Source organism: Triticum aestivum, chromosome 3D (assembly GCF_018294505.1).
Source record: "Triticum aestivum cultivar Chinese Spring chromosome 3D, IWGSC CS RefSeq v2.1, whole genome shotgun sequence".
NCBI lineage: Eukaryota > Viridiplantae > Streptophyta > Magnoliopsida > Poales > Poaceae > Triticum > Triticum aestivum.
In genome coordinates this window covers 342,077,376-342,149,464 of record NC_057802.1, presented here as the reverse complement: position 1 = coordinate 342,149,464, position 72,089 = coordinate 342,077,376, and the positions used below count along the sequence as shown (strand labels likewise).

The 72,089-nt window shown below is 44.3% G+C and overlaps 3 protein-coding genes and 1 long non-coding RNA gene across 41 annotated transcripts; 3 read left to right on the top strand and 1 right to left on the bottom strand.

Moving 5' to 3' along the window:
• Positions 1–15,304: 15,304 nt before the first annotated feature.
• LOC123074614 (uncharacterized) lies at positions 15,305–15,841 on the top strand. The gene is made up of 2 exons (XM_044497412.1): positions 15,305–15,619; positions 15,699–15,841. The coding sequence occupies exons 1-2, from the start codon at positions 15,313–15,315 to the stop codon at positions 15,737–15,739; spliced, it is 348 nt and encodes a 115-aa protein (XP_044353347.1). The 5' UTR covers positions 15,305–15,312; the 3' UTR covers positions 15,740–15,841.
• A 2,487-nt stretch (positions 15,842–18,328) lies between these two features.
• LOC123078772 (putative receptor protein kinase ZmPK1) lies at positions 18,329–21,197 on the top strand. Its single transcript, XM_044501379.1, has one exon. It carries the CDS (start codon positions 18,476–18,478, stop codon positions 20,912–20,914), a length of 2,439 nt encoding a protein of 812 aa, XP_044357314.1. The 5' UTR covers positions 18,329–18,475; the 3' UTR covers positions 20,915–21,197.
• A 6,425-nt stretch (positions 21,198–27,622) lies between these two features.
• LOC123078771 (uncharacterized) lies at positions 27,623–36,481 on the bottom strand. The gene is made up of 6 exons (XM_044501378.1): positions 35,149–36,481; positions 34,520–34,660; positions 32,698–34,432; positions 31,205–31,428; positions 29,422–30,362; positions 27,623–29,258 (listed from the first exon to the last, which is right to left on the bottom strand). Exons 1-6 carry the CDS (start codon positions 36,445–36,447, stop codon positions 28,052–28,054), a joined length of 5,547 nt encoding a protein of 1,848 aa, XP_044357313.1. The 5' UTR covers positions 36,448–36,481; the 3' UTR covers positions 27,623–28,051.
• Positions 36,482–40,565: 4,084 nt separating this feature from the next.
• On the top strand, positions 40,566–56,585 carry LOC123078769 (uncharacterized). 38 transcript variants are annotated; one of them, XR_006437669.1, is made up of 10 exons: positions 40,566–41,096; positions 41,179–41,303; positions 41,684–41,782; positions 41,871–41,970; positions 42,460–42,542; positions 42,637–42,681; positions 45,038–46,335; positions 54,931–55,485; positions 55,603–55,805; positions 55,894–56,585. It is a non-coding gene; the product is annotated as an uncharacterized lncRNA (long non-coding RNA). The 38 variants fall into 38 exon arrangements; XR_006437658.1 differs by having other exon boundaries at positions 41,674–41,782; positions 45,669–46,335; XR_006437655.1 differs by having other exon boundaries at positions 41,674–41,782.
• Positions 56,586–72,089: the final 15,504 nt, after the last annotated feature.

Below are 72,089 nucleotides of genomic sequence, written 5' to 3'. Positions count from 1 at the left end.
GGATTGCGAGTTTACTACAATACTCCCTCCATAAAGAAATATAAGAGTGTATTAATGACAAAAATAAGTGGCTGGCTATCAGTAATAAAATTGAAGGAATAGGTTGTGACATAATTTGTCTGCATGAAACCAAGAAAGGGAGCTTTGACTCCAGTTACATTAGACACTTTTGTCCCAAAAGATTGAATACGTTTGGTTTCCAACCTGCTGTGGGTGCTTCTGGTGGTCTATTAGTGGTGTGGAATGACTTCGCGTTTTCTGGAGAAACTGTCTTCCAAAACAAATTCTCTATTTCCATAAAGTTCTCCTCTAAGATTTCTAACACCAGCTGGTGTCTGACTAATATATGGACCCTGTCTGACTGAAGAGAGAATTATCTTCATGAACTAGTTTAAAAATATAGAATTTCCTTTTGATTGTAACTGGCTTGTGCTGGAGGATTTTAACTACACCATATATCCCTCTAACAGAAATAGAGAGGGAGGTAACATTAATGACATGATGGTTTTCAATGAGGCCATTAGGTCCTGGGACTACTTGAAATGCTCTTAAAAGGGAGGGCCTTCACTTGGAGCAATATGCAAGGAGCTCCTTTGCTTGAAAAGCTTGGTTTGGTTTTTTATTTAGAAGCTTGGCCATCAAATTTTCCCAATACTGTGGTCACTTCTTTATCCAAGCCTATTTCAAATCATGTGCCTTGTATTATTTCTATGGGCCCTCTTATTCCCAAGTCAAAGATCTTTAGATTTGAAAACTTCTGGCTTCAAATTGATAGCTTTAAAGAGACAGTGAAAAATATATGGTAGCAAGAAGTGAATGAGCCCAATAGTGCTAAGAGAATCACTGCTAAGTTTAAGAGATTGAGGAAGGGCTTAAAGATCTGGGCAAGAAACATTTCTCAGCTTGCAATCAGTATTAGCTCCTGCAATGACATGATTCGGTTTCTTGATGATATTGAGGAGTTCAGAGAATTGTCCAATGTAGAATGGAATGGCAGGGAGATTGTTAAACATCATCTTCTCAACTTATTATCTCTCCAAAAGGCTTATTGGAAGCAGAGGACCACTGTTAGGTGGATCACACAAGGGGAAGCCAACACCAAATATCTGCAAGTTAAGGCCAAACTTAATTACAGAAGGAACCACATTGTGAGTCTACAAGATGAACATGGCATTATGTAGGAAGATCATAATTCTAAGGCTGCAATTTTGTGGAGGACATTTAAGAACAGATTGAGCAACACAGATCCCACTTTCAATCTATGACATTTGGACTCTTTAATTCAGAAAAATCACAACATGATGGATTTAGAGAAGCCTTTTTCAAAAGAAGAAATTGATGCAGTTGTTATAGAGCTACCTTTAGATAAATCTCCTGGGCCTGATGGATTCAATACTGACTTCATCAAACACTATTGGGACATCTTTGCTCATGATTTCTATCTACTAATTGAGGATTTTTTATCATGGGAAAATCAATCTACAAAGCGTTAACTCTTCCTACATCACTCTTCTGCCCAAAAAAGATGCTCATGTCACGGCAAATGATTTCAGACTCATCTCTCTACTGAATTGTTCAATTAAAATCATCACAAAATTGCTGGCCAATAGATTACAAGTTGTGATTATGGAGTTGGTTCATAAAAATCAATATGGGTTCATAAAGCACAGACCAATTCAAGATTGCCTTGCTTGGTCCTATGAATTCATCCATCGGTGTCAACAATCTGGCCAAGAACTTATTATTCTCAAACTTGATTTTGAGAAAGCCTTTGATATGATTGAGCACACGGCTATTAGAGAATTACTTATTGCAAGAGTTTTTGGTCCATAATGGTTAATGTGGATGGATATGATTTTTGCTTCTGGGTATTCCTCAGTGCTGCTTAATGGAGTTCCTGGCAAACAGTTCAAGTGCAAAAAAGGAGTCAGTCAGGGGGATCCTCTCTCACCATTAATGTTTGTCATTGCTACAAATCTGTTGCAATCAATTCTTAATGAAGCAATGGAACACAATCTAATTCAAGCTCCAATCATGTCAGCTTCTTGCAAAGACTTTCCTGTCAGATAATATGCTGATGATATTGTTTTAATCATGCAAGCTTGCTCTGCTCAGTTAAACCAGCTCAAGAACCTATTGATGCACTTTACAGCCTACACTGGCTCAGGGTTAACTTTGAAAAATCTATGATGGTGCCTATAAATACTCCTCAAAGTAAGATGCAAGAGTTGTCCCTGTCTTTGGGATGCAAAAAGATTGGATCCTTCCCATTTACCTACTTGGGCCTGCCTTTGTGTCTGGCTAAACCTAAAATTCAGGATTTGATGCCCATCATGAAGAGAATTGAGAGAAGGCTAGCTGGATGATCTTCCTTTTTATCTTATGGTGACAAGCTGGTGTTGGTCAGATATGTATTCTATAGTTTGCCAATCATTTTGATGTGCACTCTTACATTGCCAATTGGAGTTATGGAACTGATTAACAAATACCTCAGACACTTCTTCTGGAGAAAATATTGTTGGGGATCGTTGCAGAAATTAAAAAATTTCTACGCATCACCAAGATCAATCTATGGAGTTTACTAGCAACGAGAGGGGAGGAGTGCATCTACATACCCTTGTAGATCGCGAGCGGAAGCGTTCAAGAGAACGGGGTTGATGGAGTCGTACTTGTCGTGATCCAAATCACCGATGATCCAAGCGCCGAACGGACGGCACCTCCGCGTTCAACACACGTATGGAGGGGTGACGTCTCCCACGCCTTGATCCAGCAAGGAGGAGGGAGAGGTTGAGGAAGAAGGCTCCAACAGCAGCACGACGGCGTGGTGGTGGTGGAGTGACAGTTCTCCGACAGGGCTTCGCCAAGCACACGCGGAGGAGGAGAGGTGTTGGGGAGGGGAGGGGCTGCGCCTTGGGAAAGGTGTGGCTGCCCTCCCACCCCTCCACTATATATAGGGGCAAGGGAGAGGGGGTCCGGCCCCCTTAGATTCCATATGGTGGGAGGGGCGGCGGCCAGGGGGAGGTGGCTTGCCCCCCCAAGCAAGGGGGGCGCCCCCCTTTAGGGTTCCCCCAAACCCTAGGCACATGGGCCCTAGGGGGTTTGGCGCCCAGCCCACTAAGGGCTGGTTCCCTTCCACCTACAGCCCATAAGGCCCTCCGGGGCAGGTGGACCCTCCCGGTGGACCCCTGGAACCCCTCCGGTGGTCCCGGTACAATACCGGTATACCCCCGAATATTTCCGGTGACCGTATGGTGACTTCCCATATATAAATCTTTACCTCCGGACCATTCCGGAACTCCTCATGACGTCCGGGATCTCATCCGGGACTCCGAACAACATTCGGTAATCACATACAAACCTTCCTTATAACCCTAGCGTCATCGAACCTTAAGTGTGTAGACCCTACGGGTTCGGGAATCATGCAGACATGACCGAGACACCTCTCTAGCCAATAACCCACAGCGGGATCTTGATACCCATGTTGGCTCCCACATGTTCCACGATGATCTCATCGGATGAACCACGATGTCGAGGATTCAAGCAATCCCGTATACAATTCCCTTTGTCAATCGATACGTTACTTGCCCGAGATTCGATCGTCGGTATCCCAATACCTCGTTCAATCTCGTTACCGGCAAGTCACTTTACTCGTTCCGTAATGCATGATCCCGTGACTAACTACTTAGTCACATTGAGCTCATTATGATGATGCATTACCGAGTGGGCCCAGAGATACCTCTCCGTCATACGGAGTGACAAATCCCTGTCTCGATCCGAGCCAACCCAACAGACACTTTCGGAGATACCTGTAGTGCACCTTTATAGCCACCCAGTTACGTTGTGACGTTTGGTACACCCAAAGTATTCCTACAGTGTCCGGGAGTTGCACGATCTCATGGTCTAAGGAAATGATACTTGACATTAGAAAAGCTTCAGCAAACGAACTACACGATCTAGTGCTATGATTAGGATTGGGTCTTGTCCATCACATCATTCTCCTAATGATGTGATCCCGTTATCAATGACATCCAATGTCCATGGTCAGGAAACCGTAACCATCTATTGATCAACGAGCTAGTCAACTAGAGGCTCACTAGGGACATGTTATGGTCTATGTGTTCACACATGTATTACGATTTCCGGATAACACAATTATAGCATGAACAATAGACAATTATCATGAACAAGGAAATATAATAATAACCATTTTATTATTGCCTGTAGGGCATATTTCCAACAGTCTCCCACTTGCACTAGAGTCAATAATCAAGTTACATTGTGATGAATCGTACACCCATAGAGTTCTGGTGTTGCTCATGTTTCGCTCGTGGAAGAGGTTTAGTCAACGGATCTGCGACATTCAAATCCGTATGCACTTTACAAATATCTATGTCTCCGTTTTGAACATTTTCACGGATGGAGTTGAAGCGACGCTTGATGTGCCTGATCTTCTTGTGAAACCTGGGCTCCTTGGCAAGGGCAATAGCTCCAGTGTTGTCACAGAAGAGAGTCATCGGCCCCGATGCATTGGGAATAACTCCTAGGTTGGCAATGAACTCCTTCATCCAGATTGCTTCATGTGCTGCCTCCGAGGTTGCCATGTACTCTGCTTCACATGTAGATCCCGCCACGACGCTTTGCTTGCAACTGCACTAGCTGACTGCCCCACCATTCAAAATGTACACGTATCCGGTTTGTGACTTAGAGTCATCCAGATCTGTGTCGAAGCTAGCATCGACGTAACCCTTTACGACGAGCTCTTCGTCACCTCCATAAACGAGAAACATATCCTTAGTCCTTTTCAGGTACTTCAGGATGTTCTTGACCGCTGTCCAGTGTTCCATGCCGGGATTACTTTGGTACCTTCCTACCAAACTTACGGCAAGGTTTACATCAAGTCTGGTACACAGCATGGCATACATAATAGACCCTATGGCCGAGGCATAGGGGACGACACTCATCTTTTCTCTATCTTCTGCCGTGGTTGGGCATTGAGCCGTGCTCAATCTCACACCTTGCAATACAGGCAAGAACCCCTTCTTGGACTGATCCATATTGAACTTCTTCAATATCTTGTCAAGGTATGTGCTTTGTGAAAGACCTATGAGGCGTCTCGATCTATCTCTATAGATCTTGATGCCTAATATGTAAGCAGCTTCTCCAAGGTCCTTCATTGAAAAACACTTATTCAAGTAGGCCTTTATACTTTCCAAGAATTCTATATCATTTCCCATCAATAGTATGTCATCCACATATAATATGAGAAATGCTATAGAGCTCCCACTCACTTTCTTGTAAACACAGGCTTCTCCATAAGTCTGTGTAAACCCAAACGCTTTGATCATCTCATCAAAGCGAATGTTCCAACTCCGAGATGCCTGCACCAGCCCATAGATTGAGCGCTGGAGCTTGCATACTTTGTCAGCATTCTTAGGATCGACAAAAACTTTCGGTTGCATCATATACAATTCTTCCTTAAGGAAGCCGTTAAGGAATGTCGTTTTGACGTCCATTTGCCATATTTCATAATCGTAGAATGCGGCAATTGCTAACATGATTCGGACGAACTTCAGCTTCGCTACGGGTGACAAGGTCTCATCGTAGTCAACTCCTTGAACTTGTCGATAACCCTTAGCGACAAGTCGAGCTTTATAGATGGTAACATTTCCATCCGCGTCCGTCTTCTTCTTAAAGATCCATTTATTTTCTATCGCTCGCCGATCATCGGGCAAGTCTGTCAAAGTCCATACTTTGTTTTCATACATGGATCCTATCTCGGATTGCATGGCTTCAAGCCATTTGTTGGAATCTGGACCCGCCATTGCTTCTTCATAGTTCGAAGGTTCATCGTTGTCCAACAACATGATTTCCAGGACAGGGTTGCCGTACCACTCTGGTGCGGAACATGTCCTTGTGGACCTACGAAGTTCAGTGGCAACTTGATCATGATCGTCATCATTAACTTCCTCTCTAGTCGGTGCAGGCACCACAGAAACATTTTCTTGTGCTGCGCTACTTTCTGGTTCGAGAGGGGTCATCTCATCAAGTTCCACTTTCCTCCCACTTACTTTTTTCGAGAGAAACTCTTTCTCCAGAAAGGACCCGTTCTTGGCAACGAAGATCTTGCCTTCGGATCTGAGGTAGAAGGTATACCCAATGGTTTCCTTAGGGTATCCTATGAAGACGCATTTTTCCGACTTGGGTTCAAGCTTTTCAGGTTGAAGTTTCTTGACATAAGCATCGCATCCCCAAACTTTAAGAAACGACAGCTTAGGTTTCTTTCCAAACCATAATTCATACGGTGTCGTCTCAACGGATTTCGACGGAGCCCTATTTAAAGTGAATGCGGCAGTCTCTAAAGCATAACCCCAGAATGATAGCGGTAGATCGGTAAGAGACATCATAGATCGCACCATATCCAATAGAGTGCGATTACGACGTTCGGACACACCATTACGCTAAGGTGTTCCAGGCGGCGTGAGTTGTGAAACAATTCCACATTTCCTTAAGTGTGTGCCAGATTCGTGACTCAAATATTCCCCTCCACGATCTGATCGTAAGAAATTTATTTTCCTGTCACATTGATTCTCAACCTCACTCTGAAATTCCTTGAACTTTTCAAAGGTCTCAGACTTGTGTTTCATTAAGTAGACATACCCATATCTACTCAAGTCATCAGTGAGGGTGAGAACATAACGATAGCCACCGCGAGCCTCAACGCTCATTGGACCGCACACATCAGTATGCATGATTTCCAATAAGTTGGTTGCTCGCTCCATTGTTCCGGAGAACGGAGTCTTGGTCATTTTGCCCATGAGGCATGGTTCGTACGTGTCAAATGATTCATAATCAAGAGACTCCAAAAGTACATCTGCATGGAGTTTCTTCATGCGTTTGACACCAATGTGACCAAGGCGGCAGTGCCACAAGTATGTGGGACTATCATTATCAACCTTACATTTCTTGGCATTCACACTATGAATATGTGTAACATCACGTTCGAGATTCATTAAGAATAAACCATTGACCAGCGGGACATGACCATAAAACATATCTCTCATATAAATAGAACAACCATTATTCTCGGATTTAAATGAGTAGCCATCTCGCATTAAACGAGATCCAGATACAATGTTCATGCTCAAAGCTGGCACTAAATAACAATTATTGAGGTTTAAAACTAATCCCGTAGGTAAATGCAGAGGTAGCGTGCCGACGGCGATCACATCGACCTTGGAACCATTCCCGACGCGCATTGTCACCTCGTCCTTTGCCAGTCTCTGCTATTCCGCAGCTCCTGCTTTGAGCTACAAATATGAGCAACCGCACCGGTATCAAATACCCAGGAGCTACTACGAGCGCTGGTTAGGTACACATCAATAACATGTATATCACATATACCTTTGGTATTTCCGGCCTTCTTATCCGCTAAGTACTTGGGGCAGTTCCGCTTCCAGTGACCGTTTCCCTTGCAATAAAAGCACTCAGTCTCAGGCTTGGGTCCATTCTTTGTCTTCTTTCCGGCAGCTTGCTTACCGGGCGCAGCAACTCCCTTGCCGTCTTTCTTGAAGTTCTTCTTACCCTTGCCTTTCTTGAACTTAGTGGTCTTATTCACCATCAACACTTGATGTTCCTTTTTGATCTCCACCTCCGCTGATTTCAGCATTGAATATACCTCAGGAATGGTCTTTTCCATCCCCTGCATATTGAAGTTCATCACAAAGCTCTTGTAGCTAGGTGGGAGCGACTGAAGGATTCTGTCAACGGCCGCATCATCCGGGAGATTAACTCCCAGCTGAGACAAGCGGTTGTGCAACCCAGACATTTTGAGTATGTGTTCGCTGACAGAACTATTCTCCTCCATCTTACAACTGCAGAACTTGTCGGAGACTTCATATCTCTCGACCCGGGCATGAGCTTGGAAAACCATTTTCAGCTCTTGGAACATCTCATATGCTCTGTGCTGCTCGAAACGCTTTTGGAGCCCCGGTTCTAAGCTGTAAAGCATGCCGCACTGAACCAGGGAGTAATCATCAACACGTGTTTGCCAGGCGTTCATAACGTCTTGGTTTGCTGGGACGGGTGCTTCACCTAGCGGTGCTTCAAGGACATATGCTTTCTTGGCAGCTATGAGGATGATCCTCAAGTTCCGGACCCAGTCCGTATAGTTGCTACCATCGTCTTTCAGCTTGGTTTTCTCTAGGAACGCGTTGAAGTTGAGGTTGACATTAGCGTGGGCCATTTGATCTACAAGACATATTGTAAAGATTTTAGACTAAGTTCATGATAATTAAGTTCATCTAATCAAATTATTAATGAACTCCCACTCAGACAGACATCCCTCTAGTCATCTAAGTGATACATGATCCGAGTCAACTAGGCCGTGTCCGATCATCACGTGAGACGGACTAGTCATCATCGGTGAACATCTTCATGTTGATCGTATCTGCTATACGACTCATGCTCGACCTTTCGGTCTCTTGTGTTCCGAGGCCATGTTTGTACATGCTAGGCTCGTCAAGTCAACCTAAGTGTATTGCGTGTGTAAATCTGGCTTACACCCGTTGTATGCGAACGTTAGAACCTATCACACCTGATCATCACGTGGTGCTTCGGAACAACGAACCTTCGCAACGGTGCACAGTTAGGGGGAACACTTTCTTGAAATTTTAGCGAGGGATCATCTTATTTATGCTACTGTCGTTCTAAGCAAATAAGATATAAAACATGATAAACATCACATGCAATCAAATAGTGACATGATATGGCCAATATCATTTTGCTCCTTTTGATCTCCATCTTTGGGGCGCCATGTTCATCATCGTCACCGGCATGGCACCATGATCTCCATCATCATGATCTCCATCATCGTGTCTTCATGAAGTTGTCTCGCCAACTATTACTTCTACTACTATGGCTAACGGTTAGCAATAAAGTAAAGTAATTACATGACGTTCCAGTTGACACGCAGGTCATAAATAAATTAAGACAACTCCTATGGCTCCTGTCGGTTGTCATACTCATCGACATGCAAGTCGTGATTCCTATTACAAGAACATGATCAATCTCATACATCACATATATCATTCATCACATCCTTCTGGCCATATCACATCACATGACACTTGCTGCAAAAACAAGTTAGACGTCCTCTAATTGTTGTTGCAAACTTTTACGTGGCTGCTATAGGTTTCTAGCAAGAACGATTCTTACCTACGCCAAAACCACAACGTGATATGCCAATTTCTATTTACCCTTCATAAGGACCATTTTCATCGAATCCGATCCGACTAAAGTGGGAGAGACAGACACCCGCTGGCCACCTTATGCAACTAGTGCATGTCAGTCGGTGGAACCTGTCTCACGTAAGCGTACGTGTAAGGTCGGTCCGGGCCGCTTCATCCCACAATGTCGCCGAATCAAGATAAGACTAGTAATGGCAAGTAAATTGACAAAATCGACGCCCACAACAACTTGTGTTCTACTCGTGCATAGAAACTACGCATAGACCTAGCTCATGATGCCACTGTTGGGGATAGTTGCAGAAATTAAAAAAATTCTACGCATCACCAAGATCAATCTATGGAGTTTACTAGCAACGAGAGGGGAGGAGTGCATCTACATACCCTTGTAGATCGCGAGCGGAAGCGTTCAAGAGAACGGGGTTGATGGAGTCGTACTCATCGTGATCCAAATCACCGATGATCCAAGCGCCGAACGGACGGCACCTCCGCGTTCAACACACATACGGAGCGATGACGCTCCCACGCCTTGATCCAGCAAGGAGGAGGGAGAGGTTGAGGAATGAGGCTCCAACAGCAGCACGACGGCGTGGTGGTGGTGGAGTGACAGTTCTCTGGCAGGGCTTGCCAAGCACACGCGGAGGAGGAGAGGTGTTGGGGAGGGGAGGCTGCGCCTTGGGAAAGGTGTGGCTGCCCTCCCACCCCTCCACTATATATAGGGGCAAGGGAGAGGGGGGCCGGCCCCCTTAGATCCCATCTGGTGGGAGGGGCGGCGGCCAGGGGGAGGTGGCTTGCCCCCCAAGCAAGGGGGGCGCCCCCTTTAGGGTTCCCCCAAACCCTAGGCGCATGGGCCCTAGGGGGTTTGGCGCCCAGCCCACTAAGGGCTGGTTCCCTTCCACCTACAGCCCATAAGGCCCTCCGGGGCAGGTGGACCCTCCCGGTGGACCCCCGGAACCCCTTCGGTGGTCCCGGTACAATACCGGTATACCCCCGAATATTTCCGGTGACCGTATGGTGACTTCCCATATATAAATCTTTACCTCCGGACCATTCCGGAACTCCTCGTGACGTCCGGGATCTCATCCGGGACTCCGAACAACATTCGGTAATCACATACAAACCTTCCTTATAACCCTAGCGTCATCGAACCTTAAGTGTGTAGACCCTACGGGTTCGGGAATCATGCAGACATGACCGAGACACCTCTCTAGCCAATAACCAACAGCGGGATCTTGATACCCATGTTGGCTCCCACATGTTCCATGATGATCTCATCGGATGAACCACGATGTCGAGGATTCAAGCAATCTCGTATACAATTCCCTTTGTCAATCGATACGTTACTTGCCCGAGATTCGATCGTCGGTATCCCAATACCTCGTTCAATCTCGTTACCGGCAAGTCACTTTACTCGTTCCGTAATGCATGATCCCGTGACTAACTACTTAGTCACATTGAGCTCGTTATGATGATGCATTACCGAGTGGGCCCAGAGATACCTCTCCGTCATACGGAGTGACAAATCCCAGTCTTGATCCGAGCCAACCCAACAGACACTTTCGGAGATACCTGTAGTGCACCTTTATAGCCACCCAGTTACGTTGTGACGTTTGGTACACCCAAAGCATTCCTACGGTGTCCGGGAGTTGCACGATCTCATGGTCTAAGGAAATGATACTTGACATTAGAAAAGCTTCAGCAAACGAACTACACGATCTAGTGCTATGCTTAGGATTGGGTCTTGTCCATCACATCATTCTCCTAATGATGTGATCCCGTTATCAATGACATCCAATGTCCATGGTCAGGAAACCGTAACCATCTATTGATCAACGAGATAGTCAACTAGAGGCTCACTAGGGACATGTTATGGTCTATGTGTTCACACATGTATTACGATTTCCGGATAACACAATTATAGCATGAACAATAGACAATTATCATGAACAAGGAAATATAATAATAACCATTTTATTATTGCCTCTAGGGCATATTTCCAACAAATATGGTATGGAAGATAGAGGCACAACACTCATGCTTGGGAAAAGGTTTGCAAGCCCAAAGATAAAGGGGGTCTTAGAGTTCTTGATATTGCTCTTCACAACAAATGCGTGCTTATGGAACATCTACACAAATTTCTCAATAAAAATGATTTACCATGGGTACAAGTGATTTGGGAGTCTTATTATCCCGATAAAGTGGTTACTGAGGCTCCTCAGGGATCCTTTTGGTGGAAATCAATACTCAAACTCCTTCCAGAATACAAAACAGTTGCCAAACCAACAATAGGTAATGGAGACATTGTCATGTTATGGCAAGATACTTGGTCTGATGAACCTCTTAAAGAGAAGTATCCTGAGCTTTTTTCCTTCAGTCTGAATGAGCACATATCTGTCAAGCAATTCTTGAACTTGGATGCACAATCTCAACACTTTCACATGCCACTTTTATTTCAAGCATTCCAACAGTTTCAGACTCTAACCAACTCCATGCACCAAAATGGTTTGTCTACCAACTTAGACAAATGGTCTTGCCCTTGGAATTCTATAGAATATTCTTCTATTAAGATGTACCACCATCTCCAACAAATAGATGCGGTTCCAGGGATTTACAGGAAATTTTGGAAGAGTGCAGCAATGCTCAGATACAAGATCTTTCTATGGCTCATGACTTATATGACAAAGTTAATACAAAAAACCTCCTTCAAAGGAAAAGTTTCTTCCTGCCTAGCTACCTATGTGCTTTATGTGATACACACTATGAGGAAATTGCTCATCATCTCTTCTAGGATTGTCCATTTTCCCTTAGTTGTTGGGATACTATCATGCTGGACAGGAAAAGGGGCATCAATGTGCTAGATGAATTAAGGATAATGGTAGACCACCTTCCTGCTCAATTCACGATGGAGATTGTCATCATGGGTTGCTGGAACTTATGGATGCAGAGAAATGCCAAAATCTTTGGAAACATCACACCCTCGGTTCAGTCATGGAGGATCCAACTAAGGAATGATTTACAGTTGATACTTTTGAGGACAAAGAATAAGCACAGAAATGCTTTCGAGCAATGGATTGAGATAAATCTGCTTTTGATTTATTTATGGAGTTCCCTAGAACTGGTGTTGGCTAATTGTGTGTGTTTGTTTTCTTTCATTCCTTTGTAAATATTTTAATTAATGAAACTTACCATAGAACAATTGTTCTACGGTCTTCGGTTCAAAAATATATATCTTTAGTGATCTAAACGCTCTTACATTTCTTTACGGATGGAGTATATTCAGCTATTGTGGGAGCTAGCGAGCTAGGTTCAGAGCAAGTGACACAAGCTAGACAAAACCAAAAAAGAGCTATAGGATATTATCCAGCATCACTTTGCAAAAGCCATTGGGAAGGTCCCCCCCCCCCGCTCCAAGGACTTCAATTGGGGCTGCATCCCATCATCGAATTGTGATCTCTCAGACCTGGGTGCTTTGTTCACTGAGGAGGAGGTCCATGCTGCGATCAATGAACTACCGGGGGACAAAGCCCAGGGACCGGACGGATTCACAGGAGTTTTCTTCAAAGAATGTTGGGACATCATAAAGCCAGAGATTATGTGAGCTGTTAACAGTTTTTCCAATCTACATGTCAGGAACCTCCACTGGATCAACTCAGCTAACATTGTTGTCATCCCTAAAAAGGATGGGGCGGAGGACATCTCTGATTTCCGACCAATAAGTCTCCTTCACGCGGTTGCAAAAATAATTGCTAAAATGATGGCCACTAGGCTGGCCCCTCACATGCCCGCTCTGGTCTCCAACACGCAAAGTGCATTCATCAAGAAAATAAGTATACATGATAACTTCATGTATGTGCGCAGTCTGGCCCGTCGATTTCATCGAACCAAATCCCCAACTTTGCTATTCAAACTGGATATCAAGAAAGCCATTGACTGAGTCCGATGGGACTACCTCATGGATTTGTTGCGTCACAATCATTTCCTGAACCATTTCTGTGATTGGGTTTCAGCTCTTCTCTCCACAACCTCATCTAGAGTGCTCCTCAATGGCATTGCGGGCGACCCTATCAAGCATGGATGTGGGCTACGGCAGGGAGACCCACTATCGCCACTGCTCTTTGTCCTTGCCATTGACCCCCTTCATAGTATCCTTGCTAAGGCAATGAGCAAGGCAACCTCCATCCCCTCCGTGGAAATCCTATTCGGGCATCCTTGTATGGCGATGACGCGGCCATCTTCGTTGCGCCAATCAAGGAGGACATCCAATTCCTGGCTGCGACACTGAGCTCCTTTGGTGAAGTCACTGGCCTCGTCACCAACTGCACGAAGAGTTTGGTTGCGCCCATTCGTTGTACCAATATCGATCTTGATGACATCCTTCAGGCCTTCCCTGCCGTCCGGACCACCTTCCCCATGCGATACCTTGGCCTTCCGCTCTCAGTCACGAGACTTAAGGGCATACATTTTCACTACCTCGAGGACAAGGTCGCGCAAGCTTCCACCTTGGTCGGCTCTCCACGTGGCTACCCCTGGACGCATAATTCTGATCAAAGCGGTCCTCACGGCCATCGCAATCTATCACCTAACACCTTTTGAGCTCCCTGCTAAAGTTTGGAAGAAAATTGACAGCCTCAGGCGTGCCTTTCTTTGGGCAGGCTCTGATAAGGTTTCTGGCGGCAAGTGTAAGGTCAACTGGAATACTATCTGCAAGCCCAAGACTTATGGCGGCTTGGGTGTTCTAAACCTCGAGAAATTTGCGACCGCGCTTCGACTCCGCTGGCTGTGGTTCGAATGGGCCGACCCCCCCCCCCCCAAGACTTGGTCCGGCATGGAAACACCTTGTAGCGATGGTGACAAGGACCGCTTTGCGTCTTTCACGACGGTGACCATTGGTGATGGTAAAAAGGCTAAATTCTGGGAATCTTCATGGCTTCATGGTCTCCGACCCAGGGATGTCGCGCCCAAGATCTTTGAGATATCTAAAAAGAAGGAGTGCCTGGTCAGTAAGGCCCTGGACAACAACTTCTAGATCAGTCAGATCGATACTAGTAAGGGCATCACCTTGACCCATATCCAGGAGTTCACTACCCTTTGGGAGATGCTCCATGATGTTACTCTCAACTCAGACAGGAAGGACACATATCTTGGAAATTCACTTCCAGTGGTGAATATTCGGCGGCCACAGCTTACAAGGCACGGTTCGCGGGGCAAGTTCTCAGTCCAACCTCTACCACAATCTGGAAGACTTGGGCTCTGCCTAAGTGCAAGTTCTTTGCTTGGTTGATCGTTCAAAACCGAGTGTGGACGGCCGATCGTTTGCAGCGACGGGGATGGCCAAATTGTGTCCTTTGCCCCCTGTGTAAGCAGGTTCAGGAGTCCGCTGCTCATCTCCTATTCCAGTGTAGATTCACCGTCCGCGTTTGGAATGAGGTCGTCGCTTGGCTAGGCATGCACGATCACTCACCGATGACTTGGCGACATGAGGTCTCTGTTCATGATTGGTGGCTAAAAATGATCGACTCGGGCGGCTACGTCAAGAAGGCGATTGTCTCCATGATGATGCTTGTCTCGTGGGAAATTTGAAAGGAGCGAAACGCTAGAGTCTTCCGCAACACGGCTACCCTGACTTCCGTTGTCGTTGTCAAGATCAAAGAGGAAGCCCATCTTTGGGCGCTGTTGTCAAGATCGAAGAGGAAGCCCATCTTTGGGCGCCGACTGGAGCCAGGCACCTGAGTACTCTAATGTTGCGAGAGTAGTCTTTTTCTTTTTTTGCCGCTTTACGGCTTATGTCTACACCTTCTCCTTAATTAATGAAAATGGCAAGTCTTTTGCCTCATTTCAAAAAAAAATATAGATACTTTAGCCGCACATAAGAAGGGGGAATGTTTGTAATCGGCGTGCCGGCGCAACGCTCGGCCGGTCTCCATCTCCACGTCACGCAGTACGTCCTCCCACGCGTCAAAACAGGCCCACGCACCGCTGTTTCTCCTTTCCTTATCCCCTCGCGAGCCTTCCTGTCCATTCATTCCTCACCTCCTCTTCTTTTCCCCATGGATCTCAAATCAGGGAGGACATGGCCTGCACCTTCTCCATGCTCATGGCTTCGACGGGGAGCGGGGCTGCTAACCACTGCATGGCGGCGGCCTTGGGACGGCGTGGCGGAGCGGATGCTGGAGACGGGGGCATCCAGCGATGCTGCAACCGGCCGAGCATGGCGCTGCCCACCATGGGCACGGTGACCACGCCGACGGGTGCTGCAAACCACGGTGGCAACTGTGGTGGAGGATGTTGGAACCGGCATGGGGATTTGCTTCAACCAGCGCCGGGATTTGCTTCAACGGTGAGGATGGTGGTGGACGGCGACAACGGTGGCCGTCGTGGTAAGTTGTTCTTTTTTTAATTTTTGCTGGAACTACTTTCGAATTTTGCTGGAACCATTTTCTCGATTTGCTGCAACAGGAGGGGACAATGTCGGGCGACCATGGCCGCGGGTGCCGTGATTTTTGCTGCACAGATTTTTTGCTGGAACCAGCATTTTGACTTGTTGCAATCGGCAAGGATGGTGCTGGGGCGGCTACGACGACAACGCCGTGATTTTTTTTTTGCTGCATTGATCTTTTTTCTTCTTTCTGAGGAACCATTTTTCATTTTTGCTGGAACTATATCATTTTTTTGTTGGAACCATATCAATGTATTTCGCTGGAATCATAGTATTTTTGCTGCAACGACATTATTGTTTGCTGGAACCATATTAATTATTTGCTGGAACCATGTGTTTTGCTTTCAAGCTGGCATTGCTTTGTTTTTTCTGCTGCAACCGACGAGCGGCGAGGCCGACGGCGAGCGACGAGCGTTGGGGAACCAGTGGAGCTTCCAGGTCGCGCGGGCATAGAGGTCGCACTGGCATGGATCAATGGCACTTTTTGTGTTTTGTTTCCTTGTGCGTATGGGAAAGACAGGAAAGGGGAAGAAAGAGGAGGCGAGATCTGACGGTTCGCTACTTTCAAATCGGATGGCTAGCAGCGGACCGACCGAAAGTTTAGGCCGGTGCGCCCGCGCCTATCGTTGCCCTATAAGAAGTCAGAGCCCCTCGTGCAGCGGTGCAAGAACCAAACTCGATTAGTAACTTGGCTGGCATATTCATGACGACTTCTTTCAAGGGAATACGCACCATGCAAGTAAGATAGTACACCATTTTTTAAAGAAAAAAGGTAAGATAGTACAGACCGACACTCATACCACGAGACGAGATGCCCACGCTATTAGGTGAGACTCCTTTATTTAGGAAACTAGGCTAGACACGGAGGTAGTGGTTTCCGTGCCGTTCCCACGAGCCAGCCAAAACTAGCTCCAAATACGGATGCCACCCGCAGAAAAAGAGATCCAGATTTATAAAAGAAGTTAGAGGGGAATCCAGCCATAGAATATCTGGTTGAAATAACAAACCGATGCACGATAGCCATCAGAGATGACCACACGGGGCCATGTATGAACAGATGACAATGACTCAACCATTGTAGAAGACATTCAATTGTGAAGCTTTGAAGACTAACTAAATTAAAGACCACAGTTATTGAACAGCACTGTAATCGCAACGAGAGGAACATGCCTGAGTCAGTGGTCACCCAGAAGCAGCACATGATCGATATGAGTAAAGTCTAAAATAAACCCTGAGATTATAGAGGTTGACGCAAACAAACCCTCACCTTTAAATCCCTAAAGTTTGTATCCCGTATTTACAGATCCCAGTCAATCCAGACCTGTATGAGTAAAATCCTATTTGATGTAATAGGAAAGGCTTGATCCAAGGCGGGATTGATTTCTACTGTCACTTACTACATGGGCCCATCTGTCATATGCTTTCCCCAATCTCTTCTTCAGTGCCAAGTGTGGCGAGGCGCGGCTGGCGTAGGTGTTCGATCTGCTCCCGGACACGGACCTACTCTCCTGAGCAGACGACCCCTGCTACGGCAACCTCCGCGAAATGTTGTGGCTGGTGTTTCTCCCCACCATAAGCAGCCACTGCCCTCGCTGATCGCCGCCGCATACTGCTACTGTTTGTGCTCTCGCCGTCGCAGCGCGCATAGAAATAGGCAAAGAACAGCTTCCTACACGCACATGCTACAAGCTAAACTCACACATGATGACTCGTCCTTCTTGTGCTCTGTGCTAATGCATAACAACACAATAGTGAGGAAAATAATCAGAAGGCCCTCCATTTCCAACCGTGCCCGGAGCTCATGCACTAGCTTGGCCTCAAACAAGAAGAACGTCGCTATATATTGGCTGCCAAACTCTGGGTCTATTGTCGTCGTACGTTGGCTGCCATCTTGTGTTACTCTCCTCTGCTCAAGCTCGGCGCGCTGCTGCGAATGGCATCTGCTGGGGTGTAAGTGCGGGGCCAATGCAGCAGAGACCGGGAAGGACACGGCCACGACGTCGGCGAGCACCACGACGTCGCCAGCAGTGCGCGCGTAGGTACGCGATCCTCATGTGCGTGTGCAAGTACGCGTACACATACGCTAGTGAGAGAAGCGAGATCCTGGCCAGGTTTGTGCTTTTCCCGGTGTACCAAACGTATTTAGGGTTCGGATAGATTGGGATCAGAAAGGTCAGGGTACAGACCTCAGAGATTTGGAGGTGAGGATTTATTTGTGTCCGGCTCTACCCATGTGGACCACATATATGAAAGCGATATCTGGTGTAAATTTCTTGCCTCCAGCTTATCTTCCTCTGGGGCAAAGTAGCCCTGCATTGGCGACACGCAGCGAATCCACCGAACAAGGATGGGAGAGGATTACAGCCCAGCACAGGCCAAGGGAAGAGACACGCAGACGCACACGCGTGCCAACCAAAAAAATACCGAAGAAGACCGAGCCGCCGCCCGCCGCCGCACCGAGATTGCTGCTTTCCGCCGTGACGACAGCCGCTGGAGATGAAGCAAAGGGCCAGCGCAACTCTCAGTCTCCGGTCTTGTCCAGATCAGGCCAGTGGTTTTGTGGGTCAGAGAAAGTTACTACTCAAGATCACACACTGAGAGCAGTATAAGTAGATTCCTAAACGAGCAGACGCACTCATCACCTCCGTGGTCATAAACAAACAAATGGATTGTAGCTCAGTACAGAATACTGGTCACGAGATGGACAGACAGGAACCCCACTAAAAGAGACCCGCAAAGGCTGCATAAGGAGCCTACTCCCCTGTCTGTCTGTCATCACCTCCAACAACCAGAAAAGATGCCTAGGCTCTTCTTCTACCCAGTAGCCCTTCTTCCCTTGCTCTCCACTCTGCTCTGCTCCTGTGCGTCCCCATGGCAGAGCACAATAAGCACAGGCACATCTCTGCAAGTAGATCGTGGGAAAGTCCTGCTCGTCTCACCAGACACAACCTTCTCTTGCGGCTTCTACCCGTCCGGAAACAGCACCAACGCCTTCTACTTCTCCATCTGGTTCACCCACGCCACCGACAAGACCGTTGTCTGGACGGCGAATCCTTGCTCTCCGGTGAACGGCCAGGGCTCCAGGATATCCCTGAACCGTGAGGGCAACCTGGTCCTCACCGACGTCAATGACTCCACAGCATGGGAGAGCAAGACAGGCTGGGGCAAGCACACAACAGTGGCTCTCCTCGACACCGGGAACCTCGTGATCAACGACTCGACCGGTAAGACCGTATGGCAGAGCTTCGATTTGCCCACCAACACCTTGCTCCCGACGCAGCATCTGACGAGAGCAAACAAGTTGGTCTCCCAGTCAGATAGTTACCATGTCCTCTATTTCGACAATGACAACGTCCTACGCCTCCTGTACAATGGACCGGACATCACAAGCATATACTGGCCAAGCCCTGATTACAATGCACTGCAGAACGGCCGGACTAGGTTCAACAGCAGCAAGATCGCGGTCCTGGACCGCGAGGGCAAGTTCTTGTCAAGTGATGGGTTCAAGATGATAGCCTCGGATTCAGGTTTGGGGATCCAGAGAAGGATCACCATCGACTATGATGGGAACTTCAGAATGTACAGTTTGAATGCATCAAGTGGCAACTGGAGTATCACAGGGCAGGGTGTTCAGCAGATGTGTTATGTGCATGGATTGTGTGGAAAGAATGGAATTTGTGAGTACTCACCAGCAGGCCGCCCCAGATGCACTTGTCCTCCAGGATATAAGATGGTTGATCCCGAGAACTGGGACAGAGGCTGCAAGCCAACATTCAGCATCCAATGCGGGCAACCACAGGAGGATTTTCAATTCGTCAAGGTTCCTCATGGTGACTTTTATGGCTTCGATCTCACTTCCAACAAGTCAATCTCCCTCGGAGAATGCAGGCGGATTTGCTTGGAGAGCTGCATGTGCATATCTTTCACATACAAAGCTGGAGAGGGTTTATGTTACACTAAAAATGTGCTCTACAACGGCCAGGTCTATCCATATTTCCTGGGAGACAACTACTTCAAACTTCCTAAGAGTGTCAGTTCAACATCTCCAGCTGCCAATCATCCTGGTATTACCTGCAGTCCGGAGAGATCCAAGGTTATGGTAGTGTCTGCAGATGCATACATAAAAAACTCTGACCACATAAGCTGGGCATACCTCTACATCTTTGCTGCTATATTAGGGGCAGTTGAATTGTTTTTTATCATGACAGGATGGTATGTCCTTTTCAAAATGCACAACATACCCAAGTCCATGGAGGAAGGTTACAAGATGATAACAAGCCAGTTCAGGAGGTTTACGTACCGTGAGTTGGTTGAAGCAACAGGGAAGTTCAAAGAAGAGCTAGGGAAGGGTGGCAATGGAGTAGTTTACAGAGGAATACTCGGAGACAAGAAGGTTGTGGCAGTAAAGAAGCTTACAGATGTTAGAAAAGGTGAAGAGGAATTTTGGGCAGAAGTAACTCTCATTGGGAGGATCAACCACATGAATTTGGTACGAATGTATGGGTTTTGCTCAGAAGGCCAACACAGGTTATTAGTCTACGAGTTTGTGGAGAATGAGTCATTGGACAGATACCTTTTTGATGGCAGAGGCACTGAAAGACTGCTCTCATGGGGTCAACGGTTCAAGATTGCCTTGGGGACAGCAAGAGGCCTTGCTTACCTGCATCACGAATGCCTCGAATGGATTGTCCATTGTGATGTAAAGCCAGAAAACATACTGCTGACACGAGAATTCGAAGCCAAGATAGCAGACTTTGGACTATCCAAGCTCTCTGAGAGAGATAGTTCTAGCTTAAATTTCACTCAAATGAGAGGCACAACGGGCTATATGGCGCCAGAATGGGTGATGAATTTGCCAATCGATGCAAAGGTAGATGTTTACAGCTTCGGAGTCGTGCTTCTAGAGATTGTCACTGGGAGTAGGGTTTCCAGTGGGGTGACAGTAGACGAAGATGAGATGGGCTTGATGCAAATTCCCAGTGGGGCAACAGAAGGCGGAGAAGGGGTGGGGTTCATGCAATTTGTTCAGGCCGTGAAACAGATGCTCGCTAATGGGGCTGAACTGGATATAGTGGATGCTAGACTGAAAGGGCATTTCAATCACAAGCAAGCAACAGTTATGGTGAAGATAGCTATTTCATGCCTTGATGAAAGAAGCAAGAGGCCAACAATGGATCAAATTGCCAGAAATCTCATGGAATGCGACGATGAAGATTATCATCCAGCATACTTTTGATGGCATTTTACCAGAAGCATGAAAGCAAGCTGAACAAGGCATCAGAAGAGAGAAAAAAAACAGCTATGCCATTTTCTATGCAGTGTATACCTTATGTCATGAAGTGGAAAGATTAGATCCATTCTCCAGATTTTCGGCCTTGCCTTATTCAAATTGTGGTTGGTATCCTCACAGGCTGGTAGGGGGGAGTTAGGTGCAGCGCAGTATTTTCTTTCATGTTTGTATGACATTTTTACTCATCATGCTATAAATATTTTGATAATGGTGGGCTCAAATTGGATCAGTGAGTTTGATAATGCGTTGCGTTATTCAAATTGTGTCTGGTATAAATTATTTATAATGCTAAAAGAGTTAGAGGTCGGTTCATTGAGCTCTGCAAGTAGTAGTTTCTAGATATGGATCTGCAATAGAGCAGCGCATTATGTTCTTCCATACCGGTTGCTTTTACTTTACAGTTTCATAAGCCAGTAGCCAGGGAACATGATGTGAAGTCTCAGGCACTAAGCCAAGATTAGCAGTGCCAAACTTTGTTTTGTTATGCTGTCTATCACTAGTGGGCCGCCAGGTTTATACAAACTGACTTATCCCCTGTACCGAGCCTGCACTCTATATATAACACTATGCAGTATAGGCTGTTGTAATTTTGCGGCACATAATAAACCATGTCGGTACTATGCAGTATAGGCTACCAGAGATGGGGCAACGAATGTCATGAAGGTATGTGTGAGAATGTTGTAATGTGTGAGACCTACGTTCTTGAATTATGTGTCATTTTCGGATATTTTGGTCTTTTGAACATATGAAGTGGCTTACAAAATTCTTGACCTAAGTGACTTGTACTCCCTCTGTAAACTAATATAAGAGTGTTTAGATCACTATTTTAGTGTCCTAAACGCTCTTATATTTGTTTACGGAGGGAGTGCCATATTTTGATGGCTTAATGCTAGCTAAATGCTTCCAAAAAATGGAAGTGCCCAGAAATTATTGAAAAAAATTCTAAAAGTGAACAATGCCCTTGTATTCAGTCTGGGAAAATTTCAAGAAGTTTTTTCGAACAGGAAAAAAAACTACATGCAAAATTCAAATTCGGGAGCATTTTGGGTCAAAATTGGCCAAAAAAGGTTTCCAGAAAAAATCCAAAAAAATCTCATAAATATCCAATCTGGGAAGTTTCAAGAAGTTTTGCCAAACAGAAAAAAAAACTAGAAGCAAAATTCAAATTCAGGAGCATTTATGGACAATCTGGCCAAAAAAATGTTTCCAAAAAAAACTCAAATATCTACACTGCTCTTATATTCAATCTGGAAAAGTTTGAAGAAGTTTTGCCGAACAGAAAAAAAATAGAAACAAAATTCAAATTCAGAAGCATGGGTAGCATGGCGGCTGACTGGGCTGTTGACCAGTCAGAAACAGTTAAAAACCAGCCAAGGGTTGTTCCTTGTCCAGTTTTGAAAGTTTGAGGTTGTAAAATAGACGGTTTCGTAGTTCAGAATTGTATATTAGATTTTGAGCGAGAAAGGCACGAAAGTGGCAACCAAGAGGGGGTTGATGCACACTTGTCAAGGTCCAACAAGGGTGCAATGCCACACCGCCTCTCTACTTGTCAGGATGCCACTCACACTTCTTTTTTGTCTTCTTGGCGGTGGCACGAACGGTACGGCCACATCAGCTTCGATTCACTCCGGCAGACGGCACGTCAATAGATGGTTCGAGGCCTACCACCTCTGTGACACCCGCATCCTCACCAAGCAGCCACACTCGACTTTCCTGGCGAAGTTAAAGTTCAGAGCAGAGCGTGAGCGTGCTCTGGATTTAGTCCATGGCGACCTCTCTGGCCCAGTCCACCAGCAGGTCCCAACAGCAAACGTTTCTTCCTTGTCTACGACCACAACCGCTTCAGTGGCTAGTGTTATTGGCGGCAAAAAGAGCGAAGCACCGATGGCGATCAAGCGCTTCTAGGAGGCTGTAGAACTCAGAAAGTAGCAGCAAGTTCCGAGAGCTACTAGCCGACAAGGGCGGTGAGTTCATGTCGGTCGAATTCAGCGAATATTGGGAAGATCAAGGTGTGTAGAGGCATCACTCTGCGTCATACTCACTGCAGCAAAACGACGTCGTCGAGCAGTGGCGGAATCAAACCACCGTGGCGACAGCACGCAGCCTACTCAAGCAAAGCAGCATGCCTACTAAGTTTTGGGGCGAGGCGATCTCTACGGCCGTCTTTCTCCTGAACTATGCGCTGGCAAAAGCCCTCGACGGAAGGACGCCGTCCGAAGTTTGGCATGGCAGCCAGGAACCCGATGGTGAGCTTTCTTTGCACATTCAGTTGTCTGACTTTCATGAAGAAAGTGAAGTCATTCCAAGGTCGAAAGACTGCAGCAAAACCATCGTCTTCATCGGCTACAAATCAGGCTCGGAGACATACAAGATGTTCGATCCTGTGTCACAACGTGTGCACGTTGCACTCGCTGGCACACTGGCAAGTTCAGCTGAGATCTCAACGCAGGTGTTGAGCACACCTAAACCAGCAATGATGGGGAAAGGGGGTGCAGAGCACAGCAGCAGCCAGACACCGGATTACCACGCAGCAGTGGTGTCGAATTTGTCCTTCCTGAAGTACACTGAGATTCACATAGGTTGGCTTTTTAAAGAACACTGAGCTACATGTTGTTGTGGTAGTCTTGCTTCAAGATTACCCCCTCATCTTCACTGTTAGACATCTTCTTCTCTGATGAATCTTCTTCATTGGCAGCAGAGGAACACCATTTCTTATCATCTCAGCCAGCTAACTGAATCTCCGGTTAAGATTGCACATACGTTTGGATATGTTGTTCTTCAGCATCCATCCTATTCCCCTATTCTTCCATGTTTTGCTGCAGCTCACTCTCAAAGAGGACACCAAGAACTGGAATGGATCAACAGGACTGCGATACCACCTAAAACAGCACAAGGTTGTGGAGGAGAAACTCTACCTTGCTGCTACAAAGTGTACAACACACGTGTTGAAGGAACTACTTCAACGTGTTGCCCTAGATATCGTTCTAGAGGTAAAGATAACACATATGGCACCAGGAGTTCAATCCAAAACTCGTGGAACACAAGATCTAGTCCAAAATCTTAGATAATAACACCAAGTTCTGTTCAGAATAGTGGGTACATAGTCTCCACTACAAAATCAGAGGGCTTTGTGAAACCTTCACATCTCAACTTAGCTAGAAGACCTAAAAAAAATTACTTTAACGTTCCAGCTTATCCAGAATGGAATACAAGTATGTAGAAGACGTCAAAATGGGTTTGCCTACTGATTTTTTTCCTTATTGTCCCTCGTCAATCTATTTCGTTTGACCAAGTGTATCGAAAAAATTACTTAAAGCTTCCAGCTTATTCAAAATGGAATACAAGTTTGTAGAAGAAGTCAAAATGGGTTTGCCTACTGATATTTTTATCTTTATTGTCCCTCGTCAATCTATTTCGGTTGACCATGTGTATCGATGACCATTTCGGTGCAGCTCGCGCAGCTCCAGATCAGCGAGCGCGGTAGGAGCGATCCATGACATGGCAGGGAACATTGGCATTGTTTTTATCTTGGGCCCGATCAATCATGTTAAAGTCCCCTGGTACCTGCAAGCTGCCTCCTTGCAGTGCAGTAAATTGTGCCTTCTATCATTTGATTACTTCTACATCCATCCAATGTTCCTTTCGTGTGTTACTCTAGTTCAAAGAGCATTAAAATTTTAAATTTTCTTTAGGATACAATTGCAGTTGAGTTGCACAGGAAAGTTTCTCTAACTCGGAAGTAAAACTATTAGTTCTTGCTTCCAAATTCAAACAGAATAACACAATGTTTCCTACTCCCCGTTCTTATATTATGGGATGGAGGGAGTAGTTGTTATGATAACTTGCTAAGATTTGGTGCAGTTACCATTCTAGCAAAGTGTTGCGTACAAAGGCTATATACCTTTATCTGCAACAAATTTACATAAACATCCCATAGCTATCGTCGTTTTGTCTTGCAAATAGAATGGTTTGTTAGACAAAGGTACAGTAAAAAAACACAGTATTGAAAGAAATAACTACAAAAAGATTAAATAGCCATTTCTTGTATGTGTTATCTTGAAACTTATCACAAGATAAGTAAGAACCTAATACAAAAACTACTGAGATGATAAGCCAAAACTCACTTGAATTTAAGGCACTCTTCTCATGGCAATAGCTATTCTCCTTCCAACTTCATTTGCTGGCCTGTTAGATAAATCACATATTTCTCCTAGCATGATAGATATGCAACCATATTGTTCCAACCTTCTGTGGCTAGAAAAGGTTGCACATATCTGCCAAAGTCTAGAAAAATGAAACATCATTAATCATGTCATAAGAAATCTGCACCTTCCATTGTGTGGTGCAATGTTTTCAGTTTTCACATGTAATTTCCCTTCACTCTTTGAAAATAAAATACACATCTTCCTAACCATATTTATAATGCTCAATAGGCATCACTTAAGCTGAATCGCTATGAGTAGTTTTCTTAATCAACCCACAATGGAATACAAGTTTGTAGAAGAAGTCAGAATGGGTTTGCCTACCTTTCTCATTTATTTTTGAAAATACGCAGGAGAGACCTGCATATCTTTTCATTAATTACAAGCAAACAGTTATACTTACGATCCACCATAAGGCGCAACACCCTTCCACAATCTTTTTTTTGGGGAATGTAGTCAGAGGCATTAGTTTGTTTCGCAATAAGGTCTAAAGGTTGTACTCCCTTAGATAGCCTCATGCCCCACCAACACATGGTGATACATTATTTCATTTACCTCATACAAGTTACAACCCTCACTACCTGGTTTGCAAATATCAGATTATAATTACACAGTTCATTCGGAAAGAGCTGCCAGTGCAGTGCTCTGCGAGTCATATAGGAAGTACTAAAGCACCTGCCAACAAACAGTGCTGAAAATTTGCAGCTAGTTTCTTGCATCAAGAAGAACAATAATTGGTGTTCCTCAACACATATTTACTTACCTAGCTAAAGCCAATCCTGGTGGTAGCTCAAGACAGCTCAAACTGGTTCAAACAGTAACAAAGCAAGTGGAGGATTATGATTGGTAATAGCGGTGGTTACCTAATTTTTTTAAACAAGCTGATGTGGAGGATTACGATTGGTAATAGGGGTTGAAGGGGCCTACCCCAGTTCAATTCGCGCGCGCGGGGGGGGGGGGGATTAGTTTGTAAAGTTAAGTAAAATATTTGTAGATTTTTGTAGGTCTAGCATTATAGGCAACTGTAGATTGTGGTAATACAGATAGTGTGAAAATGTTGTGGACATCAGAACGTTGCCTCAAAGCAGCATCACATGTATTGCGGCCGGCCAGCCAGCAAGGTGTACAACATGAGTTCTGCATAGGTAAGAGACGCCCAATGATATTCGAGCAAGGAGTTGGCTAGGGAAGAGTTCAGGAAGGAGATGACTTCAACTGGGAAAGATGAGTTAGAGATAGAACTAGGAATGCTTAATTCAGGACAGTAAGGACTAGGAAAGTATGGATTCAGATACACATATTAGAGGGTTTCCTAGTTAGAATGCAACACCTTGGGTGTCAAGTTAGGAAATATTATATACATGCAGATCATGTAAGGTTTGGGAATCAAGCAAGAACAATAAATCTAATCTACAGTTATTCTCTCATCCCAATCTATGTCTACCCAGTCCCTCGCAGCCATGCTATCTGGTTATCTTCAGCATGGTAGTTATCCAGTTGTGAATCAAGGTTCCCAACAGAAAAATAGTCAGTAGTCTTACTGACATATTGCCCAGGCAAGTTCACTATCAAACCCGGTCATATAACCAGGAGGTATGCATGAATCAGGGAGAAAAGAAAAACAGCAGCCTGCTATAAGTTACAATCATGATTAAAAATCCAAGAATAACAATGTAGTTATAATTACTGCCTTCCCTAGTTATCCCAGTCAGAGTCTGACTCTAGTACATCGGCCACTGTTAATGTATATTTGATTCAAATCAAATTTCAGTTTATTTTAAAAAGGGACCATATGCAAACCAGTTTAGCCACTAGCTGGATAATATCTGGCTCTTTTAAATATGCCTACACACTGTTAACAATCCTGACCGGTATTTGCACATGTACTAATTCACCGTCTGAAATCAGTCCACTAACAAAATTATGAAGTGATCTTAATAGCGTAGGCAAGTTATATCCTACCTTCCAAGTCGCAACTACCCCTAGTCCAACAAATATACCCAGTTGAACTTTCTTAGCTTCAAAACAGATAAGCCATGGCCAAATATAACCCCTAACACAATCGATGTATTGCTGCTGTGGCAGTATTCGGAGACTTGACATGATGTGCGACCTAACCATTGCATATAAACATTACCTATGGGGTTCTAACCCATCAGTCATAGTTTTGCATCAAACATCTGATAAGAGTTTCTTACTGACACCTAAGGTTCACTGCTTTCTCTATATTGTTAAATATACTGTCATAGTCACCACCAATCAACAAAATAGTGTTAGTCATTATTTCTGATTAACTCCGCTGGAATAACAAAAAACAGCACTCTTAATTTCACTCATGTCAGAATAACAGCAGACTCACAATTATACAGAACTATCATGCTGAAAGCTATTTGCTCATTACAAAGCATACCAGCGAGTCAGTGAGCAGTCTGAATGTAACACCCAAATCTGCTAATATTTGTCAACCTTGTTTCAACTTGATGGCTTAATTGAGTTGTAATACATAATACAATGAGATTTGAGAAGGCATCATCATTCATCTAGTTCTACAGATTCCAGCATCAGTAACAGCAGTCCTTGTCTATAACAGAGCCACTTAATTAACAGAAGATCATTTGCTCCACTTCTCTTCAACCAATCCATATCTCACACCGACTACGCAAGCCCGCATTGGCGCATTCCACTGTCAACCATAACCGATAAAGGAGATTTATTTGCAGAAGGCTAGCGTGAAGTTGCATCGAGGATGAGAAACAGAAGACTTGCTACTCTTGTGGTATGTACAGAACTGGAGGTGGGTCAGCTCAGAGCAAAAATCCTAAACCGCAGCATCTTTAGCATGGACAAACACATTGTATTTTTATCTGCCCGCATGATCACATCAACTGGGGATCTGAACGAGCATAGAAATCGTTCCAGGTAGTGAGCAAACACATAGTCTTTTAAAGCTGCAATGAAGTGTGGTCCCTGCAGTGAGATCTTGTGGCATCAAAACACCATCCTTGAAGAAAAAACTTAATGATTGTCCACATAAAGAATGCCTCTCCTTATTACTGGCTTCGGCCTCTGCACTGCTTTCCAAGTGACATGCACAATCCCTTGAAACAAAACTAACATCACCCTGACAAACACAATGCTCTGAAATGATTTCCAGATAACGCTTTTTTCCAATCTCTTCTTGACAACCAACTACACCTTGAGAGCTGTGCCATTTTCCAACTGTTGCTAGTAGATTCAGTGAGCAAGATGAGAGAATGTCATGCATATCATCAACGGTTAAGCAATGCTTATTAGGCCGTACTGAATTTGAAAGAATATCATGAGACACCTTAGAAACAGCACGGAAGCATGAGGAGCAACATTCATATAGACATGAAGATTTTGGAACTGAGAGATTATTTCTTCTATCTTGCATATGACCATTAATCGAATGACCTGACCCAACATCATTAAGAGGAAAGCTGGTATTCAGCTCATTACCACTGCCATGAGATTCAGAAGACATTGTCTTCTTTGATACTTCTACACTGTCCATAGTAGCTGGGCATGCACTTAAATTTTCTGCCCTTTGCATATTATTGAAATCTTCAACAGATTTAGAGAGGCTTTCAGATCTTTGAATATCTGGCTTGCATTTTTCTTTACCATTGGTTACTCTGGACATTTTCCAGCCGTTGTTTACTTCACCAGATCCTCCATCATTTATGACTGGATCTGCAGATGTAAGAGCACCTTTGTGCGCATCAGGCGAAGCTGAACAGACAAGATCATGTTCCACTGCATCCATCCTGGATATAGATGTCAAATGATCATTACCAATGTTGCAGACCACACTATGAATTTCAAGTTGGTCAGGACCTTGTTGGACTGGCTTGTCATGCATCTCACTAGGACAGGAAGCAGGGCCAACCAGATGGCCGTGTGACTGTTGGGCTGAATTGTCTTGGACGTGGGGAAAGCCGCCAACAGGACCAGCCAGTACATTGCTTTCTGTAGCGTAACTGGTACTTTCACACTCTCTTGTGCATGACTTTCCTAGACTTGCTGTCTTTGTACCTAATGCTCTTGTCCTAGTGTCAGGATGTAATCTGTAGATGAAAGCAAAAGGAAGAAAACAAAGGTCAGTAAAATTCATCACAGGATCAGCAATATTAAGTACCAACATGATCTTGCTGGCCTAGCGCACCTGACTTAAGAAAAAAAACAATACTGGCAATCAATAGAAACATGAGACTGATTCGTCAGGCATACCTTTGGAAGGTGTACGCCCAGCTGTTCACGATGTCATCCAGATATGCTACTTGAGATAGAATATGGAAGTACCGATATCGACTTTTCTTTTCCAAAATTTTAATTCGGATCTGCTCAACTAACAGTTCCAAAACCTTTCTCACCTCAGCACAGACTTCCGTAACAGATGCATAGACACCTCTATATGCTAATAAACCAACAGCAACCAATCCTCTCACACAAAGGGACTTCTCCTTGCCCTTAACAACACTGTGTCCTTCAGACAATGATTTAACGGATGAGGTGCTGCTATGTAATAAACAGGAGTTAAACGGCCAGCCTTTCCATGGTCCATTTATATCAGTGCAGGGGCCTTCCCGCAGTTTTGAGGTAACCCAACAGAGTTTAGAGAACTGTGGGTGCTGCAGTATCTGAATTCCGAAGGCAATAATAGAAAGTGATTCATTGCCCTTCATAGTTCTGCTAGAAGGATTTCTTGAGACACTCTCGTGAAAATCAAGTTTCTCAGGATCTTCCTCTCTATCTTTCACATCAGATGCTGATGGCTGTAGCTGAGCACTGCACGTGGCCAGCTTTGTAGGATATGAGGGCCGTTTGTAAACATACAAAGAAGACTTCGCCAATATGATGGATTCCTGGTTCTCACAGGATTTAGATTCATCTGGTGCACTAATTTCCATGGGCGCAAAGACTTCTTTCTGTTCATCACGATTGTTATGAGCCCTGTCATGCAATAACTGAACATGATGCTGAATTAAGTCATGTGATAACCGCAAAGCGCATGAATTGAGCACCTCGTCCCAGCTAATAGAGCTGTCAACATTCACAGAGAATCTTGGTACAGTGTGTTCTGAAGAACTAAGACATTCATCTACAACATGTGTGCTGAAGAAATGCTTGACTCCGCATGGAAGATCTTGGAACTTCAGCTCACTAGTGGCCTGTAAGTGAATTATCAGCTACATATCCCATTTATATATAATCAGGTCAGCTAATTACCACTAAATCTCAAGTCCAAATAGTGATGGGCAATCGCAATGGTGATAACATTCACCGTGTTCAACATGAATATGAGATGAAAGATAAACCAGCAAGGCAGCAACAAATGAACCAACCAGCTCTTTATCATTTGCACAAACAGACCAAATAACATATACAAAACTGAGCACATCACTATTGTTGCTATTAAGATCCGTGGGGGAACTGCTGCTATACAATGTTGCACGATCGAATTTGAGCAATCACTCCCAGCTACGAACTACTTGCTACTAACTTCTAGAGCAAATTGGGGTTAGTTTGGCAATGCAGTGACTTTTACGTTACGGTTTTGTTTATTAATTCCAGATATTTTCAGTAATTAACTAAGAGCCATAGCAGAAATATTTTACAATGTAAAGATTCTCTCAACTAACTATATGTTGCAGCATGGACTGATCACAACCTCTATGTCATTTTAAGTTTGTGTTGTAAGGCCCAAAAGCATGATTTAACAAAGATAAATACAAAATATCATTTTCTTAATAACAGTTTTAGTTGTTTTTAGTTAGATTATCATATAAAGAAATGCAAACAAGGTGATAACATTGCATGACTACAAATCCTCAGAGGCGCACTCATTGTGTTAATGAACTTAAATGCAGTTTTTTAGCCATGAACTTACCATGCACATTCCTTTGTGACATTTTATGGAGGACAGTACGAATATGCATACATATATACAGAAAATCTTAAGCAAAAAGGAAGTCAAAAGACATATGGCATGAAGAGTGGAGATGAAGCTTACCAGAACACTTATGGATACAGATGCTGATAATGAACCCATCTGATCAACCAAAGTATTCCAAACTTCTGAACATTTTGGCATGCTTTCAACTGGCGAGGAGGCCAACTTGCTTGTACCCATGTTGTGCCCATGATCTTCTGTTTCCTGTTCATGGACCGTGTTGACTGCCCACAAATCAATTCTAGGCATGTAGATTATGCACCTTCCAAGGTGTAGACCTTTCACTGGTCAAGGAAAAGCAGAAACAAACTATGGTTACTCACTTATATCCATTGGAAACAAATGAAAGATACTAATAGAGTACTAGATGGATAGTCAATAGATCATTGGACATCAACTAAAAGAGGAATTGGGCATAACATAGTTTACCTATATATAAAACCATAAAGGCATTCTCTTCCAGGAACATAAGTTACTGAAACAACATTACATTGATTGCCTTTGGAATTTGTATAGGGTGACAATGGCTTCTAAACTCACATGATGTGGCCAAAAAAGGATAATGGTTCAGCTAAACTAAGTCTGCTAATTTACATCAGGCCAGATATGGGTTGGCAACTTCGCATTAAATTCAATCTATAAAGAATCATCATTGCTATGGTGCATCAATCTTCAGCGCATATATTCAGTAACTTGGCAATGAGCAGCTCAACTGAAATGAATTCAACCTCAAATGGATAAAACAACTTGAATTGTCCAATGTAGATACATATTAGCTACATGCTCAACTCGCTTTCTAATATGTGATGAACTCTTCACAGAAAAATGCAACTTTGATCAGCAGAAAGATCCAACATCGGGTGCATGACTATCTTCATATAGCTAATTTCTTGATAAAACAAGTTTTTTGTTTTTACTACGTGCCAACTGCACAGTGCTTGTGAAAAGTCGGTTGGTTGTGGATGACTAGCTGCCCATATCAGATAAGAGTAGCGCATGCACATCAGTGAAGCCCAATAAGATAGTTATCTATAATGTATTTGTCTATTTAAATACTCCTGAATACATGACCGAAGGTTACATCCAGGAAAGCTCCTGCTTTCTAAGTAACATCCAAACCTGTTTAGACAGGACAGAATATGTTGTTGCGTTATAACTGCAGAGAATACTAGTCCAAAGTCATGGCAGTGTTCTCTATGCTGCTGCAGTTACTGTGCCGCGGGCAACAGCAGCACCATGAAAATTTCATAATGACAGGATCTGCTTGCAAAGTGAACAAATTTAAGCCTAAAGGAAGTTGTTGACTTATCATCGATTCTTATACAGATAACTTCTGAGTAGGCATTAATTTCACATACTCACGAGTCACCTTTTTTAGATGGTGGAGATTTTATTCATCCCCAGCCTCTGTTGCATGCATATGGACAGTACAAATGAAAAATAAAATACGCAGGCAAAGAAATTGACACTCAAGGTACAGGAAAAACACAGACGAAAAGTTAACTGCTTCTCAGTCAACATTTCAGAAGAAAATGGAAATAAAAGTAACTTACACAGAATTTGTGTCAATCCATTAAGGATGTCACCATTTCCCTCCTGTGCCATAGTTGCAAGATCAAGCTTGTGTATTACAGTCTGACCCACAAAACCATGAAGAAGGCAACGGACTAGATGTTGTTGGCCTGATCTGGGTGCCCCAGCAACTAAAGCTCGAAAACCTGCTAACTTATATGCTAACCCTCCTTTGTTCAGAGAACAGGTGGAACTCAACCTGCGGTCATCGAACTTCTCATGTTGTTTGTTTTGACTTAACAATATTGAACCATGATTTCCTAGTTGAGATGCTGTAAGACCATAGCTTGACAAGATTGATACAATTTTATTTCCAACATCTTTCTGCTGTATCAAAGAGGGAAGATAGGAAGACCAGAAAGTGTGAGGTACGTTGTTCTTTTCCATAGACGAAAACACCACTGCCTTTATAGAGGAAGATGCCTTCAGAAGAGACGAAGGTAACCAGATCCGTTCATCCAAACAGAGGGAAATAAGGAGGTGAAGTAATGGTTTAAGAAGGCATGGTAAAAGATAGGAATCAATAGGAGCGGAAACTAGATCATTTGCAGCAATCCCTGCTTCCCTTTGTGAACAGGGTGGGGGTGCTGCTGCAAGAGCAGACAACCAATCCCTTTCCTCCACGGTGATTGATGGTAGAGGAAGTTGTCCATGTTCAGTTCCTTTCTCAGCGAAGCGTAAGATATCTTGCAATGGGCAAGTCCTTTTCAGAGCATTTAATGCAGCTTGGGTACAAATTGCCTGCAAATCAGCACCAGCGTATCCAATAGTTTGGCTTGCAACAGCTGAGAGGAATGTGCCTGAAATAGGACTAGGCCAGTTTTTTGTGTGTAACGAAAGAATGGCAGACCTGGCCTCTAGGGTGGGGAGCGGGAAGTATATCTCACGATCAAACCTTCCTGGTCTCCTAAGAGCAGGGTCTATAGCATCAGGACGATTCGTAGCCCCTATAACTATAACTGAGCCACGTGATTTCAAGCCATCAAGTAACGAGAGCAAAGTCGCTACAACTGAATTGTGCGTCTGGTCTTGTTGTCTGGATCTACAAGGTGCTAAACCATCCATTTCATCAAAAAATATGATAGAAGGTTGGCATTTTTCAGCTACCTGGAATAGAAGTCTTAACTGCCTCTCAGCATCCCCAACATACTTGCCCAAACAATCAGCACCTTTTCGAGCAAAATAAGCAATCCTTCTGTTACCCTGAGAGCATGCCCCTATTAGTGCCCGTACGACAAGTGTTTTACCAGTACCAGGATGACCATGCAGCAGAACACCTCTTGGTGGTGTAAGACCTAAAGAGCTAAAGAATTCAGGATATAGAAGAGGCAGTATCACCACTTCTTTCATGCTCTGAATAACATCACTAAGCCCAGCAACAGATTCCCAACCACCGTACGCCTTGTCATTTTCAGAAGAACCTCCTATGTAAACAGGTGCAATCCTCAAAAGATCTCTGTTTAGCCTCTTCCCCTCACGTTTCAAGAACTCTTCATCTTCCCCACAGTTCTCTAACCATTTCTCTTCAGCCTCTATATCCTTTCTCCATGCATCATGTGACAACTTTCTGATATTGGCCTTCATCTTCTTTATCTTCATCTTCCTGAGCAGTTCAGCATATTTATCGCCTTGAGGTTGGAAGAGATGTCGATGATCATTGCAAGTTATAAGAAACTTCCGGTGATCAAATATGCAGGCTTCTGTTCGACTACAAGGCTACAGAATCGAGACGGGGAGATAAATAATACATATTAAAGAGAAATAATAGAATGATGAAGTGCAGCCTAAGCATAAAGTAATTACCAAATGGTAGGTTTTTGGACACCGGTCGACACGGCACCCGATAGTTGCTCCAGGTCTGCCACACCGACTGCACTTCAAAAGCCTTCCACGGCAAAGTGCTGCCCTTACATTTTTTAGGCACCCCAGACCAGCAAAGTAAACCTGAAATTTAACACCCAAAAAAAAAAATTCTCAGCATCACTAACATGGTGTATATGGATGCATTCAGCTGTTTTTATTGGCAATACATTCTATTGGAATTCAGCAAGTAATCCACAGCAACCAATGCTTATCCATAACCAGTTAACCACGTAGTGGAACATACTATTTTCAGGAAATACAATCATGGTGATAAAGAGGGGGTTATTGAGGAAGTGAGCCTAACTAACTTGGGTGAGGCCATGAGAAGGTGGATGTACAAACCCACAACCTAGGTTCAAGTTCTCGCGGGCACAGATCTGAGCTCCTATTTATATTGTGGGGCCTTCCCCTACAGTAGGGGGGGGGGGGTATAGACAAGGACATAGCTGCATGCCTTCCTTAAAAATAGAGCTAAAGAACAGCAATAATAAGCAACAGAAGAAAGAAGTAACTCAACATACACATTCATATAAACACATAAGAATTTGAAACACATTGCAGGAACTGACCTCGGGACTCCAAACTGCACAATTCTGATGAACCCAGACACGGGCAATCCCAAATCTATCATGTATTGGACCCAGTAACCTTCCGAGCCATCCAGGATCGTCACTGAACCCATCCCATATATCATAGTTGGGCTCCTCTGAAGGCATGGCACCCTCATAGGCTTCATTCTCGCTGTCAGCAGTATCATGCAGTGCAACCTTGGGTGGTCTCCCATCAGTCCCTCCTCCACATAGCCCACACCTCCTTCCTTCTTTAACATCTACAACTCCTCGTTTTTCATCTGAAATTAGAGATTTTCCGACTCTCTCGTTCAGAGCCTCCTCAGGCAACACTATATTTGGGGCATCATCCATCTGTTCATCCTGCTGGACCTCTTCCACTTGCTCATCAGGACCATCAAGTTCCATTGGCTGCTCGTCAGGAAGGTTGCTCACTTCTGCAATCTGCCCATGGTGCACATCGAGCTGCTCATTCTCCCCTAAATCGCCGAACTCAACCTCATCAGTATTCTCATCACCATTTTCTCCTTCTAGTACAGGTAAATCCAACTGTTCAGGTTTCTCTTCACCCTGCAAACTATCATCCTCCCCCACTTCCTCCATGTTGCCTTCGTCTAGATCAGTTCCCACACCAATTGCTTCTTCCTCCTCGTCACACTCATCACCTTCCTCCCCTGCTCCTTTTTCCTCACCTTCCTCTTCTACTACAGTGACACCTTCAACAGTCTCGTGAGTTTGTACACTAACATCGATGGTTAAATTGATCTCGCCCTCTCTGATTTCCCTCCCACGCGATGACAAACCTCCGCCCTCCTCGCCCCCCTCTTCCTTAATCCCCTCTTCATCTTCGTCTTCATCTTGGAACCACAGGGTCCTCACTCGCCTCCCCGCCCCGGCCTTCCCCTTTGCCCTATCCCGCAGCCGCGAGCGCCACGCCGCATTTCCCCCGCCATCCTCCTCATCCTCCTCGCCGTCCACTACTCGGGCAACCGCCTGGCCCCGTGCCCTACCCTTGCCTCCCCTCCGCGGGCTCCCACTGGACCCGGCCACGCCCCCGCCGCGGCGGGGCCTCATGCGGCGGGGCGAGGGGGCCGGCGAGGTGTCGAGCGTGACCGGCGCGCGGCGTGACCGCGTGCTCCGGCGGACGGACTCCGGGTCGGAATCCTCGCCGCCGCCGCCGCCGACCCCCGGGGGAGGCGTCGGCGCGACGTCGCAGATGGCGTCGAGGCGTTTCTGCTTCTTCCGGCAGCGGGGTGAGGCGGCAACGCCGCGCCGCCGCTTCGGCATCGACGGAGGCATCGTGGGGGAGGGGGGAGGGGGGAGGGGGGAGCGATCGCAGACCGCGTGCTAAGCGAGGGTTTTGGGGGTCCAGACGGCTGTGGGTACGGCGGCGCGGCCAGTCGAGGGGAGGGTTACGGGGAGGGCAACTGATGTCAGTCTCAGGCACAGATTTACAGTTACTGATAGGTGGGTCCCATGTTTTTCTGGGCTCGTCTGTCAGTGCGGCTAAGGCCAGGGAGCGGGTGATGCAATGCAATGGCTCTTCCTGCGAATTTTGCATTTTGCAAGACGCCCTGTCAAAACAAAACAAAATGAACTTTTTTGAGCCTGTGAGTTCGGAATGTCAATGGCGACGACGGAGGATTAGAGCAGCTCTAGCACATCCCCTGTATCCTCGCCCGGACCGTATAGTTTCCGCGGTTTTACAGTTTTTCACATTTTTACGGCTGGAACAGGTATGTTAAAAGTCCGTCAGTCCGTAATTTGTTTTACATGTGTCTTTTAGAAAAAATACCTGTAACTTTATTTATACTCATAATAGTTATAGGTATATTGATTGGACCTAAAATCCAAGAAAATACGAAGTAACTCTTATGACTAAGAATTACAATGAAATCTCTTGAAAACACTTTCTTCATGACGTCAATCTCTGCTTGAAGAAATACTCCAAGGACTTAGATAAAGCGGTTGCAATTTGACTGGAGCAACGATGTTGTTACTCTTTCACCCGCACGAACATTATCAATAATGATTTTTGAAAGCGCCTTGAGTCGCCCATCCAAAGAGATGTGAAGTCTTGATCGATGAACGTACTTGGGCCGGGGATGATTCCCCAGAAATGCAAGCCGTCAAATCACTATATCTTCACCATGTTGTCAGTGAAACATTTCACCTCCACAAAGAATCAGACTAACAAAAAAACTTGACACAACAACATAAACTCATCAGATCTGAATAATTGGATCTGAGAGGACAAAAAACTCTCTAACCTCATGGCACCGCCAAAAGAACGAGAGAAAATTTATTCTCACAAAACTATTATGATCACTAGACGATGGCGAGAAACATAGAGGTCTTGAATATCCGAAGTCCCCCCACCTCTCAACGCCAAGATGGCAGCCGGAGGCGAGGGGACCTAAATTTTTTAGATGACAACGGTGGCGGCACAAGAAACCCTAGTTGAAGACGTTGTTTTACAGGTGTCCCGCGAATCCGCTCGTCCGCCGCTTAAACCTGGGCATGGGTGGCCCGGCCCGACAGGCTTGGCCTGAAGCCCGATGTTTGGACCGAGCTCGGGCCTCACTTTCCATCCGCAACCCGGCCCATAGCTCGGGAAAAGCCCGACAAAACATGTTTTTTAATTTTTTATATAAATATAAGCATAGAATTATAGTATTAATCTCCCAAAGTAGCTATTTTATAATTTAAAATACAAAAGGTAGGCCGGGCCCAGGCTTGGGATTTTGGGGTCGGGCTTTTTGAAACTCGGCCCAGCCCGGAAATGCCTAGGTCTACCACCTCACTATGTGGGTTTTGAAACCAAACCGAAAAATCATACCGAAAATAAACCGAACCAAACCAATTTTATGGTTTTTATGATTTCTGGTTTCGGTATGGTATGAACTTTCATACAGTTTTGAACTTTGGCTTTTATGGAATATACCAAAAAAACCGGATGGTTAACTGAATAAGTTGAAGTTTAAAATATATTTGTACTTGAGGCCAACAACCATACAAGTTGTCATTTTTGTTGTACATGAGCCAAATTCACTACTAAGCATACAAATCTTTCTTGTAACATAGTCATTTTTCTCTTTAAAAAATGCTAAGCATGTCCATAACCATCACGGTATGAATCCATGCATGCATATATACTTATATATTTATTCTTATATACTATTCATGTAAAATAGTGTGTGATTTGAGTCATAAATTTGTAAATTATTATTACGTTATTTTCAATTTGGCGCCAACTTTGGTTATTACGGTATATACCAAAACCCTACCGAGATAATTTGGTATATATTGAAACCGAACTGTATTTTAATTTCATATCGTATTTACCGAAGTATTAATACTGTACAAACCAAAAAAACCGTATAAACCGAACCATGTAAACCGAATGCACAGAGTAACTACCGCCGCTATATTACAGGGTTGGGGCATTATAGGGTTCGCGTATCGAATAAGCTCCGCTGCAATCAGTCCCCTTCGTTGTCTCCTTTCCTTTCTCTCGCAAGCAATTAGTCATGCGCTTCTTTTCCTTTCCCGTTGATCCATGGTCGGTGGTGCTCGCGGGAGTAGTGTCATGGTGGATCACCGTCGGGCAAGCTCGCCCGCCACGACGCGGATGCCGGCAACTCTAGTTGGCTCGCCGCCGCGCCATGGCAGTCGAATCAGGCGCGCAAGCACAGCCGCTTCTCCTACATCGGAGAGCATGGCGTGTGGGCCGGCTTCATTGAGCTCCATGAAGCCCTTTTCCCCCACACCCTGAGGTGCCGGGAGGTGGATGCCGAGCTCCTCGCTGCAGAGTGCGTGCTGGCGGCCGGAGAAGAAGGCTTCACCGACAGGCTCGCCACCGCGAAGGAAGATCACGCATACGCCCACTCTTATCGCAAGTCGACGGAGAAGTTCCACCTCGGCCTCAACGATTTAGTCGGCCTCCCCTAGGTTTAATTTGTAGTTTGATCTATATTTAAGCTATGTATGAACTACAGATGTGTTGATGAATTTGTAGCACGAACTAGTTTTTTAAATTTGCTGTAAAAACTATAGCGGATCTGTTCTACCGAGACCTTTGAGTTCCTGGAAAATCATTTTAGGGGGAACCCTAAAATAGTTTTGCAATACCGATTTATACAGGATATGCTAGAGTTGCTCTTATCCGAGAAACAGACCAAGGTATATTGTGACGGTCTAAATTTGATATAGTATCATCTAAAAAGATTTCTCTTATATGTTCTACATTTCCTAGCAAAGTAGTCCATGTCGCATTCTCTATACTAGAAGGGTTGAGCGCGCTTCGCTGTGCCATTTATGTTGTTGAGCTTTCGTAATTTTCATTTGTTATTTGGTTTGGCACGTGGAGAAGATGGTGTGTGCTTTTTTATATAATGCGGTGTTTTGGTGGACTTTCTTGGCAGTGTGATTATGTTGTGTTATCTCCTAATCAACTCATGCTTATGTGTGGAAGTTTCTTGCACTTATGGTCGTATGTACTATTATATTGGTGCTACCGTGTCACATTATGACGCTTCTTTTTTTAGGTGGTGAGATGATGCAGAGGACTAATGTGTTTTTTAGGTTGGTTGATGTTGATTAATTTGAGAAATCGATGACCCAGTCAAAATCGTGAATCAAACACAAAATTGATTACCTTAAATGAATGAGAGAGCTCCTTAAGTAATTGTTGACCCGGTCAAAATCTTGAGCCAAACCCGTAACACCTCAATTGAATGGAAGGGCTCTAAAGGGAGCATAGTCTTTGAGAATTAATTGACCGAATCAAATCATGAATCAAATCCAAAATTTATTACCTTAATTGAATGAGAGAGCTCCTTGAAAATTGTTGACCCGGTCAAAACTGTGAAGCAAATCCAAATGTAACACCTCAATTGAATAGAAGGGCTCTAAAATTAGGGACCAGAGTCTTTGAGAATTTGTTGACCCAGTCAGTATTGTGAATCAAATCCAAAATTGATCACCTTAACTGAATCCGGTCAAAATCATGAATCAAATCCAATTATAACATCTCATTTGAATGGGAGGGCTTTAACATTAGGGAGCATAGTGTATTAGATGATGATTCTCTCTCTTGTATTTTATAATATTTAATAACTACCGGTCCAATTATAATTTCAACGACTATAATTCCAACGATTATTGTTTTGAATGTCTACTTTTCCAACGCCTATATTTTCAATGGCTATAATTAAGTCGATGGGCTTGTTCAGGACTCCTCAAGCTCTTTTTTATGAGATGCACAAACTTTATTCATATGAAATAACAATTATGTCATTTATAAGATGGGTACAATCAAATCATTAACAGTCGCCACAATGGTGCCCGCTGGTTGCCTCCACCTCTCTTTTACTGTGCCGAACGAGAGAGAAAATAAAAAGGAAATGCATCGATATAAGGACCAGCGATGGAAACCCTAGACTATCGTTTCCCCAGTCCCGCCGCCGCACGCTCTCCCTCTCGCGTGCTCATTCTCCCACCTCTCCACCTCCAAGCCCCTGCTTCCGCACGTCATTCTTCTCCCATCCTCGCGTCGCCGGTCTGGAGGCTAGAGCTTGTGGCCGACGCCTCCGCTCGCCATTTGCCACGCCTCCGGATCTGAACTCGCCCGCGGTGGCAGCGATTGGTGGATGAGAGCCGAGTCCTGAACGGGAAGCAGCGCCTGTCCCTGTCCCACTGCCGTTGGAGAGGCAAGGATGGTATCGGCCGTGCCGCAGCAGCTCGGCGGCTGCCACTTCTTCACATCCCCATCGAGTCGGCGAGTCGCCCTCTGTCGGGCCCACGGAATCGGCTCCCATGACTACACGTTCTTCCTCGGCCTGTTGTAAACCATGGTTCTTCTCAAGCGCGGGCTAAGGTGGCACCATGGCTCGTGCCAAGGAGGCAGCAGCGACCTGCAAACCCTGCAACCAGCAGTAACACGACATGTCTCCATCAATCCGTTGCTTCCTATACTAGGTCGATTTCCTCGGACCTGAGAATTTTGACTGCCTTTTTTCTAGTATGCAGGCTGATATTTCTTCAGGGCGTGGCTGGACTCCCCTCCCAGGATCTCACTCCACCACGGGGCCTTCCTGCTGTGAGCCTCTCTGGACGGGAGCTACAACGCCCGTCCCCATCTCACCTTAGGCAAGGTACAATTTCGACTATGTTCTTAAACCACTGTTCTTCTCATGTACTAGGAGTGGTAGTAGCATATAGTATTTCTTCTATAAGTTATATGAAATCTGAAAGAGCATACCAATTACGAGAATTGTAAAGACACAGTGAATAAAAAGAAAAGTAACCATCAGCGTCACACCAAGGTATTCAAGTAGGGAAGCATAGGTCTGACCATTATGATTTATCAGCCATCTCACTAGGTAGAAAGAAACTACCAATACAACTTTGACCACTCTGAAGTAAAACAAGTTCAAGATTATAGAAGTTTCTTAGTATTCCTAGATTGCATTATAGGTCGATCAATTTGCTGTGATGCGTAGGACTTGACCTCTGTTTATATAGATATGTGTAGAATTTGGAAAGGACTTGCGAGCTAGGAAAATTTGGGAAAGGACGTTGGGAAGATAACTAGGTTTTCAGTGTGGAGGAACATGACAATTTGAACCAACTAGTAAGATATAATTTAGTTTCTCTTTAGTTCTTTTGTACGTTTATAGAAATAATGACTTATGCATTGGAAATTGCATGTCTTTATTCAGAGATGCAAGGGCATGCTTCACATGGATTCAGACACAATTTTTTTTGGGAATAGATGGTTTTACTAGCCGATGGCATCAGAGGAGCAGCTGCAAGCGCCGAGTGAGGAATTTTCCTTTTGCTCGCATGTGTCTTGTGGTCACTTGAAACAGAGCACTACCTCTGCTTGCAAGTGTCAGAACTACAGGTTTTTGGCTGAACATTCAATTGTGGCAAAATTTTATTGATCCTCATGATTTTGAGATCTAGTGTGCCTTGTTAGTTTGGAATCAGAAGATGCATGCATGCTGCAACCTTCCTGCTTATCAATTAAGTTCTCTGCATCCTAAACTCGCTGACCTGGTATGATCCGTGTGATTAAGAGATGTTTCACCTTTTCTCCATAACAATTCTACAATGCCCCACAAGAGGGATCCACCACGCCGGTGGACTTCACTTGCCACTCCGGGAAGGGTTTTCACATTCCATTTCCATCCATCAGCTTTTCAGTTCTTGTTAGTTTTCACATTTACATTTCACCATATCGGGGATTTAGAGGGCAGCACTTCTTTCTTGGTTATATTAATCAGCCGCATTGTTTTGTGATTACAGAGAAGAAATGACTTCAACCAGGGCAAATTGATAGGGAGGATAGATTACGGCGAACTGTCTATGTCCCAAACATTGATCAACATGTGAGAATATCAAAGAGATTGAGTTGTTGTATTATATCCTTTTTTAGTTTTGTTCTTAATTCACTGACCCCCAAAACTCCTCATTGATTTGCAGGATGCTAAATAGAAGCTTGCTCAGGTTTTCTCAACTTGTGGCCAAGTAGGCTCTTAGACTCCTTGATATTCAAGTAACATATGTTGTTTGTTTGTTCGTATAAGTTTTTATATTTTTTGAAATAAATTAAGCAACTTGTTTTTTAATGACTAAATATTGCATCTACGACAGTTCATATATGTTAGGTATCTTGAATCTAGTGACAGTTAATACTTATTATGTTCCTTGCTCCTATAGCAGATTGGATTGGGCAGCACTGGTACGTGTCGGTCCTAAACAAACGGTTTTTAACCCCTTTCCGCGACGGCACTCGGAACCGTCGCCAAGTGAGTGTGGGCGATAGGGGGGTCCTTCCCACACGACCCAGAAACCGTTGGGGATATGCCCTCCTGGCACACACGCTCGGCAAAATGAGGTCGTGTGCGACCGGTGAGCACTCAAATACAGAAATACGTACAGTAGTGCTCAAAAAAATACAATTATACACGCGAAATCATTTCCGTCGTAAGTACATCCCACACAGTCAGTCACCACTAAATGTTTCCGTTCGTATATACATCCCACACAGTCACTACAAGGAAAACGTTTGCGCAAGGTGGCGTAACGCAAACAGTTTTGAAGAGAATGTCGTGTGTGATTGTTCATTGATCCAACACTGTTTATTCCTAGAAACTATGTGCGTTGCCTGAGGTCATCGCTCACGGTGTTTTCTCATTAACCGTTTGCAATAGGAAAACCCAATTAGCAAGCTAATTGCCCTATTAACGGGTTAATTTCCCTATTATTAATAATCCATTTACTAATCTAATTGGCATTCATATTAAGCACATAATATATTCCATTTCCATATTAAGGAAGCAGGATTTCATAATTGAAATACATCGGAGTACAACATGATATAGCTTCAGCACTCAGCTACCCCATTACACAACTGCACCAGCAGCTAGTTTCACATGCAACATCTAGAACCTTTTAAATTAGCATCATAGACGGTACATAGAGAGATGCATCTTATCTGGAAAACTGCCGAAGCGGAAGGCGAATATTGAGCCTTCATTCATGTTGAAGGTCTTTGCAATTTTGGGCCAGTGCCTGTGGATGATTGACCGTCCATCCTTCGACCTTTTCAGAAACACTTCAATATTGAACCGTGGGTGTTGTATGAAAACTTTCCTCGCCTCCTGACCATAGAGGTGGTTTGAGAGGTAATCATCAGTGAAGCCTGAAAATAAGGATGTGCATAAATATCTTCTCTATATTGGAAATGGGGCAAAGGAATACAAAAAGGCAAGGTATAATAGTTAGTACCATCTTGTAAACCTCAGTGCTTCCCATTGTTTCCCCGCAACACATATAAGGTAGTTAGTCATCAGCTTAAGTAAGGGTTCGCATGCTATCAGTAAAATATGTTGATGAAAAATAAGCACATTGCAGATTCATCAGATTAATTCAAGCCACATGGAAAACCCATTTATCCAAACCAAGCATGATTAAGAACTAGGAAATATAGCACTTGTATATGTTTCTCATGTATTAAGTGCAGCCAAATTCAATTTATTCCTCACATGGTATACAATAAGAGAATACAACCACAATAATTGAACATCGCATTGCAGAATTGAACCAAGCAGTTAACTAAACACCACAAAAAATGAACCAAACGTTAACCGAGCACCACATTAAGGACAGTATAACCGAGCCTAAACCGAGCTCCCACAACGATTTGAATTTTCGACCGTCCGTTTTTCTGATCTGGGACTTCCTGGCCGTCCGATTTTGTGGCTGTGGCGATCTATTACGCAGTCTGTGTTAACTGCACCCGGCTGTCCTGTGGGTTGCTGCTTCACGGGCCAAAACCGACGCCTGTGGTGCATTGGGCCTTGGGCGAGCCGGCAGCCCATTCAAAGGCTCTGTCAAAACAAAAACCCGATCGAGGCTGAGGGAAACGAGACCGCATCGACTCCACCAGTCCATCCCACAATCGAGCCGAAGAGAGGAGCAGCCGGTGCCGTCAGGATGGGATCGAGTCCATCCGGTCGACCCCAGCGACCGGAGGAGAGGAGCAGCCGGTGCGGCTGGTTCCATCCATTGAAGACAGGGTGAGGGATGGGATCGAGTCCTTCCGGTCGACCCCAGCAACCGGAGGAGCGGGATCCGGATCGAGGCAACCAATCTAGCGCGTGACAGGATTACAGGGAGATAATGGCATACGCCTCGCCTGCTTGAAACTGCTCTGCTCTCCTTCAAGCTCGCAATCATGGCCCTCCTCTGTTGGAAACTGCCCTGCTCTCTTTGAAGCTCGCAATCATGGCGTATTAGTCATTCATGGCTGGTAAAGTCGCAAACTTTTCTTATGCCCAGTGGTACTATATAATGCTTCCCTCTATGGCTGTGTATGCAGACCCTACTCAAGCATCTACACCCTCTTCAGCGACCGACGCCCTGTCTGATGGAAACGAGAGACGGGCGGTCGCTCTGCTTGAAAAGAGAGACAAACGGTCTCTGAGCGAGGGAGGGGCGGAGGTTCGTCTTTGCCGGCCGTATGACATTCCTGGTTGCTGGTGGAGGTGCAGGGCGCTCACCTGATTTAGGGAAGGCACCGTGGCTGTTCGGTGAAGCGGGTTGATGAAGCTGATGTGCTTTGTTCCTAAAAACAATGCATCATCAGTTCCTGGAAGAGTTCAGTACATGCACGTGTATATGTTTCTCTGATGCTCTCCTGTCGCGTTCTTACTCCGGCAGCAGAATCTCAAGCAACTATGGTTCTCGGACTAGGTGGCCCCTCTATCTTCATTTTTATTCTCCAGTACGATCACTTCTTTGACCCAACAATTCCGTTGTGCTATTTTCTTTCCAATCTCAGAATTGTACAGTTGGTTTTCATCCTAGTTCTTCAGGCAAAATTTGAAGTTTTGCTCCCATTTTTGGTTTGAGGAAATTTAACTTGCAAAGCTACCGCCAGGTGAATTAATTAGGTCCCATGGGTTTGGATACCTCATCTCTTCACTGACTGCATCTCTTCATGTTTCCAGATTGTGCATTGGTCTAGAAATACATACTTAACTCGGTAATGTGGACTTCACTACTGTGGTACACTGTAAATGGCAAGCTTTTACATGAAGCACTTTTGGTGATCCTAAGGATTTGCTACAGAAAAGTATAATATGATATTGAGTTTCATTCTCTTCCTTTCTGCATTTCCTTGAATATTGTGCGTTCAATTAGCTCAACCGGATAGCAAGGTATGTGTTGTTTCTCTGATCCCATAATATTGGATTACCAGCTATCATCTTGATTTTAACTGTACACTATGGTGCCTAGGACGTATCAGACACAAGTGTTGAGGCTCTAACAAAAAATGTGATTTGTTGCTTATCCATTTTATATTTTTGACTCTCCATAGTTGTGCCCCTAATTGCATGACCTGTTTGCGGACATGCCCAGTTAGCACACCTCTGCTTATTAAACCGGTATAAACATATTGTACTTTCTAAATCTCTGTATTTTAATCATTTTCTGTTAGCTACAATAGTGCTCCCCTTAAATATAAAGAAGCCACACTTGATGGTGCTATTAGCGACAGATGGCTATGAGATCCCTCATCAGCAGTTTGAAGCAACCATTATCCTTTCACTCCATCTATGATACTAGGGATGGCCATGGATCTGACTTGGGGAACGTATGACCTCTGCAATTAGGGTGAGATCTGATTCATCAAGGGACTCCATCCGATTCTTAGGGCAGCTCTAAAATTCTAGTCTTTCTGATCTTACAGATAATTTGACAAGCTTGTGTGGTGATTCTGGCTTTGGTTAGTTCTAACTTATGTGTAGTCTTTCTTTTGACAACCAGTCCTTCCTAAACATGAAAATATGATGGATTGTTGTCAAGTATTACCACATTTCTACTGTGGAATTTATTTTTGTGTGTCCTAATTTCCTATTATATAACCACACTGTAGTTATTCCATATCCATCTTCGGATTTGGAGGTTCTTCAATACTACGCCGATACCTCTTTCTATGAACAATTACTCTATGCATTTACTATCAACAACTGACAATTGTGATGAAACCTATCAACAATTACTCTTGTTTCATCATGCAATTTTAATGTGTACTTGTATGTTAACTAATACAACCCCTGTCCCAAATTAGTTGAATCAGATTTGTCTACATATGGCGTATATATATTGATAGCAATCTTCCAACTATTCTACCGCTAAAATGGACGGGCGTGGCAACGCGCGCCATCATGATCTAGTTGCACTCTTAATAGAAGATCAGACAGTTAACCAAACCAAGCATGTTAACAACTTGGAAATATAGCAATTGTATTTGTTTCTCATGTATTTAGTACAACCAAATTTAATTTATTCCTCACATGTTATACAATAAGAGAACGCGGCCACAGTAATTGAACATCGTATTGCAGAATTGAACCAAGCAGTTAACCAAACACCACAACAAATGAACCAAACGTTAACTGAGCACCACATTGCACAATATAACATACTCCTAATAGAAGATCAGACAGTTAACCGAACCAAGCATGCTTAACAACTTGGAAATATAGCAATTGTATTTGTTTCTCATGTATTTAGTACAGCCAAATTCGATTTATTCCTCACATGGTATACAATAACAGAATGCAGCCACAACAATTGAACATCGCATTGCAGAATTGAACCAAGCAGTTAACTAAACACCACAACAAGTGAACCAAGCCACAACAAATGAACCAAGCAGTTAACTAAACACCAATTGAACAATATAACATACTCCTAATAGAAGATCAGACAATTAACCAAACCAAGCATGCTTAACAACTTGGAAATATTGCACCCTGAAGAATTGAACATCACATTTGCAGGATTGAACCAAGCAGTTAACTGAACACCACATTGCACGACATATAGAACATATACACTATAGCAGAAAATTGCATGGTAAAAGTAGATAGCACAATTCACTAGAATTTGTTAAGGAAAGGCAGTAGCTAGTAAACTGAACATGGGTCCTTATTGTGAGCTAATAAGACAAGCTACTCCTCATTGTCGGAGATATCGATGACGATTGGCTCCTTGGACATGGAAGAGGGCGAGGCCTCCGCATCGTGGGTGCCCTCGTTGTAGTGGTGAGTTGCCTGAGCCGCTCCGGGCACCAACCTGCTGGCTCACGAGATGAGGTAAGCACGTGCACGCTGAGAAAACACCTCGTAGTCTTCGTCGAAGGCACCGACGGTGGCCTCGAGAAAACGCCACGAACTGTCGTTTAAAGCAGCCAACCGCGTCGCGGCGTTGGCGCGCGAGGCGTCAACGGTGGCCTCGACGACGAGGTGCTCCTCCAAGATCTGGGGGTCGGCACGAATGGCAGCCATCGCGACCTCATCTACGCGTGCGGCCGCGATTTGCTTCTCTGCTGCCAAATGCTCCTTCCGGTCCTGGCTATACTGCGTGCACCATGGCTTAGGCCGGCGCTTATTTGGTGGAGGGGTCGGTGATTTGGGTGGAAGGTGTCGCGCTCGCGCCGGCGGTCGGGGCATGTGGGATGTGGAAGGAGGAGGAGGATGGGGGTCCGGTGTGGATTACCTGCCTGGATAGGAGAGGCCGAGCAGTGTGAAGGAGGGTCGCCGGCGAGGAGGCGGCGGCGCTGCAAGCAAGGAGTGAAGGTTTCAACTTGGAAAGGAAGGCGGAAACAGGGGAAATGTGGCTTTTGGTAAGGGGGTGGGGCGGGGAGGTTGATATTTCCGCAGAAGCAGAAAATTTGGAATCGCTTCAGCCAAAAAACTGGTGCGCAAAGTGTCATCAGACACGGTCCCTTATTCAGAGCGGGCTGTGGACTGTAGCAGTCGCACCTTCTCACGGTGCTCCAAGATATTTTGTGCTGCATCTCACACGGTTCGTTATAATAAACTGTGTGGGATCTACTTGATTTTTCATCTTGATTTGAATTACATAATGGGGTCACAGCGGCCATGGACGGTGTTTGAATTGCTAGACCTTTTATCTGCAGTGATCATAAAAGAATTGGAATTATTCAGGGTTCGTTTGGACATTTTTATGCGTTAAGTAAGTTTTCAATGCATTTATGTGCATAATTCAAATTTGAACTACATGCACATGCTCCAGTGCATATAAATTGGTTGAAAAATCAAATCTTTGTCCTTGGTTGCATGCTTAGGTCCCATGCAAGAAATGAGAATGAATTTCTAACACCAGGGCACCGTTGATTGCCGGCAAAACATTGAGATGCCTGGTTTTAAAATTCTAGCAAATCCAAAACTCGCCTGAAATTCATGAAACTTGGCATGCTATCATGCAGCGGCATCAACATGGTGTGGTAAAGTTTTTGTCCCATTTGGGGCAGGTTTGGGTATGTGCTTCTCACAAACCAGAGCTTCTCACAACAAGCATGATGGTTTCGGTAGGGAACGCCCCAACTTTGGGGGCGAAACGATATCCATTGCCTCTTATTGCTTTCAAATTTTTTCCCGTGTCAACATAGAATAACAGGAGTGTTGTGTTAATTTTTCTGATTTTTCGTGGTTCGTTTGGACATTTTTATGCATTAAGTGAGTTTTCAATGCATTTATGTGCATAATTCAAATTTGAACTACATGCACATGCTTCGGTGCATATAAATTGGTTGAAAAATCAAATCTTTGTCCTTGGTTGCATGCTTAGGTCCCATGCAAGAAATGGGAATGAATTTCTAACACCAGGGCACCGTTGATTGCCGACAAAACATTGAGATGCCTGGTTTTTAAATTCTAGTAAATCTAAAACTTGTCTGAAATTCATGAAACTTACATGCTATCATGGAGCGGCATCAACATGGCGTGGTAAAGTTTTTGTCCCATTTGGGGCAGGTTTGGGTATATGCTTCTCACACACCAGAGCTTCTCACAACAAGCATGATGGTTTCGGTAGGGAACGCCCCAACTTTGGGGGCAAAATGATATCCATTGCCTCTTATTGCTTTCAAATTTTTTCTCGTGTCAACATAGAACAACATGAGTGTTGTGTTATTTTTTGTGATTTTTCGGGGTTCGTTTGGACATTTTTATGCATTAAGTGAGTTTTCAATGCATTTATGTGCATAATTCAAATTTGAACTACATGCACTGCTCCGATGCATATAAATTGGTGAAAAATCAAATCTTTTGTCCTTGGTGCATGCTTAGGTCCCATGCAAGAAATGGGAATGAATTACAAACACCCTTCCACCGTCACTCAACCGCAAACATTGAGATACCTGGTTTTTAAACTCTAGTAAATCCAAACCTAGTCTAAAAGTCATGGAACTTGGCATGCTATCATGGAGCGGCATCAACATGCCGTGGTAAAGTTTTTGTCCCATTTGCGGCAGGTTTGGGTATATGCTTCTCACAAACCAGAGCTTCTCACAACAAGCATGATGGTTTCGGTAGGGAACGCCCCAACTTTGGGGGCGAAACGATATCCATTGCCTCTTATTGCTTTCAAAAAAAATCTCGTGTCAACATAGAACAACAGGAGTGTTGTGTTATTTTTTATGATTTTCGGGGTTTGTTTGGACATTTTTATGCATTAAGTGAGTTTTTAATGCATTTATGTGCATAATTCAAATTTGACTACATGCACATGCTCCGGTGCATATAAATTGGTTGAAAAAGCAAATCTTTGTCCCTGGGTGCATGCTTAGGTCCCATGCAAGAAATGAGAATGAATTTCAAACACCAGGGCACCGTTGATTGCCGGCAAAACATTGAGATGCCTGGTTTTTAAATTCTAGTAAATCTAAAACTCGTCTGAAATTCATGAAACTTGGCATGCTATCATGGAGCGGCATCAACATGGCGTGGTAAATTTTTTGTCCCATTTGAGGCAGGTTTGGGTATATGCTTCTCACAACAAGCATGATGGTTTCGGTAGGGAACGCCCCACCTTTGGGGACGAAACGATATCCGTTGCCTCTTATCGCTTTCAAATTTTTTCTCGTGTCAACATAGAACAACAGGAGAGTTGTGTTATTTTTTTAATTTTTCGGGGTTCGTTTGGACATTTTTATGCATTAAGTGAGTTTTCAATGCATTTATGTGCATAATTCAAATTTGAACTACATGCACATGCTCCAGTGCATATAAATTGGTTGAAAAATCAAATCTTTGTCCTTGGGTGCATGCTTAGGTCCCATGCAAGAAATGGGAATGAATGTCAAACACCCTGCCACCGTCACTCGGCCACAAACATTGAGATACCTGGTTTTTAAATTCTAGTAAATCCAAAACTCATCTGAAATTCATGAAACTTGGCATGCTATCATGGAGCGGCATCAACATGGCGTGGTAAATTTTTTGTCCCATTTGGGGCAGGTTTGGGTATATGCTTTTCACAAACCAGAGCTTCTCACAACAAGCATGATGGTTTCAGATAGAACACCCGTATGCAAAATGAGAGCAGGATTTGTGCATCTCTTGAACACAAATGGTTCGTTTGGATGACCCGTGTGAACCACTTACAAACAATTTGGTGCGATTTGCATCTGTCATATTGGGTATGTCGCCATTTGTCAAACTAGAAAGATTGACATTTGTTGATCTAGTAACATTGCCATTTGCCAACCTTGTAACACTGCGATTTGTCAAAATATGAAGCTAAGAATCACTAGCAGTATCTAATTTTTGCAACTAAAATTCAGTAATTAAGCGTAGATGGAGGCGAGGAGGCGTGTTCAGCCAGGCATGCAGCGGGCGGCGCAGTACTATTCGATTTGACAGCGGGTGGCGCAGTTCCCGATACGGCTTTAATGCAGACGAGGGAGAGGGTAGCGGTTCCCGAAATGTTGAACGACCAATGAGGCATCCTCCTTCAATTAGCATCGTGCGAATGCATGAGGGAAGTAATGGGAGGACCGGGAAAAGAGGCAGCACGATGTGAATGCAACGCAGTTTGCACTCATATAAAGGCGCCCCTCCATTCCAATGCATCTACCACATCGTACGCACCTAAGCATTTGCCTAAGCACCTACACTAATAAGCGCAAAAGTGCCCACTCCAGACCCATGGCGGCGATGAGCGCGATCAGCCAACGGCTGTGCCAGATGGTCCACGATGCCGGCCTGCGGCATGGCACCGTGGATCGTGTCCATACGGTGTTGGCGACCGGCTGGTGGATGGTCGTCGTCGACGCCAGCTACGACTCTCAGTTGGACCAGATGATCGTTCGCACCACCAACAGGTTCGCCGTCGTCAAGAAGCTCATGGATGACATCGCCGTACTCCTCCAGCCCGCGCGCCCGGGCTCCTCATTGCCTGCCACCCTAATCGGCCTCCATGGTCGGAACCTCTTTCAAGCACTAGCGGCCCTGCGACTGCCCACCGACGCCACGAAGAATGTCCACCTGGAGGTCGCGCTCGCCGCGAGGCGCCTCCATTTGCAAGAAATCATCGACCTACACATCCATGTGTACGAGCGAATCGTGTACATAGGTATCTACAAGGCTAGTGAGGACGCTACGACGTTGGCCTTCTTCAGCCGGCTAGAAGCCTTGGATGCATTGGTTGAGAAGCACCTTGACCTCGCCACACAAGCCACCGCTCCTTAGCCATCGGTCGATGGCCTGGCCGGTGCACTGAGTTGAGGAGGAGGAGGTCGTACGTTGATGGATGCATCTTTCTTCTTGCCTGTTGTAACCACCACTGCGATCGCATCATCGTTGCCTTAATTCTTATTTTGCTATTGCATTCTCGTTCCAGTCAATACAGACATGTGCGATCCCTTTGCTCAATACAGACATGTTCGTTCTAGTCTTATTTTGATTGGCTTGAATGAAGGTCTATCCCATCGTTAGGCGCCGCAGCGCGCTCTGCTCGCTTCCGTCGGCGCGCTCGGCTTGTGGACAGCTTTTCCTTGCGTGTTCAACTGCTATATGCATATATATATATGGTTGCTCGCCGTTGAGGCGACCGCGGAGCGCTCTGCTCGCGTCCCTCCGTGCGCGCTCTGCCAACGGTTGGGCGTGCGCACGATCATGTCGGGGGCCCCGTATGCATGCGGTTGTGCCGCGCGCGTTGCCACGCGATGCAGTTACGTGCGACACGATGGAGTTACGCGCTGCAAATTAGAACTGCCATCAGGGCCTGCCGATATTCCTGGCCGTCCGGCTTCCCCTTTAATTCCCGCGGCCATTATAACCTTAGTCTCTTCACCCTTTTGATCGCGCCCCACAACACAACAAGCACACCCACGATGACACATAGAGAGGGGATGTCTAGCGGCGCTCCAATGGAGTTCGGCGAGCATAGAGTGGAGACCAACGCAAGGGAGACGGATCTCTTAGTGGTGTACACCATCGACCCGGCCGTGGTGGACGACTACATCAACAGCGTTGAGCAGTTGCTTGCTCGAGATAAGTACAAGGTGGTCGACATCGACCTCCAGTACACTGTCGGTCGTCCCGGCATAGATCAGAAGGTTGCCGTCGCCTAGTTGTGTGTGCGCCATCATGTCCTCATCTACCACTACTGCATGGCCACAGAGCCTTGCGACCGTTTCAACAGGTTTGTCAACAGCACCGACTACAAGTTTGCCACGGTGGAAACCAAAGACGATGTAAAAGCGCTCAGTGTTACGGGCTTGGCCTGCAAGAACCTTGTCGAAATCCATGACCACTACAGTGTCTGGGGCAGCACGAAGCAGGACTCCCTGGTCGAACTCGCCTCGGCCATCATTGACCCCTACTATGAAAAGATGAAGCAGGATGCCCAGAGAACAAGTCCCGTATCCTGGCACAAGGCCTGGTGCGGCAACTGGATGAACCTCAGCTCAGGTTCGTGGCCAAGAGCGTGTACACATGCTATGAGATGCACAAGCGGATCGTTGACATGAGGAAGTGCCTCGTTACCCAAATCGATGAGCCCAGATCGAGCCACAAGCAGAGCAAGCGTCACAAGAGGTAAATGATGATCAGATGATCGTTTATGCTAGTTAATCATGCATGTAATATATAGTTTACTTTATTGGTGTGTGGAAATGTCATGTGTGTAGTAGCCACCTATATAATTATACATGTAATAGTTTACTTTGGTGTGTGCAAATGCCATGGTTGTAGTAGCCACCTATGTAAGTGGATGTTTAATTTGGTTATGCAACCATGTCCTTATAAGTGTGTATATAATGTTGTTGTTCTGTATGCAATCCCATCGCACAACACACACGTCTTATTAGCAGCAACCGTCTGTGTTATTATTGGTCTTCGCACACATTTCTGATTACAGAACTGTTTGCCGCGTATCACACATATCTTGTTATATTGAATCGTTTCTGTTCTCTTGTCTCAACACAAACAGTTCATCCGTGTGAACCGCATGCCGTATATCGCACACACCTTGAATCTGGCTGACCGTTTCTTTTGTGTTGCCTAATCACAAACAGTTCATCCGAGTGAACCGTATGCTGTATATCTCACACACCTTCATCTGGCTGCCCGTTTCTTTTGTTCGTCCTCATCGCAAACAGTTAAGTAGACTGAACCGTATGCCCTGCATCGCACATGCAACTAAAACCTGAACCATGTTTGATGCATCCATCATCGCAAACGTTTTATACATTTCTGACGGTTTTCATACACCACCGTTTGCGATTATTGCATGGCACACAGTTTCTCGAAGGGTCTTGGATCGTAGTGTCGCGTTAGCAGCATCCTACAGTAGTGTAGGGTTTCCTTTTGCTCTAAAGATTGGATTGGTGGAGGTATTTAGTTTTATGATGGCCATGCATCACATGGTTGTTTTTCAAGTTTGAGAAGAAAAAGACACCGGGACAGGTCATTGATCAGACCACATATTTCATCTTTTCTACATATATTTCATTCTTCATTTGGTATTGTATTCCACCTTAGTTGCAACAACTTCAGGCTGGTCTATGTTTTGTTAGGCAGTGAGCTCTCTTATTGGTTCACATGCATGAATCTACTCTAAAGGCATTTTTTGTATTCCTGTCTTGAGCTAACTACTATGCATCTCTTTCTGGTAGGATAGGTGGGTTTATTGCGTCCTTTTTATATAGCCGGAGAAGATATTCTATGTAGCCATAACAGATTTTCTTGTGACTATCATCTACCAATGTTGTGTCTACATAGAGCTTGTGTCCGATATAATCTTAATGTGATCGTTTTGTAGGCTAAATGTTTGCAAACAGTGGAAATTGTTGCTATTAAGAAATGTGCTCAGATTAGTTCAGGAATACTACTACTTTGTGTGCGTGTTCTTCATTTTGTTCTGTTTGATCTAAGTATGACGTGCCTGCTTCAGAAATGTCAAGGGTTAGCTCTTCTGAACATATTCCTCATGGTAGAAATGGCTGGTATACATGCCGACACGCCCATCCGTGTGTTCAAGACTGGCTGATTCACACCATGGCTGGTATACATGCTAGGATGCCTCTCCCTTCTGAATCATAATTTCATGAAATGTTGTCAAATGCAAATAGTCAGTGTATTCTTTTTGCTATTCAATTTTCACACACATTTTCTTATTGATCTATCCAGTCATAAGAGCAGGTATATTTGTATGAGCATTAGATTGTACTAACATTTATGGAAGTGACGATGTTTTAAATTTCTCAAGAAATTAATTTTGATGCGCAGGCCATTGAAATAGTACCATGATCTGAATTTTTATTAGCAATCACATGTTATACCTTGATGCAAGTTTGGGAGGGTTGAAGCTATTGGATCCAGACGAGCTCCTCGTGTTCCAGATTGCCATTGATAAATTGTTCCATGTATCGGTGCAGATGTGTACACACAAGCTAACCAAAAGGAGCAGAAAAGGGGTGCACACAACATGTCTGCTCGTTAATAACAAGTGAGTAGGGGTGCGGTTTATCTTTGTATGTAATGTATTATGTATGTGATGGTAATTGCATGGGTACACTCTTTCAAGCTCTTGGCATGGTTCGGTAATGCTTGGGTGATTTCTCAGGTCAGGAGGGGGCTATCCAAGGACGAGAAAGCTGGGAAGCTCGCATTGCAGCTTTGGCTTAAGCTGTGAGCACTTTTTCGTCAGAGAAGCTGTAGTTTGATGTTTTGGCCAAGCAATGGGCTGTTGTACCACAATGGTGTTCCTAATTGTTGGCTCTTCCATATAGAAGCTCTGAAACAAAATGAGATGGCCTCAAATTAAGGGTAATGCTTTTGATATCTTGAGAAAACATATTCATGGAATATAAGTAGAAGGTAGACTGTAGATTGATCATTACTATCTTGTACATAGACAGTTAAACCAGCTGCTCCGAGAGGGGATGTTGAGGATAACGACAATGACGAGCAAGTCGGTGTTTGTGAAGCTTCGCCTGAGCCATTCCAGCTCTTCCAGAGGCACAAGGAGAGCCTAAAGTCAGGGTACGTTCAATCGAGGACACTTGATTCTCCAAGAATTTGTTGAGGATAACAATGGCAACGAGCAAGTCGGCATTTGCGAAGCTTCATCAGAGCCATTCCAGCTCTTCCAGAGGCACAAGGAGAGCCTAAAGTCAGGGTACGTTCAATCGAGTACACTTGCTTCTCCAAGAATTTGTATAATCATTAGAAGTCCAAAGAATGAGTCAAGCCAAAGATATGAAAATGGAACACATTTGCGCTCCTACGAGAAGAAGGTCGCGCAACTGAGGATTCAGGACGCCAACAGTGCGGAGCTGTTCGCCATTGAGAGGACCAGGGCTGCCATCAGGGACATCTGGACCAAGTTCAACATCTCCCTTGCCTCCGTCAACGCCGGCGACCGACTCTACAAGCGTCTAGCTGTGCTTTATGACATGATGAATGCTGCCATCGCTTGCTTTTGAGCACCTACAAGTTACCCTGTTGCATGTAATCTCTAAGACTGCCACTCATCAGGCTTGCATGCGCCTGTTAATACCAGGGCTATAACAACACTTTTATGTGTATATACTCAGTTCTGCTTCCCCCCTCTGTTTTAAATGAATTCCTTCGTAAAGCAAGTTGATTAGTACATAGAGCAGCATGAAAGGGACGCGTCTACCTGGCACCGCCCAAGCTTCCGCTCAGCCGGCGCGCCATGGGTGCGCCCCAACCACTAGTTTAATTCAAAGGCTCCTCAAACCAATGAAGTCTGAAGAAAGTCTAGCCAACCTAGCAAGCTCATGACAAACTTCATTTGATTCTCTACTACAATGTCCAAACCTAGAGATAAGAAAATCACAGGCAAACTAATAATAGTCTCAAAAACTGTCACCGCTCCCCCAGATCGTCCTCCGTTCTTCATGGTATCAATGACCTCTAGATTATCAGAATTTTAGTAATGAGATGGTTGTAGCCCGAACCTAAGCGCCAATGCTTCAACCATCAAGACATCTACACACCAATCAATTTCCCAATTCCCTCCGACAATAAATTTTCCTTTATCGTCCCTTGGGACCACCCACGCCGTGAACCTAAGAAAATTTTGATCAGAAGATGCATCTTTGGGATTCCTCCAGCTCTTAACATGGGAGCCGATGGAGCATTTTCAAATGGTTTTCTTCCATGGGACTCAACCTATAGAATGGAGTGGTTTCTAGACAAAACATATGGAGTGAGCCTTCAGCCATTCCACATATCCCTATAAAAAGGAGTTCGCCGATGTGGGATGAGGAGAGACACACTTGTTCTTGCTCAATAGCTCTGGCGGTGCTCGACTTTCAGCGATCCAGCAACCATGGCATTGAAACCAGTTAACCAGATGGAAAGAAATGCTGCCATGGCAGTGAAACTCGGCATAGGGACCAACCAAGGGGAATACCGCGTCATCATGAAGCTAGCTCAGATTGTGCAGCCTAACCGGAGGTTCATCGGGACTGAATGGGTCAACCACACCTCGACCCGACTTGCCACATCATCAAGGGCTACTTTAGGAAGGAAGTTGGAAAGGGGGTCGACACCTAGTGGATCAGAACGGCTCAACAACGGCTTACTTTGTTTTTGCTCTTCCTTTCTTCCTCCTCATGACAAACTCCACCAACTACTATACTCCACCAACTACTATACTTGTATGCACTACTAGAAACAGTCTTATAGGTGAACTCACATTAGTGACGGGCGCAGTCTAGCGCATGCCACTGTCAATCTAAAAAATTACCAGTGGTGGGTGCAAAAACCTGCCCGCCACTTCTATAGGCTTACCAATGGCGGGCACCGGTTTGCGTGTGGCACTGGTAACAACTATCCAAATTTGTCCTGGACAAACTTTACCAGCGTGGGCACAAAAACGTGCCCGCCACTGCTATAGGCTTACCAATGGCGGGCATCAGTTTGCCCCTGCCACTGGTAACAACTATCCAAATTTGTCGTGGGACAAATTTTACTAGTGGCGGGCACAAAAATGTGCCCGCCAATGCTACTTGGGTTACCAGTGGTGGGCAGCAATACGTGCCCCCCACTAGATTTTTTGGTTCTGCGGCAAATCTGTCAAAAAATACTAGCGACGGGTATCAATACGTGCCCGCCACTGATAACTCAATTAGCAGTGGCGGGCGCTGTTTTGTGTCCCCCACAAGTATCTTTTTTTGCCCCACTGCTAACTTTTTCCTATCAGTGACGGGTGTATATTTTATGTCCGCCACTCATGTTTTTTCTGTCATTTTTTATATTGCAAGGCTTTTAGTGTTTAGGTTTAGTCCTACGAGCCAATTTTCTTTCTACACTAAAGTTACATCACTTAAAGTTTCATGTAAGAGTTTGGCCTTTTCTAATGTTAATTAGCTATTTTTAGGACATTAAATAGATTTCTTGGTATTTAATGTGGGCAAATCCACTTACAGACTTAAATATAGCAGACAGACCCGAAACAGTGCCATGTAATGGTGCATGTTAAGTTTGGAAAAATGTTGAACACAAATTGAGGAAGAAGAAGTGACTTCCCATGCAAACTGTTCTATTTCAAATGACTAGAAATGCATTAATTGCTTAAATATAGCAAACGGATCCCCAAAAATGCAAAAAAAATACATGACACATGAAATGGTGTGTATTGAGTGTGGACATTTTATCAAGGTCAACCGACAAAGCAACACTGGATTCACTTGCAAACTTGACACGTTCCCTCTAAAAACCTAGTTTCTTCCTCAAAGATTGCCTGATTTGTAAGCAGTCTATGTGACAAATTCCGTGAAACATTCTCAATTTTTACCGCAACCTCTATGACTGATATCATGACACCATGGCAAGTTTCATAATTTTTAGCATAATTTTTTTGAATTAAAATGCCAACAATCACTTAGTTGAGGCTTAAACACTCTTACCACTTGCATAGGATAATTTTTTTGATGGAATTCCAACTTCAGTCGGTTCCAGTCCCATGTTTCTGGTTCATTCAATAGCCTATACCATGCCAATACTTTTTCCCTACAAAGATAAAGGTAGTAATTTCTTCTTAACTCCATCCTCTGATAAACCTACAAGCTTAAACAATACACAATGTTCATTCATATAGCTTAAGTGCAATATTATGATGTATTGTTCCATCTCCTACATAGGGATGAGCATGCAATTTTTCCAAAATACCAAAAAGGATTTCATAAAAAATATTTTCAGTAGGTGGAGGCTCAACTCTTATCACTTTTGCTCGAGGTGAAGATACCCAAACAAGCCTATCAAAGAATTATCTTCCATAGTAACAAGTGAAGATAAAATTTAGCACGCAATTTAAAATGTAGTCCTTTCGATAAGTAACATTGTCAAACCCAACGCGAAGCAGAAGGAATCGTTAAGCGGTTCCAGCAAGGTATTTTCTGCGAGTGCTGTAAAGTAATTGTGATAGATTGTTTGATAACAAGATAATTTGTAACAAGTAACAAGTAACAAAAGTAACAATGTGCAACAAAATGTCACAATCCTTTCTATTGCAAAGGACAAGACGAAAGTACTTCTTATAGTGATTAAAGAGTTCTCAAGGACACATGAAAATTTCGTCTAGTTAATTTCCTCATGATTCATTGACTCGAGTTCACCACTTCGATAAGTTGTTATGTGGGTGGAACTAATTCGGGCAATAAATTTGATTATCTCAGAGCAATTGATTGCCCAAATTAGTTTCTAGGATAGTCATATAGTAGCTATTATGCTGTCCATGAAAGGTTAAGTTTCCACTCTTCAGCCCTTCAGGCATAGGGATGTAAGGGCATCTACAGCCGGACTTGGCAAATCCGACCCCTCAAACGCCCGCGGACGCGTCCGGTGCGTCCACGGGCATTGACCGGGAACCCCTCAAATAATGTAATTCACATCCGGACACCTTGATTATCATATATCAAATTCATACAAACTCAGGCAACTACGTCGATGCACACACATCGTCCAGCTACTCCATCACTACTAACTAAACATGCCATCGGACTGCCAAAATTTGGCATGTTTGGCTTTGGTGGAGTTCATCCACGGCTGCCCTTGCCGTCCTTCTCATGGAAGTATCGGTCGAAATGCAGTACGGATCGAGCCGGATCTGCTCGTCGCCGGAGCTATCCTCGCCGTCACTGTCCGCCTTCTCCTCCTTTGGTGGTAGTCCGGCCATGGCACAGACCGCCCGATTCTGCTCTCCGGCGAGGGCACGCATGTTCCTCTGCTACCGTTTCTTCATGATGATCCACAAGTATAGGGGATCAATCATAGTCCTTTCGATAAGTAAGAGTGTCGAACCCAACGAGGAGCAGAAGGAAATGACAAGTGGTTTTTAGCAAGGTATTCTTTGCAAGCACTAAAATTATAAGCAGCGAGTAGTTTTATAGCAAGATAATTTGTAACGAGCAAGTAACAGTAACAGTAAATAATACGCGGCAAGGTAACCCAATCCTTTTTGAGGCAAAGGATAGGCCAAAACGGTCTCTTATGATAAGCAAAGCATTCTTGAGGCTGATACGTCTCCAACGTATCTATAATTTTTTATTGTTCCATGCTGTTATATTATCAATCTTGGATGTTTTGTAATCATTTTATAGTCATTTTATATCATTTTTGGTACTAACCTATTAACATAGTGCCAAGTGCCAGTTGCTGTTTTCTGCATGTTTTTTACATCGCAGGAAATCAATATCAGACAGAGTCCAAATGCAACGAAACTTCACGGAGAATATTTTGGACCAGAAGGAACATAATGGGCCCTGGCTGTGCCTGGGGGTGCCCTGAGGGGGGCACAAACCACCAGGGCGCGCCAGGAGGCCCAGGTGCGCCCTGGTGGGTTGTGCCCACCTCGGGTGCCCCCCGGACCGCCTCTTTGCTCTATAAATACCCCAATATTCCAGAAACCCTAGGGGAGTCGACGAAATATTCATCCAGCCGCCGCAGAGTACAGAACCACCAGATCCAATCTAGACACCATCTCGGATGATGCGTGAGTAGTTCTTTTTAGACCTTCGGGTCCGTAGTTAGTAGCTAGATGGCTTCATCTTTCTCTCTCTCTGAATTCTCAATACAATGGCCTCTTGGAGATCCGTATGATGTAACTCTTTTGCGGCGTGTTTGTTGGGATCGATGAACTTTGAGTTTATGATCATATCTATCTTTTTATATCCATGAAAGTATATGAGTTTCTTTGATCTCTTTTATGCATGATCTCTTATAGCCTCGTATTTCTTCTCCGATATTTGGGTTTTGTTTGGCCAACTTGATCTATTTATCTTGCAATGGGAAGAGGTGCTTTGTAGTGGGTTCGATCTTACGGTGCTTGATCCCAGTGACAGAAAGGGAAACGACACGTATGTATCGTTGCTACTAAGGATAAAACGATGGGGTCTATCTCTAAATAGATAGATCTTGTCTACATCATGTCATCGTTCTTATTGCATTACTCCGTTTTTCCATGAACTTAATACACTAGATGCATGCTGGATAGCGGTCAGTGTGTGGAGTAATAGTAGTAGATACAGGCAGGAGTCGGTCTACTAATCTTGGACGTGATGCCTATATAACGATCATTGCCTGGATATCTTCATGAGTATTTGAAGTTCTATCAATTGCCCAATAGTAATTTGTTCACCCACCGTTTGCTATTTTTCTCGAGAGAAGCCACTAGTGAAACCTATGGCCCCCGGGTCTCTTTCTCATATATTTGCCTTTGCAATCTACTTTTTCCTTGCATTTATTTTCAGATCTATTAAACCAAAAATACAAAAATACCTTGATGCGTTTTATTTCTATTAATTTTATTTGACATTCGATCTATCAATCTACTACAATTCACCTCACGTCCGTTTGCCTATCTTGAGGCGCCGTACCCCGGAAGGGATTGACAACCCCTTTAACACGTCGGGTTGCGAGGATTTGTTATCCGTGTGCAAGGCCTGTTTACATTGTGTTGCTTGCTTCTCCTACTGGTTCGATAACCTTGGTTTCATATCTGAGGGAAATACCTACCGCCGCTGTGCTGCATCATCCCTTCCTCTTTGGGGAAATACCGACGTAGCTTCAAGCGACATCAGAGGGTACACATGAATTTTATCATATCACTTTCATCATGTTGGCTTAATTCGTGTTCGCTACTTTGATAATTTGATATGTGGGTGGATCGGTGCCTAGGTGTTGTTCTTACTTGAAAAAACCTCCTACTTATGATTAACCCCCTCGCAAGTATCTGCAACTACAAGAAAAGTATTAAGATAAAATCTAACCATAGCATTAAACCGTTGGTTCCAAATCTTTCTCTTACGAAGTAGCGCATAAACTGTGGTTTAAGCTTCTGTCACTCTAGCAACCCATCATCTAATAACTACTCCACAATACATTCCCTTAGGCCCAAATATGGTGAAGTGTCATGTAGTCGACGTTCACATGACACCACTAAGGGAATAACAACATACATATAATCAAAATATCAAACACATATCAAGTTCACATGATTACTTGCAACACGACTTCTTCGTGACCTCAAGAACAAAAGTAACTACTCACAAATGATAATCATGCTCAAGATCAGAGGGGTATTAAATAGTATAATGGATCTGAACATATAATCTTCCACCAAATAAACCATATAGTAATCAACTACAAGATGTAATCAACACTACTAGTCACCCACAAGCAACAATCTAAGGTTCCGATACAAAGATTGAACACAAGAGATGAACTAGGGTTTGAGAGGAGATGGTGTTGTTGAAGATGTTGATGGATATGGCCCTCGCAAAGATGGGAGAGTTGTTTGGTGATGATGATGACGATGATTTCCCCCTCCGGGAGGGAAGTTCCCCCGACGAAATCGCTCCGCCGTAGGGCAAAAGTGCTCCTGCCCAAGTTCCACCTCGAGACGGCGGCGCTTCATTGCGAAGTCCTCTTCTTATTTTTTCTAGGTCAAAATGACTTATATACCAGAAGAGGGGCACCAGAGGTGGCTGAGGAGGGCACAACCCACCAGGGCGCGCCTGGGCTCCCTGGCGCGCCCAGGTGGGCTGTGCCCACCTGGTGGGCCCCCTCTGGTAGTTATTTGCTCCAATAATTTTTAAATAATCCATAAAAAATTCCCCGTGAAGTTTCAACTTATTTGGAATTGTGCAGAATAGGTAGCTCTGACGTGCTTTTTCAGGTCCAGAATTCCAGCTGCCGGTATTCTCCCTCTTTGTGTGAACCTTGCATATTATGAGAGAAAAGGCATTAGTATTACTCCCAAAAGCATTATGATGCATAAAAACATTATAAATAATAGTAGGAAAACATGATGCAAAATGGACGTATCAACTGCCCCAAGCTTAGACTTCGCTTGTCCTCAAGCGAAAACCAAAATTGAAAAACATGTCCACATGCTTAGAGAGAGAGAGAGGGAGAGAGAGGTGTCGATAAAAACAACATACGGACATAGAAGCATCATGCATATTATTATAACAATAAAGAATTTTAACATAAAACTTTATCAAATAACTTTTATCATATAGCTTCTCATGAACAAGTAACAATTCATCACAACATCGAAGTATAAAGCATAAACCTTATTGAAAACCAACAAACTATGTTTTCAGTCAACTTTGCAAGTACAATTCATCATATTTTCAGGAAGGGTCACATCTCGGAGCCTTTAGGCAAGTCCACATACTCAACCATCATTTAATCTTCTATGATTTCTAACACTCACAGCGTACCCATGAACAAAAAGTTTCAACCAGACACATAGAAAGATAGGGGCTTCTAGATTCACCACCCAACATATTCACCTCAAGGGTGATGTCAACAATAATAACTCATGCCCACTCATATCCAACTGGATATATGTGCCTAGATCTTTCCTCACCACATGATGCTTGCTAAAAGAGAAAAAATAAAAGGAATATGGAAGAAAACTTTGACTCTTCATAAAAGTAAATGCATAAAAGTAAAAGGTAAGCCCTTCGCAAAGGGAAGCAGAGCTTGTCATGCGCTTATTTGTTTGTATGCCAAATCCCTTAATGCAAAAGAATGTCATGTTGTATTGCCCCTTATGATAGCAACATTTATTATGCAGTCTGTCACTTTTATTCTTTGCCATCACAAGTTCGTACAACGCTCAATTTTCTCTTACACTAATTGATCCAACACTTTTAGAGACAATTTTTATTGCCTTATTGCACCGATGACAACTTACTTGAAGGATCTTACTCAATCCATAGGTAGGTATGGTGGACTCTCGAAATAAGATTTGGGTTAAAGGTTTTTGGATGCACAAATAGTATCTCTACTTAGTGCGGAATTTTTGGCTAGAAAAGATATTGAGAAAGCAGCACATGTTAAAGGATCTATGACAATATAACTTCTATGTGAATATGAACAAACATAAATCATTACGTTGTCTTCCTTGTCCAACGTCAATTATTTTGACACAAAATATTTAATGGGGGCTCACAATCATAAACGATGTCCATGATAGTGTATTTGCATGTGAATCTTATCTTCCCTTATTAATTCTTTCATGAGTTGCACCATTGACCAATGCTATGTTTGTCAATCTCCAACAAATTTTACCACTCATACTTTTCCTTATGTGATGTCATTACTTACCATAATATTAGCATATGATCTTTTTCATTTATTTTCCTTTACTTTTATTGAAACATTAAAGTAAAGAAACAAAACTCAAACTACCCTTTATTATATATCTCGAACACGATTACATCGATAGATAGACCACTAAGCAAATACTCGAAAAGAAAAGATCGAACTAAACTTTTATTCAACTAAATCATAGGAAAATTAAAGAACGAACTAAAATAGATGAAACCAAAGATAGTGGTAGTGATACGATACCGGGATACCTCCCCCAAGCTTGGCACAAGCCAAGGGGAGTGTCCATACCATGAACTTAAGTCTCCTTTGGTGATGAAGAAGGTGATGGTGATGATGGAGTAGTAGTGGGTTTATCCTTTTCCTCCAGCCTACGTCGGAGAATAAAATTATCTATCCTCAACTCATCGTTCTCCATCTCAAGCTTTATTATCCTCTTGCATAATGCATCCTTGCTTTCTTGCTCAAACCGAGGAAGGACTGGATCATCTTCATCTTCCTCATCGGTGAACCATATATAGGGATAGGTGTCTTTGAAGATATTTTTATCTAAAGGCTGGTAAGAAACAGGGCTCTCCTCCTTTGAATCTTGAGATGACATATTTTCAGATCTGCCAGAAAAAAGCAAGAAAGAATAACAGAAGATTTCTTCGCGATACGGTGACCAATATGTTCGGGGGGTATATAAAGATTTTTCATCCTGAGGGACAAGCAAACAGGAAAAAAACGGAGTCCGGAAGGTAACCGAGGTGGGCACAACCCACCTGGGTGCACCAGGGGGCTCGGGCGCGCCCTGGTGTCTTGTGCCCACCAGGGTTGCCTTCCTGGTTGTTTCTTATTTTCCTAATTTTTAATATATTCCAAAACCAAAAAAAAAATTAGATTTTTCGGAGTTCGTTTACTTACCGTATCACGTACCTCCCTTTTTTACTTATTCTGGAGTGTTCCGGAAGGTCTCTTTTATGTGTTCCTCCGGTGTCATGGTTTGGATAAATATTACTTTCAACATTAATAGGCGTACCTGAGATATAGTGTTAAGTTCTTTGACCATTAACCACCTTCAGGTTAGTACCTTCGGCATTATTAATCTTGATAGCTCCAGAGCGATAAAACTCTTCAATAACATACGGTCCTTCCCATTTGGAGAGAAGTTTTCCTACAAAGAATCTAAAACAAGAGTTGTACAAAAGAACATATTCTCTGACTTTGAATTCCCGGTTTTGGATTCTTTTATCATGCCATCTTTTAACTTTTTCTTTAAATAGTTTGGAATTTTCATAGGCTTGGGTTCTCCATTCATCTAGTGAGCTAATATCAAATAACTTCTTTTCACCGGCAAGTTTGAAATCATAGTTGAGTTCTTTAATTGCCCAATATGCTTTATGTTCTAACTCAAGAGGCAAATGACAAGCTTTTCCATAAACCATTTTGTAGGGAGACATGCCCATAGGATTTTTATAAGCTATTCGGTAAGCCCAAAGTGCATCATCCAATTTCTTGGACCAATTCTTTCAGGACCTATTAACCATTTTTTGTAATATTAGTTTTATTTCTCTATTGCTAAGTTTAACTTGACCACTAGATTGAGGATGATAGGGTGATGCAATTATATGGTTAACATCGTATTTAGCAAGCATTTTACGGAAAGCACCATGAATAAAGTGTGAACCACCTTTAGTCATTAAATAGCTAGGGACTCCAAACCTCGGGAAAGTAACTTCTTTAAGTATTTTAATGGAAGTGTTATGAAAGTGCTAGTTACCGACTAGAGGGGGGGGGTGAATAGATGATTTTTATGAAAGTCTTCAAAACACGGGGGCTTTGAAGACAAACAGTAGAAATGAACCTCTCGATATGCAGGAAGGTAGACTACACTAGACAAGCCATAGTCAAGTAAGCTATGAAGTGAAAGTACGCAGACTATCAGCAGCTAGGTAGTATGGATCAGGATGGAAGATAGCATGAAGCCAAACAACAACAGTCTTCACACAGTGAAGACAATCAGATCATGCAAGCAGGCAATGACTTCACGAAGACAAACTGTAATGTAAAGAGATGGGAAGGATAGAACCAGTTGCTTGGAGAGGACAAGGATTTGGTAGACCAGTTCCAGTTGCTGTGACAACTGTACGTCTGGTTAGGGAGGCTGAGATTTAACTCAGGAGACCGCATCTTCACCTTATTCCCCTTGAGCTAAGAACACACAATCCTCGCCCAATCACTCTGGTAAGTCTTCAAGGTAGACTTCCAAACCTTCACAGACTTCGTTCACCGGCAATCCACAATGGCTCTTGGATGCTCAGAACGTGACGCCTAGCCGGCTGGAGGATTCACAGTCCTCAAGTGTAATAAGTCTTCAGATCACGCGGACAGAAAGACTTCAGTGATGCCTAACACTCTTTGGCTCTGGGTGTTTTGGGCTTTGTCCTTGCAAGGATCTCTCTCTCAAATGCTTTAGAGGTGGGTTGCTCTCAAACGACAAAAGCCGTGCACTAACTCTGAGCAGCCACCAATTTATGGTGTAGGGGGTGGGCTATTTATAGCCAGGAGGCAACCCGGCCTGATTTGTTCGAAATGACCCTGGGTCACTAAGGAACTGACACGTGTCCAACGGTCAGATTTCAAACACACGCGACAGCTTGACTTGGGATACAAGTAAAGCTGACTCATCCAGCTCTGGATAAGATTTGTTCTCATTGTCTTCGCTTGAAGACATAGGATTTGGTTGAGCATCACATCAGTGACTTTGTTCACTTAGACCCCACTTATCAGTACGGTGGTTCCTATGACTCAACAAAGAAGAAAACGAAACTACGAAACAACTATGTCTTCGCACTCCATAGTCTTCATGTGAATGTCTTCTCATGTCATAATCTTCATTGTGAATATCTTCACAGACCACCATTGTCTTCAATGTCTTCACACATTTTTAGGGGTCATCTCTGGTAGGTAACCCGAATCAATATGGGACTACTACCTGTGTTATCCTGCAATTCTCACAAACACATTAGTCCCTCAACCAAGTTTGTCATCAATACTCCAAAACCAACTAAGGGTGGCACTAGATGTACTTACAATCTCCCCCCTTTTGGTGATTGATGACAAACCGGTTGAAGTTTTCAACGGGGATAAAAGTATGTGAAAGTTTAAGGATTAAGGCATTGTCTTCATAAGTAGCAAAGGCTCCCCCTGAAGATGTGCATATAAGTAGTTTGCTTTTGAATGCAAATGCACATGGCAGGTTTAACTTTGTGGAGATCCTCTTCAACTTATGAAGACAATTCATCATGCATATAAAGAGATAATGAAGATAATGACATGCATAATGAAAAATGGACGTCTGTGAATGGCTTCATGCGGGATTTATCATTGCATCACAAGGGTAGCAGAAAAAGTAGCAGAAAACCATCGAGTTTAAGTGTTACAAATCAGAGAACCAAATGTTTCAAAAGTCAAGAGTTGTAAAGACTTAGCAAAAATAATGCAACCACCCAATAAGGACGCGCTTGAAGACTATCAACTCATAAGCTTCTCCCCCTTTTGTCAGTAAGGACCAAAAAGGTTTGAAGACATAGAGTATCTACTCGTTCCCATCAGGAGTGGATGATGGAGCAGGGTCGACGTTGGAGTTCGGTGGTGCAGACGGGCCTGATGCAGTGCAGCCATGGTTGGTGAAGTGGCATCGTCTTCTTCATCGATGACTCTCACAACAACAGTTGCAGCCGAAGACGAATATTCAGAGTCTTCAATAGACGGCGTGCAACGCTAGCTTGCATTTTGTGGAGGCCTGGAATCAAACTTGAAGTCCTTAGTGAAGCCATCTTCGCGAAGATCGTCTTCAGGACAAAGCAATGTGAGACTCTTCCAGGACCGCCGACAGGCTTCATGGGCAACAAACGAGTTCTTGGTGGCCAAATTTCGAATACGATTGACATCCACCAAGATACTCTACATCTGACGCTTTAGCCAGTCTTGATGCTTATCCTGCTTCTGATGCAAGGCAACAAGAAGTTCTCAGTCATTGAGTACACGAGAACGCTTCTGAGGCCTTTGGGCAACCGTACTTGCAGTGGCTTCGGTGTTGGCACGATGTGGCACTCTCATATTTCCAGCCAGAGGATAAGTAGGTGTTGCAGCATTGGGGACAAGAATTCCCTCCATTGGTTGCGAGAAGCTTTGGTGTTCAGCATTCTGAAGATGTATAGGCGTCTTGGCAGGCTCGGGGTAGATGGCTTCAATGGACAGATCAACCTCAGGCAGAAAAACAAGATGGTTGCGCGCTGAGGGCTGATAGTCAACAGAAGAATGGAGCTTGATTAGGCGCATCACCCATGGAGCATAGAATTTCAGGCCAAACAGATCAATCCCAGATGCAGCTAGTTGTCTGATGAAGAAATCCTGGGTATTGAATGTGATGCCATTGATGATATAAAATACCAAGGTCTTCATTGCTCCTTCAAGTTTGGCTTTAGAAGAATGTCCCTTGATTGGCCATAGAGTACGCCTCAGAATGTGGTATACTGCGCGGGGCAAGTACTCGAGGTCTTGGATGAAGAATTCCTTTGGGTATTCAGCATCTTGAGGCAATGGCTTCATCATACTGAGCATCTGACTCGTATTGGGTTCGGGCCTCTGAAAGATACTCTACAATTCATCTTGATGACGCTGACAACCAGGCTTGTATAACTCACCTGGAGTGGGCAGGGAAGTAAGCTCGATAATGTCTTGAGCTTTGGCTTTGTGATGTACATCACCTGACATCCACTCAAGGATCCATGTCTTCAGATCCCTGTTGTAGCCGCGAATATGAAGCGTGGCATAGAACTACAGCAGAAACTCTTCATTCCAGTCCTCTTTGTCTGTTACAAATGGCAGAAACCAACATCCCGAAAGCTGTCAAGAGCCTCTTCAAGATAGGGCAGTCCAGCAATAGCTTCACTATCCAAACGCATATGGGGAAAGATTCGCTCTTGATTGTACAGAATGCAGAAATAGTAGCTTCGCTGTTGATGGCTCCAAAAGCGACCGGATGAGATCTTTGGCTTCGTGTAGGGATTCTTGGCACTGTCAAAGAAGGTGCTATGGGCTCTGAAGCTGTGCACGCTGAACGAACCCGGTGTAGTCGCAACACCTGGAAGCCTTGGCAGCCGTGGCTTGGGCTTCTGTACTTGAGGCCTCTGCTCCACATGATAGTCATACTGTGGTCCGGGAGCAGTGGGAGGAACCATAATAGGCAGTCTAACTATGACAAGCTGACCACGATTATAGGCATGTTCAATGGTGTGAGGCCTTGGAGGTGGAACAGTGGCTTCAGCATCCACATTGGCTTCAGGCTCCACATGAGCTTTAGGCTCCACATTGTCTTCAGCCATGACTGTGTCATTGGCTTCAGTGGTGTTGTTTGTGGCAGCCTCAGTGTTTTCAACCTCCGTTCGTTCAATAACAGGAGGGTCGGGCACAATCACATTCTCCTCGAGAATGACTTGATCAGTAGTAGGGGGTGTGGCAACTCTTTCTTCTTCTCTTGCTTCTTCATTATCTTCATCGGCTGATGTAGCCGGAATGTCTTCAGCGATTTTAGCTTCAGACTCAGAGACATTCGCAGAAGGGGTGGCCTCAGGAAACACTTGACGTGCAACTGAGCTTTGGTGCACTTCCCCTTCCGGAATGCTCGACATGGTGACTTGGGGCCTGGGGCCTTTGCGAAGCCTGCGAAATGCGGGCGACGCCTTTGGTGAGGGAGTGGTCTGCACCATGTAGTTGTCGTTGTCAAGCACCGGAGTGGTGACTTGAGGTGGTGGAGTTCTGGGTGTCTCATCATGTACGGGGGTGTCTTGCTGTGGGCGCTCGGCCCATGAGTAATCCTGAGCAATTGGCGTCAATGGAAGACCAATGTTGATTACTTCACTGCTCGTTGGAGCAGGCGATGATACCGACTGGGGCTCGAGTTGAGGTAGGACTACATCATCTTCAACATTGTCTTCATGACCAATGTCTTCAGCTATGATGGGGTCAACAGCTGGAACTTCTTCATTTTCAGGAGCCTCTGTGGAAGCAGGCTCATGGATCACAAGACGACGCTCTTGATTGGTTGAGGCTGGAAGAGCAACTGAAATGGGTTCAACAAGGAGGGGCTCAGAGGACGCGACACGCTCTTTCTTTGAAGACTTTGTCTTCAATTTCTTCTTGGATGGGGCATCATCAGAAGTATCCTTGTGCTTGCGCTTCTTGGCTTCGACTTCAGCTGCCCTTGTCTTCTTCAGCTCTGAAGCTGCTGAGGTGACCTTAGGCTTCCAGCCTGTCATACTGGCAGGGAAGACAATGCAAGGTTCTTCCTACCTTGGTGCTTCAGTTTGGGCCACAACATACTTCTTCTTTTGCTTGGCAGCTATTCGTGGGTCGATGCCAGGACGCCCAAGAGCTTTGCGCTTCTCAGCCTCATTGTGGGCTTGAACACATTTCTCTACGAAGTACTTCATGCGCTCTCGTGAGCCTTTGGCTTCATCACGCTTCTTGTGGAACTCTTCTTCAAGATCGTGCATCATCTTCTTGAAGATCTACACATCAGCCACACTGAGCTTGGCCATATTCTTCTTGAAATGAGCCTTCTCATAATCAATCTTGTTTTTCAGCTCGACGATTTTCTGAGCCAAGTCCAATTCATTGGCAATGGCTCCATGGAATGTGACACTGATGTCCACAGGTAGCTGAAGATCATCAATACTGATGCTTTGGTCATCGAACCACTCATCGATGAAGTTGTTCAGAATGTCAACATCAAATAGGGGCAGATCATTGAAGATCTCCACCTCTTGCTTGCTCTTGATCAGCATCTCAAGGGCTTCATCACCAAGATCTTCATCACTTGACAGATCAATGGTGTCTTCCTCGTTCCGTAGAACGGCAGCAGGAGTCAGATCATGCCCAGAAATCTTCTTGGGCTTCTTGGTTTTCTTGGACTTTTCGGCCTTCTTGGAGACACGAGACAAGTCTTCAGACTGCACACTGAGTTTAGGAGGTGCAGTGGTCAATGGCTTCACAGTTGAAGCTTTTGGTGTGGCAGAGGGCTTCGAAGCTTTTGTCTTCTTCTTCTTCTTCTTCTTCTTGTTATTCTTCTGCTTCGGTGGCGTTGGCGCATCTTCAGAATCTGCGTCATCAGCAGATTGATCCACCGTAGCCCTCTGAGCAGTGATGTGAGGAGGCCATCGAAGTTGTTGAAGGGGCCGATGACATTGGGATTTGCGTCACGTGTGCCATCAGCCCTTGGAGCAGACAGACCAGGATTGAAGTCGAGTCCGAATGCCTTCTTGTTCTTGGTAGCTGACTCCTTTGCAAACTGAAAATTGCGCTTGAAGAGATTGTCTTTGCGACACCATAACATGGATGATGGGTCGGCATTCTTAGGCTTCGGTCCTCGGACCATGCATGGGTAGAAGCGTTGGGCAATGGCTTCAGGCT

What these genes read in the sequence shown, in the direction of transcription:
- LOC123074614 (XM_044497412.1), top strand. Translation starts at nt 15,313, where the DNA reads ATGGCCTGCACCTTCTCCATGCTCATGGCTTCGACGGGGAGCGGGGCT. An exon ending in CGACAACGGTGGCCGTCGTG is followed by an intron (nt 15,620 to 15,698) that starts GTAAGTTGTTCT and finishes TTGCTGCAACAG; the next exon opens with GAGGGGACAATGTCGGGCGA.
- LOC123078772 (XM_044501379.1), top strand. Translation starts at nt 18,476, where the DNA reads ATGCCTAGGCTCTTCTTCTACCCAGTAGCCCTTCTTCCCTTGCTCTCC.
- LOC123078771 (XM_044501378.1), bottom strand. Translation starts at nt 36,447, where the DNA reads ATGCCTCCGTCGATGCCGAAGCGGCGGCGCGGCGTTGCCGCCTCACCC. An exon ending in GTGCAGTTTGGAGTCCCGAG is followed by an intron (nt 34,661 to 35,148) that starts GTCAGTTCCTGC and finishes GTTAAATTTCAG; the next exon opens with GTTTACTTTGCTGGTCTGGG. An exon ending in GTCCAAAAACCTACCATTTG is followed by an intron (nt 34,433 to 34,519) that starts GTAATTACTTTA and finishes TCGATTCTGTAG; the next exon opens with CCTTGTAGTCGAACAGAAGC.